The 71556-nt window shown below is 31.0% G+C and overlaps 7 protein-coding genes across 14 annotated transcripts in view; 2 read left to right on the forward strand and 5 right to left on the reverse strand.

The window, feature by feature from the left end:
- Window positions 1-840: 840 nt before the first annotated feature.
- Window positions 841-4349, reverse strand: LOC114174173 (organelle RRM domain-containing protein 2, mitochondrial-like). Of its 2 annotated transcripts, none has more exons than XM_028058959.1 (4): window positions 4167-4349; window positions 3029-3143; window positions 1369-1437; window positions 841-1289 (listed from the first exon to the last, which is right to left on the reverse strand). In XM_028058959.1, exons 2-4 carry the CDS (start codon window positions 3141-3143, stop codon window positions 1054-1056), a joined length of 420 nt encoding a protein of 139 aa, XP_027914760.1. In that variant the 5' UTR covers window positions 4167-4349; the 3' UTR covers window positions 841-1053. The 2 variants fall into 2 exon arrangements, with proteins under 2 accessions (XP_027914760.1, XP_027914768.1); XM_028058967.1 differs by having other exon boundaries at window positions 4161-4325.
- Window positions 4350-10008: 5659 nt separating this feature from the next.
- Window positions 10009-13455, reverse strand: LOC114182046. 2 transcript variants are annotated; one of them, XM_028068792.1, is made up of 4 exons: window positions 12846-13455; window positions 11612-11959; window positions 10902-10943; window positions 10009-10677 (listed from the first exon to the last, which is right to left on the reverse strand). In XM_028068792.1, exons 2-4 carry the CDS (start codon window positions 11933-11935, stop codon window positions 10255-10257), a joined length of 789 nt encoding a protein of 262 aa, XP_027924593.1. In that variant the 5' UTR covers window positions 11936-11959; window positions 12846-13455; the 3' UTR covers window positions 10009-10254. The 2 variants fall into 2 exon arrangements, with proteins under 2 accessions (XP_027924593.1, XP_027924602.1); XM_028068801.1 differs by lacking the exon at window positions 10902-10943 and having other exon boundaries at window positions 12846-13450.
- Window positions 13456-14898: 1443 nt separating this feature from the next.
- On the reverse strand, window positions 14899-18019 carry LOC114177142. Its single transcript, XM_028062429.1, has 2 exons — window positions 17313-18019; window positions 14899-15181 (listed from the first exon to the last, which is right to left on the reverse strand). The coding sequence occupies exons 1-2, from the start codon at window positions 17918-17920 to the stop codon at window positions 15163-15165; spliced, it is 627 nt and encodes a 208-aa protein (XP_027918230.1). The 5' UTR covers window positions 17921-18019; the 3' UTR covers window positions 14899-15162.
- Window positions 18020-22471: 4452 nt separating this feature from the next.
- On the reverse strand, window positions 22472-27071 carry LOC114193130 (soluble inorganic pyrophosphatase 4). Of its 5 annotated transcripts, none has more exons than XM_028082850.1 (11): window positions 26875-27071; window positions 26712-26736; window positions 26220-26263; window positions 25722-25866; window positions 24515-24543; window positions 23994-24059; window positions 23805-23912; window positions 23495-23560; window positions 23282-23402; window positions 23069-23150; window positions 22472-22828 (listed from the first exon to the last, which is right to left on the reverse strand). In XM_028082850.1, exons 3-11 carry the CDS (start codon window positions 26247-26249, stop codon window positions 22786-22788), a joined length of 690 nt encoding a protein of 229 aa, XP_027938651.1. In that variant the 5' UTR covers window positions 26250-26263; window positions 26712-26736; window positions 26875-27071; the 3' UTR covers window positions 22472-22785. The 5 variants fall into 5 exon arrangements, with proteins under 5 accessions (XP_027938651.1, XP_027938645.1, XP_027938657.1 ...); XM_028082844.1 differs by having other exon boundaries at window positions 26712-26777; window positions 26875-27016; XM_028082856.1 differs by having other exon boundaries at window positions 26717-26777; window positions 26875-27015.
- Window positions 27072-46771: 19700 nt separating this feature from the next.
- LOC114187928 (WAT1-related protein At2g37460-like) lies at window positions 46772-49810 on the forward strand. The gene is made up of 7 exons (XM_028076389.1): window positions 46772-47051; window positions 47135-47197; window positions 47286-47402; window positions 48104-48344; window positions 48457-48618; window positions 48997-49148; window positions 49235-49810. The coding sequence occupies exons 1-7, from the start codon at window positions 46855-46857 to the stop codon at window positions 49422-49424; spliced, it is 1122 nt and encodes a 373-aa protein (XP_027932190.1). The 5' UTR covers window positions 46772-46854; the 3' UTR covers window positions 49425-49810.
- Window positions 49811-51135: 1325 nt separating this feature from the next.
- LOC114176714 (type I inositol polyphosphate 5-phosphatase 8-like) lies at window positions 51136-56184 on the reverse strand. Of its 2 annotated transcripts, none has more exons than XM_028061845.1 (11): window positions 56000-56184; window positions 55043-55099; window positions 54869-54950; window positions 54702-54776; window positions 54488-54566; window positions 54287-54391; window positions 52710-53019; window positions 52313-52509; window positions 52111-52219; window positions 51889-52037; window positions 51136-51774 (listed from the first exon to the last, which is right to left on the reverse strand). In XM_028061845.1, exons 2-11 carry the CDS (start codon window positions 55070-55072, stop codon window positions 51501-51503), a joined length of 1410 nt encoding a protein of 469 aa, XP_027917646.1. In that variant the 5' UTR covers window positions 55073-55099; window positions 56000-56184; the 3' UTR covers window positions 51136-51500. The 2 variants fall into 2 exon arrangements, with proteins under 2 accessions (XP_027917646.1, XP_027917654.1); XM_028061853.1 differs by lacking the exon at window positions 56000-56184 and adding an exon at window positions 55546-55657.
- A 13759-nt stretch (window positions 56185-69943) lies between these two features.
- LOC114190866 (protein MAIN-LIKE 1-like) overlaps window positions 69944-71556 on the forward strand; it is a 1949-nt gene continuing 336 nt past the window's right edge. Inside the window, exons 1-4 of the mRNA XM_028079931.1 lie at window positions 69944-70231; window positions 70308-70815; window positions 70905-70964; window positions 71052-71556. The exon at window positions 71052-71556 is cut by the window's right edge and continues 82 nt beyond it. Coding sequence (XP_027935732.1) covers window positions 69944-70231; window positions 70308-70815; window positions 70905-70964; window positions 71052-71556 — 1361 coding nt within the window. The remainder of the gene's footprint in view (window positions 70232-70307; window positions 70816-70904; window positions 70965-71051) is intronic.

The following is a 71556-nucleotide window of genomic DNA, read 5'->3' on the forward strand; positions in this document are numbered from 1 at the left end:
ATAATAAGACACATTCAGATACATTGATAAATAATACATTTCAAAATAAAATAAAAAAATCACATGAAAAAAAAAAACTGTAAGAGGTTGTCTTCAAACTAGTGTTATAAATTTAACATACCCATCTTAACATGCTTTTATTTTATCTTTATCACAATTTTAATAGTTGTTACTTTGTCTGCATTTTAGAGGTCAAACCATGAATCGATTCTTTCATAATTTTTATTATTACAAAATGCATTTATGTTTTCATTCAAAGATTTAATTTTAACTTAACTGTGAATATTTCCCATAACACAAATTTAGGATGTGATCAGCAAAATATTTAAAATTATTTTTGTATAAAATAATAGATTTCAAAATTAGTTGTGTTGAAGATTTTGTGAACCTAATCAAAAGATAAAATTACAGAAATTATTACGATATATTTCAAAAATATATTCTTTTTCATATACATAAAAATAATCGCAATTCCAAAATATATTATACTTTTTTTAAATTATTCTAAAAGTTTGTACCAAAAGAATGACGGTAAAAAATTTCCTGAAGTGGTCAAAGTTGGTTCTTTAATTTATAAACCTGCAAAATGAGACTTTTTTTTTTTTTTAAAGCCAAATCTAACTCAAACGAATTAACTCATTTGCTATGCATTAAATAAAATTTATACAGAACACCATAGAAAATAGTTTAAATTTTCAGTGTTGCGCAGCACTGGTAAAGTAGATTAGAGGATTTATTCTCATATATATTTAAAATTACTATTACAATGTAAATGTCCAAAAGCTCTCCATAAAGGCTTTCTTTAAGGTTTAGTTAGAAGATAAGTATTAGCTTTTAAGATCCGGAAATGTAATTAACTTCCAAGAATTCAGTGCAATTCCTCTCAGATACAGTACCATAGAATACAAGTTGGATGATGCCCAAAATTTAATAGTCATTTTCAACTGTTTGATGCAAATAGTTCTCAAGAAATTGTAGTATAATTGGCTGATTTGAATCACTGTCTAAAAAATCATCCAAATATGGTGACCATAATTAAAGTTGGTTTAGTGCTCAACCACACCACCCAACAGTTTTGTTAACAGTGAAACCTGATTCAGAGGGTTGGGACCGTGATTGCTGAGGAGGTCTGGACTCTCTTGGTTTAGCAGGATCAACAAATATAACCCATCCATCCAAAAATTTAGCATTCATTCCTTCTCTAGCCTTTTCAGCTTCTTCTATGCTTGTATAGGTTACAAAGGCAAATCCCTTTGATCTTCCAGAGGCTCTATCAGTTATCACCTTAGCTGTATAATGAGAATTCAAAATAAACTCAAGATCAAGCAAAACATGCTTCATAGTAAGAGGAAAAAAACTCGTGATTACCTTCAACCAGCTGCCCGAATGAAGAAAATGCTTCCTTAAGTTTTTCATCTGTTGTCAATCTAGAGAGACCTGTCCGTATGCAATAGTAAATGCAGAATCATATAACTACAGCATGTTAGATGAATATATTGACAATTTTTAACCAGCAAAAAGATTTGAAAAATAATTTACTGTAATACTCGTCTTCATACATTATATAATACACGTAGAGATTTCATACATCGAATGGGGCCAAAAGGTATAATATAACTTAATTGAAGTTCATGCCACGTAGACCAGAAAACTGGTCCATTCAAACTTCATGGAAGTTTCCATGATCCATAAATAAAAGTGTAACCTTTACAAGAAAAATCTTGACTGCTGGAATCCAACAAGGTTTTCTGAGGAAATTATACTAAATAACAGCCATAATTTGTCTTCTGCTTAAACTAGCATTGCTTGGAACAGAGATTTAGGATGCAACGAAGATATAATTAAACCAAACTAGATCTGCAGATTGGATATGAACTATCGAGTTCCATAGGTTCTCTTTTCTTTTACTGCAGAAGAAAACAATTTTGACTAATTATTTTCAGTTTTATAATGTTCTAATCCACATTCATCACTAGACCACTGTTTTTTTAAATAAAAGAGAAACATGTTGGAAGAAAAGAATGAAGACAAAGAAGGATATACAATGCCTTTAGTCAGACAATAAGGCAAATAAAAGCAAACAACACACGCGAGATTTATAGGGCAAGATTTTCACCAAGAAGAAACCTAAAAAAAGATACATATATAGAAAAATAAAGACACACCATGAAATGGATATTGTGACAAAGCAACTACCGCAGAAATCTCCCTTAAAATAACAGACTGTACATAGAATCTTAACTTGTTTGTTGCCCTCCTTAATCAAAAGAAAGCTTCTAAGTTTGTGGACACACCGATGACCCACTTGTGACAGTGAATAAATACTCCAAATGCGACTAATTTTTGGCAAAGTTTAAAATATGTTCTGTGTGTTCCTGCCTCGGCATATTTGTATCCATATACACACCACCTCAGAGGTGATTCTGTACAAGAAACCCATTCAACATCTAGGTTCCCAAACCAGATAACCAAGAGAAAACAACACTGAAATGAATTATGCTCAGCATACTATGTATTTATCAAAGAGATCCAGCCACTAAAAAATGCACATAAAGATTAATCAAAGTGTATAACAAATAGTCAAGCTTGCTCAATCTCCAACGTGCATTTCCCTAGTTTTAGAGTAACTAGACGTTTTTCTAAGGAGGGCATTCTTCTCTTTTACTTAGGCATAACATTATGTTTAAACAAACAGAGTCGTTTTCAGAAATCATCCACGAATGGATAGCAATTCGACAAATACATAAAACTAGGGCAAGTGAAAATCACAAGTTCCGATTTTAATGTCATGTAAAAGCACGTTAAAATGGGTGCGATGAAATTGCAACGCTAGTTTGAAAACAAACCTAGTAGGGAAAACGAATGATTACCCACACAACAGTTTAACATTACTATATATATAGTAGCAATGGAGTAAGAAAAGACCGATTAGCATCCATAACTAAACAACTAATTTAATCAATTTAAAGGCAGATGAAAGAGGAGTATTTGGAAGATGAAAAGGAATAAAGAAGAGGTAGTAGCTCACCGCTGACGAAAAGTTTAGGGGAAGTGAGAGTTGAGGCTAAACGAATGGAAGCATGGTGCGAATGAAGAAGTGGGGTGTGACGAAGTAGGCGCTGAAGTCCAGACATAAAAGCCATCTGAAATACAAATTCAAGCAAAGAACTTTGAACTTGGAGCGAAGATGTAGGAGAATCCTTAAACCCTTGTTTTCTTGCACTCCCAACAGAATCCCTAAACCCCAAAACAATAATAATGTTATTATATCCTTATATCTTTAGATCTCATCAATGTTGTTGTTTTAGACTTTTTTTGGTTGCAAAGAAATTTACTTTATAATTGTAAGCACATGGGCCTTTAGTGGATTGCGTTGGGCCTATCTCAATTCACTCTTCTCTAATAAAAAAAAATACAACAAACACAAATAAAAAAAACATGAAAGGTGACAAGGTCAGCAACACATTTCAAATTCACAAGAAAATATAATTTTTTTAATTACTCCTTTAAATAATAAATTTATGTATTACATTCTTTGGTGATGTGGTTGTCCAAATTATGTATACTTCCCAAATTTTAAATCTCTCTCATTTTTTCATTTTTTCCTCACCGAAAAAATCCCAAACCACACAGAAATCTCCTTATTCTATTGATTTAAGGAATTTGAGATAGAGTGATCGAGTGGAATAGGGAATATTTAAAGGTAAAATTTATGTTGATTGTTTTTTAAGAAACTTAAATGTGAAATTGAAAAGATTTGAAAACAAAATTTATAAAAGATATGATAGAATAAAAAAAATATTTTAATAGAACAAAATGTAAGATTATTATTTTACTTTTTTTAATTAAAATTAATATATTATTAATAATACTGCAGTTAAAAGTTCTTCGCAAAATTGATATATTATTTTTAATACTACAATTTCTTCGTAAATCATATTATTTCACAGTTAAAAGTTTATCATCTCATTTTTGTTTCCTTTCCACGATTTATATTTGTTTTCATAAACAATAAATACTGCAGGATCCAAAGGCAATGTGTATTTATCATTGAATAATTATGAGTACAAGCATCTCAATCATAAATCAGTGACTTCATCAATTCAAACTAGTATTAACAACAATAATAGAACAAAACAGAGGTAAGAAACGGGATGAACCTTAACCTGCGGGTAATGTGTGTTTAGGATGTCCGTGGCTGCAGCGATGGGACTTTGACAGTAGACGTTGCCTTTGTGCGAATTTGATGAAGAAGAATGGAGGAAAACCCGCGACCCCTTTTTCCTCTTCCGCTCTCCTTTTCTCCTTTTTTTCTTCTTTTCTTCTCCGTTACTCCCTCTCTTTTCTGGTTTTTGTCGTTTCTGTTTCCCCGCCTTTTTTCTTCTGTTAGTGGGCCTGGGCCTGGGCCCTTTTTGTGTGTGCAGAGTGAATTGGGGAGTGAAACGTGATGTGAGGTGTGCGTGCAGTGAGTGTGATGAGAGTTAGATAAGGTGTGTGCGTGAGTTAAGGTGAGTGTGTCAGGTGGTGTGTGTGATAAGTGTGGGTTAGGGTGAATCAGTGGCGAGAGTTTTAGGGTGTAAAATAAGAAAGAGTGAGGGTGTACACATAAAAGCGAGTAAGTGTGGAATTAATTGCAACCAACAAAAATATGAGAACCAAGATTTTTGTATAAAAACGAAAATTAATGAAATATTCTAACCTAAAAAGTATTATTATATTTTTTAAAAAGTAGTTAATTTTTTATATAATTTTAATTAAAAATTATTATTTTTAAGTAAAACAACAGAATAATTGGATTTAGTAAAAAATTATAATAAAACTAAAAATGATTATAGGACAGTTGCTTTATATATATATATATATATATATATATTATAATATATTTGTAATTTTTAAGTTTATATTTTTAAGTTTATATGTGAAATTAAAATTTGTTCTTAGGTTAAAGTTCACATAAAAGTCATTTCTATAATTTAGAAATGCATCTTAATTTTTTTAAAAGTGTGTATGGGTGGACATATCATTTTTGACTCGTGAAGTGTTGAGAGGGTTATTGGTTGTTGACAATATAAAGATGGTAAAAGACTTAATAGTTGCCAACGTAGAAGAAGAAAAAAAAACATATTTTTCAATAGAGAGGTTAATACTTTCCAAATTGGAAAGGTATCCAAAAACTTAACTATATTGAGATGTCTACATCCAATTCTTATTTTATTTATGAGGGAATACTATTTATTAGCTTTATCTTATTTTTCTTTATTTTGAAATGTTATGTTTGAGACGATCATATGTCATACTCCATTCATTAATATAAATTTCATTTGAAAATGTAAAAAATTTAAACAGTTAATTAAATATTATTTTTGGTAAAAATTTATTCAAAGATTCTTAAATTTATTGGGTCAACTACGAGTTTAAGCTAACACAGAAAAAAAAAATATCACAACATACAAATTAAGATGAGATTTAAGTTCTTGTAAATATACATCAAAAATAAAACAGAGAAAAAAATTACCAATTAAAATAAAAATAAATAAATATACATTTATATTTTTATTTAGCCTTATAGTTAAAATTACCTTTAAAGAAACTACTTCTATAGCTTTTACTCTATGATGGTAAAGTAGTTAAATGGTTTTCAGAAAAAACAAAATTCTTTCATACTATTATTTTAGTAGAATAATAAGGTGATTTATTGGTTATAAAAAAAAATTCAGTCTCTTCTACTAACAACAACTTGAAAAAATAAAATTAGTTTGATAAAATTTAGAAAGAACAGTGAGAGAAAATGTAAATTCACCTCCCCATTAAAAAAAACTAACTAACAATTGACAATAAAAGAATATTACACACTTCTATTTATATTAAAGGCTTAATTAGACTTTTGGTCCTCTACTTTATATGCGAGGTTCATTTTGGTCATCTTTTTTTTCGGGGTTCAATTTAGTCCCTTAGTTTGTGTAGGAGGTTCAATTCAGTCCTTGTGTGTTAACAGCGTTAAAAAAATTAACGACAGAGTGATTTGATGTGTTACTGTGGCAATTTTACATGACGTGTCAAGTAGGGACATCAGCTTATGTGGACACTACAGAACGAGAAATTAAAGGCAGTGGTAATTGGAAGAAATTGAAGGTAAGAAATTAGGGTTCGTGGAAGAAAGAAATTAGGGTTCGTTGAAGAAAGAAATTTGGGTGGGAGGAGGAAAGAAATCTGGGTGCGAGGAAGAATTTGGAGATAACGATTGAACAAATTAGGGTTCGAGGAAGAAGCGAAAATCAATCAATCAATATATTAGGGTTCGCAATCTCCTTCGGTGCGACAAAGGTTCGTCGGTGTGTTCATAGTGGGACGAAATCGAAGGTAAGTTTTCTGGTTTTTTTATGGATTGAATGTCGTGTTTTACTTATATAGTATTGTCTTTGTCGGCGTTGGTATTATTTTTTATGTGTTATTCTGTTGTGTGTGTTTGTAATGGTGTGTGGGTTGTGGTCCCGTTGCTTTGTGGTGGTCCCGTTTGTTTGTGGTTAGTGGGTTGTGGTCCCGTTTTAACTTTTTTGGGGTATGGGATGTAATATGTATTGTATATGTGGGCATTGGTTGTGCGTCGAGTAACTTGGAATATGTATTTTTATAGGTTGGGATGTGTGACGATAGATTTGAGGTGGTGGTCCACCATGGGGGATACTTTGAAAGGAATGAAGTAGGTGGAGTTATAGTAATGGGTTAACGTCCACGTTGGCGTGTGACCCAGATAGGTGGAGCTATTTTGAAATAATGGGAATACTTAGGGAAATGGGTTATGTAAACATTAAAGATTTGTGGTATAATGTTAGTAGGTCAGAGGTATTGGAGAACAACTTGAAAATTTTGATTGATGACATGGGTGCAATGCAAATGGTTAGAATTGCTAGAAGGAATGGGCAGGTTCATATGTATGTTAATCACTCAATTTGTGAAGCTGAGGTTGTGGACAATTTTTTGGAATACTTCCCTGAAGAGGTGGTTGCAGAATGTTGAGGTCCAGGCTGAGGTGGATGGGCACAGTGGTTGTGGCGATGGAGATCACATTAATCCTGTGCAGGATAATAATGTTGTTCATGAAGCTGAAATGCAACAGGATAAAAACGTTTGTGATATGGAATATGAATTGGAAGATGACGCAGATAGTCACCATAACATTAGGGTGGAGCCACAAACTGAATTTGAGGAAACTGGAGCTGATGTAGGCTCTGCAAAGGTTCTGCATGAGGCATTTATATGCAAACTTCAGGAAGAAATTCCCAGGAAAGAATCTGAAAGCTTTAATGTGGGAAGCAGCTCACAGCACATATCCACAACAATGGGAGAAAGTCATGAAGAGGATGAAAGAAGTTAACAACGATGCTTTCAAACATCTGTTAGGAATACCCCCTAGGTAACTTTACTCACCTATGCTGAAACTGATTGTGAAGCATTAATGATTTCTGTGTGGCATTTCTACAGGTATTGGTCAAAGTCAAGGTTCATCCCCAGACCTTTATGTGACACACTCGTCAATAACATGAGCGAGGCATTCAACAACGTAATTGTACAAGCAAGGAGTAAGCCAATAGTGTCCATGATGGAGGAAATACGTCTTTATATGATGCAAAGATGGGCTGAGAATCGATCAAAGGCAAAATCATTCAAAAACTCAATATGTCCAAGAATCAAGACAAGATTGGACATTGAAACAAAAAAATTCCACGAATTGGATTCCCAGGTACATTTAATTTGTTGCACACTCATTTTGATTTAGTCACCATTGCTTCATTTCTGATTTAAACCTGTTTTGAATTGTCATACATAGCTGGTCAGCAAATCAGATTTTTGAGGTTAGGCACAAATCATTTACTGGGGAGAAATTTGTGGTGAACATAGACAGCAAGTACTGCACCTGCAGGAGGTGGAGTCTAACAGGGATACCTTGTTGTCATGCAGTGGCTGCAATTAAGTTTTTGAACTTAAGTGAAGAAGATTTTCTCCCTCATTGGTTCAGAATCTCAACCTATGAAGAGACCTACAATTCCATCATATACCCTTGTAACGGGCAGCAAATGTGGACTGAAACAGAATTTCCAGATGTATTGCCCCCTCCTAAACGAATTCTACCTGGAAGACCCAAAAAGAAAAGAAGACTTGAAGCTTGGGAGATGAACAAGAATGGGAAGCAGATTACAAAACATGGCATGACTAAAAAATGTAGCATATGCAAAGAAGTTGGTTATAATCGAAAAAGCTGTCCCCAACAACCTGAACCAGCACCACCAACTGCAACAGCAGCAGGAAGTCAACCAACACCACCAACTGAACCAACACCACCAACTCAGCCACCACCACCAACACCTATGACTCAACCAACTCAGTCATCACAGCAGCCACCACCAACACCTATGACTCAACCAACTCAGTCATCACAGCAGTCACCACAGTCATCACAGCAGCCACACCCATGCCACCTTCCAATTCCTCGTCCAACCATACCCAATAGAAGGCAGAAACTGCAGCATAGGAGAGGACGTGTGTGGAAGCCATGAGGATGACTTATGCTTTTTTTGATGCTGCACGATTTATTTTGGAGCTTTGATGTATTATGCAGCTTTTAGATTTCTAAGTCAAGAATGTTTTGTCCACTTTTAATTTACATGTTTTACATTGTAAGTTCAAAAATCCAAAACACTATTGGATGTCTTTTGTGCTGTAACAGCAAGTACAATGATGTGTTTCTATAATATTGGCTTATGATTGAAAAATTGTCGTTATTGAATGTTTGTAATGCTTGTAAGTAGGATACCAAACACAGATTTCTTTAACACCAATTTTTCATTAATTAACTAAGTCATACAACAATTGAGCTTTCCAATTACATATTTCAATACAATAAAACGAAAAACACAAACTGATACCCCCAATACACAAACTGATACACCCAATACAGATTTCAACACCACCGAATACAGATTTAATCACACACTTTTCATCAATCGTGACAACACAATGATGTTCACTACAACTAATAAACCCACTATCCCTAGTAAAACATTAACAAACATTCTGGATCCCTTAAGTTCTTTTCCAGAATAAATATCTTCCTTCTTTGCCTTATAATAGTGTTATCCCTTTCATCAGCAGCATCTTCCGAACACCATTTAAAGTAATTACAACCAATGAAAGCTTCACTTCCCCTCTGTTATTGACAACATCCACAACACAAAACAACCTTCATGTTAGTTGCAAACAATTATTGATCAACGAATCACAGAAAAAGGGTGATGGATCTAACCTTGTAATTAGGACAACCCCAAAATTGCTTCCCACCATTTTTAGTAGTTCGAGTTGTTCTTAACACAGCAACTTCTCCACAGTTGCAAATGGGCGCTCCACCGTGAGACAAAACACCACCACCATGATTAGATAACCTTGGATTTTGCGTACCCCACGAGTTACAGGAGCAAGATGAAGAAGAATGGCCCCTAGACATCACTCAAAATTAAGAAAGCTTGCCAAATGAAGATGAACTTCCAGCAGGACGAAGAAGACGACTAAATTAGGGCAAATGAACACTTCTATCTCCATAAATAACCTTCATTGCCACCTCATTACACCACATTGATGACAAGGTACTCAGGACTTGCCACGTCCCTGTTCCAAACAGACACAATGGCACTATTCTGACGCCGTTTAACTAAAACTAACGGGAGGGACCATTTTAAACTGTTTTAACAAATTGGGGGACTAAATTGAACCCCGAAAAAAAAAGAGGACCAAAATGAACTCAGAATAAAGTAGGGACCAAAAGTCTAATTAAGCCTATATTAAATTTTAAGAATTAGAATTTATAATAAAAAAATTAATTAAATTTATTTAACCATTTTTTAATACTCGCAAAACAATTTGTTTTAGACGACCCGTGATCCGTTACTATCCCAAATGAAAGGAAATATAATCAATCACACATGTTATCAATCAACAACAAAAAAACAAACAAAGTACTTCCAAAATCCCTAGTTAAAATTGATGTCATGAAAACAGAAATGACACATCTACCAGAATTTGTCTCATCACATCACATCACAGCATATAAAAAATGCAAACTTAACTGCCCGTGCTCTAAGAGCGTCAAACAACTTTCACCGTCCAATCCTTCTTTTTTTCACAATACAAGCCAACCGTAAAACAGTGCTTATTTATATACAAAGAGAAGGGGAAGAGTACAAAACATTCATAGCGTTTCACTCAAAGCGCTTCTGCAACTGAGTAGTGCACTTCAGTAACAGATTTTTTCAAGAAGCTAGTTCCACAGTTGGAATCCGCGCTAGGAACATCAAGAGCATCTAATTCAGCAGAAGCTACAAGCACTTTATCACAAGAATCCATCGATTTGTAGCACAAACCAGAAGTTCCACTCAGCTTACGAAACTGCTTATCTTTGCTGTTGCCACCTTTAGACGAATTTCCCTTTTGACCCTTCTTTCCATTCTTCTTTTCAGGCTTCTTCTTTCTAGATTTCTGCTGCTTCTTGTTGCTTTTGACAGTGTGTGATAACAATGTAGGTATCGGATCATACACATCGGGCGCCCATTTCACATTTAGTTTCACCTGTGATCCCCCTTGTTTCTCACGGCTACCTTTCATGGCAGATACGAGCTTCAGAGGAACCTGTGGTATAAAATACACAAAAACTGAATCTCCGTAAACCAGAAATGCCACATGCTAAGATAGATATCAGTCCACAATATCTGTTAAAAAACTATGCTTCAGATAATGTGACTCCATCAACTTGTCTTTAATGCATATACAGTAAGGTGAAAACTTTCTAATCTCTTCAAATCTCACTTCTCTCTGGATGGGAAGGGAAATGTGAAAGATAATGTTATACTAACCTTACAAGATACATTTACTCCATTATCAATAGAAACGCAAACCTAACAAAAAAACCACCACACAAGATGCTAAATATAACTAATTCAAGATACTCTCAAAACAATGTAATTAATGAACTGATTCCTAACTTAAAATGGACATTGTCATGGGCATGAACATAATAAGATTGAAGGGTTGAAATATATTCAGATAGGAAAGATAAAAATTGCAGAGTTGGTCTAAATAAGTAACCACAATAAAGCACCAATATTTCAGTTGCAATGAAAAATTGATGGCTATATAGTTAGAAAATGCAGAACAAAATCTTCCTTGTTGATTGTTCGAAACAAAAATGAGAAAGAGGGGAAAGGTAGGCATAAACATCATTTAATACTTAATAAATTTTCAAAATGTGTTTCATAACAAGAAACACTCCGTGCATTCCTTCATAAATTTTCAAATGTGTTTCATACTGCATAATTTATTGCCTCTTGACATAGCTAGAAACGCTTGAATAAAGAGCAGAACAGAGAGCACAACAACCTAATACCCTAGACCGAGTACAAGAAAGCAATTGTCAATAAAAAACAAAGAATTTATTTACAGAAAAAGCCAAACAATACTTTCTAAACCTTTCAGTGTTTTGTCAAATAAATCATATATATCTTACAAAACCACATTCAAGCATTAGTAACAGTGTACACAGCTATTAATGAATCTAGGAACTTACAGGCAGAGATATTGAGCGTGAGTAAGTTTGATGAGCAGAATGCTCAGAGAGTGATTCTGTGACCGATGTATTGGCATCCTCATCAGACGAGCTTGAAGGCTGTATTCTATTAGGAGTTGGGAAGGTTGCAGATTTCGTCAAGCACATCATGTTTACTTTTGTCTCTTGCTTGTTAATTGCTCCACACAAATTTTCGTCACTCTCACTACAGATATCATTCCCCTCGGGATCGTGTAGAGGTTTCTGAGCATCTTCAATACGAAGTGACTCACTAAAAGTCATTCCAAGAATGTTTACAAAATTGTCATGAGAGCACATGTCCATCAATGGTATCAGGTACTGAGGCAACTAAAAGAAACAACATACCAGATCAGATGAATAATAAAACACTAAACTACAAAATAAGAACGAAAAAAATTAAAACATTCCCCCAATACAGATATATTTCACTATTTGTATAGGAATAGTGTGGACCAGAACTAAATAAAAAGAAAAAAACATATCTAATGAACATTCAAATAAATAAAAAAGGAACGGCAAAGTTTTGAATCAATGAACACTGATGGACTTGCAGGTAAGAGCCAACAGCCCCAGACTTTTGATCTCTACCAAGAGGGCTAACTGGTTAGTGTCTATCATGCTTCAAAAAGGAGAATACTTTAACTTTGATCCACTGTCAGTACACAATTTTTTACACAGTTCATCAGTTACAAATCTTGTTACATATGACTACATGACTTTCAAATAACCATTAGAAAAGTCAACAATTTTCAATTATGTGCCAATCCATAATTAAATTACCTCACAATAAGATGTTCACGGTCACTGTTTCTCAATGTATATGAATATGTAAAAACGAACATAACTATCAATCAATAAATAATATATCACATATGAAATAACATCATGATATATTACTAACTACAACTTTAAAGTATAATCAATCCAACCTAATCGAACTATTTCCACAATCGCACTGTTCTAATCTAAATGACCACGCCACGATTCAGATCCAATCATACTAGCATGATTTTAAACACAAAACAACCAGAGAGGCATAGTCATAAACCAGAAACATGCCTTACATGGATAAAATAGGCAAAGCTCGTTGAATTCAAACACGGTAACAACCAACTCATACATTATAAACAAAAGTCTAAAAGCACATGACACCTAAGCTATTACATCCCCAAGGGAAATGTTCCCAAAACTTGAAAGTTGAAAATAAAAATACCTTTAAAAGCGAGGTTTGGAACTGCAACTACAACGCTATCTAAACAGAACCGTGAACAACAATCACAGAAAGAACAGCAAAAACCAGACCCTGGATCTCGATCCGTTGACGGAATAATCACACCTCGTTTGGAGCAGAACCAACAACAACAACGACGATAAAGAGGGAGAGGAAAGAGAAGGGGAGAAAACGAGAGTCGTAGCGTTAACTAAGATTACCACGCCGATCACTTTTTTCTAAGTTTTTCAGACGATGAAAGGAAGATCCACCATGGAAAATGATCAAGGAAGGAAGCAGATGGAGAAGACCGGGTAGCGAAGGCATTATTCTATGCTCTTCGAAACCCCCAAAGACTTACACACCCAACAAATCAAATCGGAGAGTATCTGAGACAGCAATTCCAGATCAAATAACCTAACACGAAAGCGCTTAGATCAGATTTAGATTTAACTTTAACCCATGGATAGAATCTAACAATATATCTATCTATGAGTTTTCGCCTTGACCAGAAACACCGTAAAAGGAGGGGAAAGAAGAGATCGAAGAAAAATGTTGTCGGATGAAGAACAAGGATTTTGGATTAGGTTGTTGGAATAGAGGTGAAAAATGAATTTATATGACGGGAATCTAGAAGGTCAAGCTTTGTGTTGTTTTCTCTTAATTAACCAGACCGAATCTCCAACGTACACGTTTCTTTCATCGCGGGGATCTTAGATATTTTTGACCTCGTTCATAGCTGTCATTACTGGTCCAGGCCCAATAACTTATATTGGCCCAACTAATTATTAAAGAAATCCCAAAAACAACGTCTTATCTAATCTTCACCATACCCACATCAACTTATGGGTTATACATTATATTATATTATCTTAAAGTTAGATATTTGTATCAGATGCGAATCTTTTTAAACTATTTCATTTGGGTTTTATTTTAGTACTTTGTTATTTTAAGGAGTACACTTTAAGTTATAAAATCGGTTTATCTTTATAAATCATTATTATCTTAAATTAAGAAAAGAATTGAACTTGATGTTGTTGGTAAGAATATTATCCTCGAATCTTTTGTTCAGGAAAATACTTAGACTTTTTTTTTATCTTTTTCTTTTCATATTTTTTTGACATCATTTATTCGTTTTTATCCTTTTTATATTTATTTTTAAATTTATTTACTTCATCCTTTTTGTGTCTATTCTATTTTTATCTCATCTACTTTTGTTTGTTTATCTTCATTTTTATTTTTCGTATTTTATTATTTTATTTTAATTTTATGCATTTTATGTTTGAGCCAGTTGTTTGAGATACTTAGACTTAAAATTAATCTGTCACTTATATGATCACATCTTAAATGATTTTGTGAGATTACGGGTGTGTTTGATTCTATATTAGATAATAGATTCTAGAAAATTAATTATTTTCCTTCAATATAAATTTTTTATTTTTTAATTGATTTTAAAAATCAAGCACACACTAATTATGCGTTAAAAAATCAATTTCACTCGATTTAACGCAGAATCAGACACAAACTACATAACCTTTTTTTATGATTCAACATATTCTCTTGCTGTGAGATATCATACCATGTAATGTACTCAAACCATTAAAATAAAATTACAAACAGAGAACATCAAAAGATACATTAAAATAAAATATTTAAAATGTCTATCCTTTCTATAATAAAATAGAAAATAATAAAGATTTTAAGGATACATAATAAAATGACTTTCCTTATCACAAAATTCAATTTGTTTGGAATTTAATTAATTAAGAAGTTTCAATTTTGCACAATTTAAAAACCTTTTAATAATAATGATGATTTAATATTATAATTATTAGTTTATTTCAATTTTCTTAAAAAATTAACGAATTTGAAATTTATAGCAAAAGTAGTTTGAAATGTGAAGTTTACATTCATTCTCTAGCAGCCTTTCATAAAAAATTTAAGCTTTTAAATAGACTTCCAGCTAATTGCAAATTTATAAAATGCTTTATACCAATTAAATAAAGCTAACTCATTCTTACCCATAAGCCAAGCATCTATCATCACAACAGCTAGCTTTAGTGCAAATGTGAAAAACATAAACTTGCTCTAAGATTAAAAAACTGAGCAAAGATAATGCATTATTGTAAGCATCTCTGTCTCACATCCTTTACAGTATGTAATTTAAAGCTCAAACAGATCCCTAGATGCAGTCTTCTGAAATTTAATCTGTGAAAAGCAGGAGAAATTGATATTTGCGAGGCAAAGGAAATGAAATGCTGGTTGGCTGTGACCTCTGCTGGCAACTCTTTGAACTTGATTTCTGATGAAGAATCAATTCTTATCTTGTACCTGTCAGACTATCGCAGAAAGGGAAAACGTGAGAGAAGTTAAACGTGGATGACAAAACGTTCAATTCAGAAGCAAGCGTGCACTCTATGCAATCAAACAGGAAATAAGAAAGTTCCTCAGTTGCCTTCAGAGAAAACTGCAAAATTGTAGCATAACACATACTGGAATATCAAAAGATATTCTGGGGATGCATAATCATTTTAAATAAGCAGATAGGGTATTTTTAAAACATGGAAGTTACCTACCTACTTATCTAAGAAAGTGCTGGGACAAACCAAACCGACAGCAACTGCTAATTGACTATCGTACAAGAAGGAAGTGAAAATGAAAATTGAAAACTTGTTAGAAATGTTATCTCAATTCACAAAGGGATTTATCTTCCATGGTGTTTCCTAGCTTCTTTTTATAACGACAGTGGCCATTTTATTGTTTGAAAAATACTTGTAAATCTATGATTTATCTGTTCATCAGTAAGCCGACACTTGCAGTATATCTGGACTAGCATCCTTAACAGGCATATATATATATATATATATATATATATATATATATATATATATATATATATATTCACGTTAAAAACACAGAAACTATATGTAGCAGCTTCAGGTTTGATGGGCGTCAATGTTTAGAGATGGAAAACAAGTATAAACTTAGGGTCTGTTTAGACAAACTTCTTTATAAACACTTCTAGAAGAGAAGTGTATAAATGAAAAATTGATTGAACTTCATCATAAGTTAAAATTAATGTATGCATAAATTAATTTGCAAAAAATCACACATAGTTTCTCCTCTAAACTATTATTTTAAACCTATTTTAGATTATACAGAAATTTGTTTAATTTTTTTCCTATTTTTCTCTTCTAAAAATGTTTTTGGAGAAGTTTGTGTAAATTCACACTTTGGTATACTAGCAAAAGCTTCCAAAAAGAAGGTACTGGTACAGTTAGCAAGGTCACACCAAGTTAACAATATGACACTAAAGCAAGTTATTTACTAATGAGAACATCACCTTTAAACATTAAAGAATTTCAACTATACACAAGTTATCAAAGAAGTTAATATTAATATTAAGGACTGTGCATAACTAAGTATATTTTTGAAGTCAAGGCTTATTTACACTGTTATTCTCTTAGTTTCACTAAAGTTCGACCCCCGCCCCTTGAGTTAACAAATTCAATTATATTTTTTGTCACTCATTGATTTGTAGAATGCCATGTCATATTCGCATCAAAATCATCATTTGAGACTGTCAGGCCATAAAACTTACTACAAAAATCAGTAAAAGAAAAATGCACAGCCATTTAAACGAAGAAACAATTGCATCAAGAACAACCGACTTGCATCAATTTTCAAAACTCTGGGGAGAGGTTACCATAATTGGAATAGGGCAAACCAAAACCAACTCTGATGAAACTAAAAGGACAAAAACTGTAATCCCAGCATTGGGAGATCCATCCCCTACGTTCACGGAAACAGTTTGCAATTTTGCACCCTGCAGACCTCATCTACAAGACTAAAACTCACCATTTGCAATTTGAAGTGGGTATTTGGATTCATGTTAAATCACGTAGAATCATGTTGTTATTCTAGCTAACACACTAACATGATTATTTTTTTGAAAACATGTACTTGTTTTGTTCCAAATCGATATTGAGTTGAAACACCTTTAGCTAGATTTTGCACCGGAAAAAAAAAGTATATCTACAGTAACATCCATCTAAATTAAATAAACCCACACGTAATCACACAATTTGAAAATAAATTTCAACCAAAATCAATATCATTAAAATCCAATTTTATAAACCTCACTGAGGTACACCGCCCGTTCAAACTCAATTTTAGTAACGCTCAACCAAACACACACACATTACGCATATAAAGTCAGGAAAAATATTAAGCTAACTAACACTTGAATGTAGATTGACACGGAAAAAACGATAAAATAGTAGCTTTTTACGAAAAAGCTTGTCTCAGAAGTACTTTACTTCCATGAATGCGTGGCTTGCCTTATACACCCCTCACTTCAAGCAATCAATCACCCCATTAAATAAATAAGCTACTTCAGTAATATCTGAACAATCAGAGCTACCCAAGAGTAAAATGAGATGCATAAAGAAAAGGTATATGGATACAAACCTAGGAGAAGCCGCGTTGATGTTCCTGTGAAGAATGCGAGCATCGGCGGAATCCTTGGTCTCAATCAAATCCCTCAAACCCTGGTTCTCCTGTTTCTCCTCTTCCTCCTCCTCTTCCTCTTTCTTGACAACAGGATCCGCAACAGCAGCAGAGGCACCACCAGGTCTAGGCTTAAACCACTGAAAGTAATTACCGTATATATACTCAGGATTGTAACCGAATTCCTCGTCGAAAGCCATGATGTGGCCGTGCCACTCCCACACGCGATACCCAGAAGCCTCTTCGTCTTGAAACCCGACGCAGATGTGGTGGTCCCGAACAGACACCGCCTGGCCCGAATTGGGTTTCAAGAGGGATTCGCCGTTGCCGCTGAGGATGATTTTGATCACTTCCTTCTCCAGCTTAGCCTCCTCCCTCGCCAGCTCTGACTTCCCTTCGAAGTTCTCTTCGTCCGCGTCGTCCTCGTCGAGGTCGTTGAATAGGAAGTCCTCGAGAGACTGCGTGACCAAAGGGTTGTTGATCGGAGCTCGCAGCTGGAGCCTGCCCATCATGGTTTGTAGGAGCAGGTTGTCCAGGTTCGAGTTGGAACCGTTCGGGAACGCACTCATGGTGTTTGATGTGAGTTCGCACCGAACGAAATCAGAATGAGGGTTTTAGAGTGAAAGAGAAATATGAAGAGTAGACTCCGTAGAGAAAGGGTTTATGGGTTATTTTACCGATATTTATACCCACACGCCACATCTTCGATATTTGTGCCATTGTTTATTATTAACTACTTGTTAATGGAGCGGGAAACTAACCGCACAGAACGGGTTTGGGTTGCCCGTTTAAAATGTTTTAGAAAAACAAGTAAAATATATTTACCTTGTTTATACAAAATATCTAATGGATAAAAAACATTTTTTGAATATTCAATATTGGGAAATTAATTATTTATTCATTAAAACATTTGAATTATATATTCTTTGATAATTCCTTTTACGCATCTCAAGATTTAATCTCTTTCTTATTGAAATTGACTTTGAAAAATTACATTGAATATCACTCACTTCCATAAAACATTTATTAGTAAAATTTAAAGAAATAATATATTTTCTTTCAATGTTACGATGCGAGATAGGAATGTACATTAAGTGAAAATTATTTAAAAAAAATCAAAATTCAAGCATGATATATTACTTAAGTATTAATTTTTTTTAACACGTAAAAATTGAAATTATCTCTTGAAAATTTTGATCAAATTTAGCTTCTAATTTTAAAAATACGTGAATTTAATATTTTTAACCAAGTTCATTTGACATTTCAAAAAGTTTTACATTGGTATTTGAGTTATTTATATTATTTGACACATCTTCGTTTTAATGTTAGATGAAAAATACATTTATAGACCGTCAAGTGATGTAAACAATTCAAATATTATCATGAAACATGTTTGAAATTAAAAAAAAAAATTAACAAAATTTGATTAAAAAAATTAAATATACACAATTTTGAAGTTGATGAACTAAATTGAATCAAAGTTTTGAAAAATGATCATTTTAAAATTTTAGTTAAAATAGGACCTAAAAACATATTTATCCTTGTTACTTACTATATTTTCTAAGATTTATTCGATATTTTTATTGGACTTTTAATATTCTTAAAAATTAATTTATAATAACATATATGGCTGTGAAAAAAAGTTTAAAAAATATAAGTGAGAGTAATTATTTCAAAGTTTCAGTTACAAATAATTACAATAACTAATCACAATTTAAAGTCTAATTAAAATAAATAAACTTTTATTAGGATAATGAAAAGTATATATTTAATTCTATAATGCAATGTATTTAACGCTATCAATGAAAAAAAAAAATCTCAAACTCACAAAAACACATCTCATTTCAACAAAATCCATGTCAAGATTACAGTTATTTTTCAGATTTTTTTAATATTTAATTTAAAATAAAACTTTCAGTCATAAATAATTATTTAAAAGTTATAACTGAGAATAATTACTCAAAAGTTTCAAATATTATTTAAAAAAAAAATCACAACATCGATGTATAAATAATTCCAAGATTTTTTGCAATTAATTTTTGTGTAAAAAACGACTACAATTAGAAAACATTTTCAATTGTATTGTTTAAATGAACAATTCATCGTAAATTAACCAAATAATTATATTTCTCGTTCTCTTTTGTTTACTTTAATTCCAATGTGACCCTCTATAACCTAGAAAACAGCTAACAAGTATCACACAAAAATGTAGGGGTGGGCAAAAAATTTAATTTTCTTGATCCAATCCACTTTTGCTCCAATCCACTCCATTTATAATCCATTTTATTAAAAATCTAATCCATTTAAAATTCATTTAATGGATATGGATTCCAATCTAATTTACATTTTATATATCTTATGGATTGGATATCCATTTATAAATCAAGATTTCTAAATATGGATAATCCAAAAAATCCAATCCAAATTTTCAATTTAAATTTTTAGTTGGGTTAGACTAAAGGTTGAGATGAACTATGCTAAATTCAGACTTGGATGGACCTTGCTCGACGACCTATACGGATCGAACAGGCTCGACAAACCATAAGAGGTTGGCTGGCCTAAAGATATGAACGAGATAGGCGAGCCCGACAAACCGAACGAGTCGATCAGGCCCAATGACCTGATGAGTCACACGGACCCGAAAACCCGAACGGACCAGGCAGAACCAGTGACGAAAACAGGTCAGGCAGCCCAAAGACCCGAACGAGTCAGGCAGGCCCAAAAACCTGAACAGGCCTGACAACCCGAACGGGCCCGAAGACCCGGATGGGTCGGACGACCTGGCGACCCGGACGGGCCCGACGACCCGGATGGGCCTGACGACCCGGACGGGCCTGACGACCCAAACATGCCCGACGACCCGTACGGGCCTGAAGACCCGTACGGGCCCGACGACCCGGATGGGTCTAACGACCTACACGGGCCTTACGACCCGGATGGGCCCGACGATCCGGACGGACATGACAACTTGGACGACCCTGACGGGCCTGGCGACCCGGATGAGCCTGTCGACCTACACAGGCCTTACGACCCGGATGGCACGATGACACGAACGAGCCCTACGACCTAGACGAGCTCGACGTCCCGGACGGGCCCTACGACCCGGATGGGCCCGATGACTCAGACATGCCTGATGACCTTGACGTACCTGACAACCCAGACGAGCCCCACGATTTGAACGTGCCCGACTACCCGATTGGGCCCGACTATTTGGACCTGTCCGTCCGGATCGTCTGGGTCGTTGGGCCCATTCGGGTCGTCCGACCCGTTCGCGTCGTCGAGCCTGTTTGTGTTTTCGGGCCCGTTCGGGTTGTCTGGTCCGTTCGGGTTATCGAGCCCGTTCGGGTCATCGGGCCCGTCTGGGTCGTTCGGGTTGTCGGGCCCGTCTGGATCGTCCGGGTTGTCGGGTCCGTCCGGATCGTCGATCTCATCCGAGTCATTCGGGCCTTAATGACACAAGTTTTAAGAAATTTAATTTAAATTTCTTTTATTAAAAATGGATTCTGGATTTTAAACTTGATCCAAATATTTGGATTGGATTTAAATCTTGATCCAAATATTTGGATCTGAATTCTAAAAAAATCCGAACTACTTTTGCTAAAAAAATGGATTTGGGTCAAAAATCTAATCCAATTATTTGGATATAAAATGGATGTGGATTGGATCATTAAATATCCAATCAATGCCCACCCCTACAAAAATGACTTACACCCATCATAACATATAAAAGAAGCATAATAAAAGATAGGAAATATCAAAATATAGCTAGTACATGATGGAAAATGGATCCAAACTACAAATATCAATTATAAATGGCTACAGCATGAGAAATGGTTTCTATAACCAAACCATGACTTATTTATATTCACACATTAAAATGATTATAAACAAATACATGCATCTTGCTTGTATACTAAATTTATTATTATAAGCAAACAGTTTAAGCTTAAATTGTAAATTTAATAAATAAGTGAAGATAACTTAACCCATTTTCATCTTCACACAAGTAAGTTGGAAGCTTGATAACCTAGGAAGCTCCGACACGGCGTCAGAGCCACGCTTCCCCGCGTCAGAGGCGCATCAGACACAGACACTTGCCGAAAGCGCACACGACACGGTGTCAGATGTTTTTTTTTTTGCCGGACACGACCTTCTCTTTGGATGCGAAAAAGACACGTTTGTGGTGTTGCAAAAAGGTGGAACTGGTGGAACGTGGCCGCTGTTGCAGAGTTGCCATCGTGGATGTCGTTGTAGAATTGCAACCGTTTAAGTTGCAGGCAAAATAAATTCACAGGGAAGAGAAGATAGGAAAGAAAAAGTTAGGTGAAAGAAAAAAAATGAAAAGAAAATATAATCATATTCTGATTAATTTAATAATTTAGTTATTTTATATAATAAATTTGTTTTAATTAGTATATAATATATGATTAATATAATATTTTATTTAAAGAAATTTTAATTTGTTTTATTAATATAATATATTATATTATAATTAATTTTAATATGATTATATAATTAATATCTTTTACTCGATACCTGTCCCGTATTTCAAATAAATATAAATAAATTACTTTATATCAAAAATAAAAATTAAAGACAACGAAACTCTTCATGTAAAATATTAGAGGAGATGACTTCTCATTGGAAGACAACGAAATTCTTCAAATTGCTAGTCTATCTCTTAATGAACTAGAAGTATTTTTTAATCAAGATAAACAAACATGATTTACATATATATTTTTTTGTTTTTCTTTTGCTAGACTTTGTTTCTTTTATAATTTATTAGATCATAAAGTATAATTGGTAGATTGATTTTTATATAAATATTAATTTTCAATTTTTTAGACTATGAATTTAATTGTTATATATATATATATATATATCCGTGTCTGTCATTCTTTTAATTTAGACGTCTTCCCGTGTCTGTGTCCGTGTCGTGTGGCTTCATAGGTTTTGAACTGATTCCAAGCCAATTCACAAACCATCACTTATCAGATGTGAGTATCAGCACTGGCTAATGCATACTGTTACTGAGCATATATATATATATATATATATATATATATATATATATATATTTTTTTTTTTTTTTCTTAACATCCTAACAAAACCAATAAAGATTAAAACACCTTGAACCTGTTCTAGTACTAGAAGAGGGAATACAAATTTATACACGGATAAAACATTCGAAATTGAACACGAAAAGATTATGCATATGCTGAGAGGCAGATACACGTGTGACTGAATTGCAGGGAAACATATTTGAAATGAAGCACATGTAAAAAACGCATGTGCTAAGAGGAAGGAACACCTGTCCAAAGTAAAATGTTTTCTTTTTATTCCAACATAATATTCATAATGCAGCCTTTTTCCAAGCAAATATCATCAATTGTTCCGCCATTCAAAATCCTTGACGTGAATCGTTCATCAACGGCTACCGCCTCAAGCTTTCTACTATGTAGTCCGCATACAAGCTCCTTCTCAACAAAGAGAAGTTTTATAAGAAACTAATACTGTGGTCGGATTGCATATGCCGATAAGATAAATATAATAACTAAAATGTTGGGGAATTTGAAAGACAGTATCTAAATTTAAAAAGCCATTTCAAAGAAAATAGAACATGGTGTACTGAATAACTTAATCCAAAACCTTTGGACCACTTGAGTTTCCAGACCGGTAATGGTTGAAGTAAAATAGTAAAGACGAGTGTTGCTTACATGGATCTCTTAATCGCTTCAAAAGCAGCTGAGGCAGGCAAAAAGTCGTTTACAGCAACTTCCTTGTTTTCATTCTTCTTGTCTATAATCCTTTATGAAGGAAAATGTATAGCATTCATTACATGCTGCACTATGATTTCATTATTTCTATAGACCATAACAAATAGAAAAATTGAGAATCAGGCGACAGAATTCGAAATTTCGGAAGGATACAGTCTTCAAAGAAGCGACGAATTTCAGCTAAACGATGTGGAGGAAGCTCCTTGATATCATTGTAATGACGATACTCAGGATCATCAGCACAGACAGCGATTATCTTATCATCTTTCTCCCCCTTTAAATCAGCACAATTAGTGGATACTAAATATTCAATAATAAAAGACGAGTTATTGGCGTGTGGTAAATTTAATGATTAATATACTAAACCTGATCAATCATGGGCATGAGACCAATTGCTTTGGCCCGAAGAAAGCAGCCAGGAAGAACAGGCTCCTGCCCAAGTACGTGGGAAGTTTAGCATCAAATTTGAACCACCAGTGCATAACATAGTAAAATAAGTTTAAGGTCGTGCTTAAAATGGATTTGAACATTAATAGAGATTACTTCATCAAGAAAATGAGACGTATAAAATCGAAGGGATGTATGTGTCAATGAAGTTCGATTGTTGCCAAGAAGAGATACACGATGCCGCTGATTTTCAAGGAAATGTTGATAATATGAATGGATATATAAATACCTGCATGATGATCAAGACATCCAGGGGATCACTGTCCTCACAAATAGTACGTGGGATAAAACCATAGTTGTGAGGATACACAACTGATGAGTAAAGCACGCGATCGATCTGTGCATAGATTAGTGTTTAGCAACTTGACTAAGTAACTGCAGAAGCAAAAATAACTGAGCAACTATTACAAGTTACAACCTTGATAAGTCCCGATTTTTTATCCAGTTCGTATTTCACCTTGCTTCCTTTCCCTATCTCAATCACCTGCGATATTCAGTCAAGTTACATTACAAAATTGAATCAAATATAAACTTAGAAAAAGATCTTAATTTTCTGTCCTTTGGAAATATAACAATATTACAACTTCACAACTTAACAAATAACATGTAAATTTATATTACCAGGGTAGTATCAGAAGTTGAAGGGGTCAAATTTTGTTTCATTATCTACAACTTAAACAACAAAGTCTACACCTACCATTTCGATAGCATTTGAGGAAAAAAGAAGCAAGAAAGAATAAATGAAAACAGAGCCGAGGACATTTTTTCTTGTTATTTGACCATATTAAACTCATCAGAAAACCTTGGTTATCCAACAAGTTCCTTGGTTCTGACCTTTAAAACCTTTTCTAAAGAAATTTACTCATCTAGGTATATGTGAACTACATGGGCCCTAGACTCTAAAATGTAATGTTTACTTCACTATTTTGTCATTCTTACACAATTGAAGATCGTTGGAGCGCCAGGTCCTGCATTGTGAAAGAAAACAGAGTTAGCTTGGAAACCAATTAAGGAAGAAAAAACGACGAAGAACAACTCAATGCAATAGAAGAACTAAGAAGACAGCCATAGGGACATTGTCGGGTAGGTATCTAAAATTATAATACCAAAGATAGATATGTTCAGGATTCTCTCAAGTGGGAACACACTCTAATGGATTTTTTACTTCCAAGGATGCATATTCCTTTCCAAATTGGTTCGGTTTATAGCTGGTCGAAGGATATATGCTTTAGTATGGAAACTGATCATAACAAGGTTCCTATTGGTGAGGTTATGCATAGCAGCGTCGGTACTTTAGTTTTTATGTCCAGCCATTGCTTGCAACATGATGACACTATGGAGCATTGGTTTTTCTCTGCCCTTTTGCCGCCAGGTTTTGGAATCGACTACCTAGTTTGACAGGAGTAGCAATTAACCCCTCATCTCTTGATTCTATTTTCGGTATTTTACATAAACAATGGAGTGAGAATGTTAAAGTGGTTTTGATGGCTGCATTCATCCATATCTCTTGACCTATGCATATGTTAATGTTGCTGCAAATCGTTGCTCCGACCGTATGCATTCTATTATCAAGGAGTTTGTCATTTTAAAAGCATTTGTTGTTGATTGTCATCCTACAAAAGCTCCAAAGATCCCTTAAATAAATTGGTTACCTCCACCTTGTTATTGATAAAGTGTAACTTAGATCGATCAGCTATTAACTCTCCTACATCAGTGTGGAGAGAAATTTTCAAGATCACAGGGCTAAGGATATGGGCTCTTTTTCAAATTTTATTATCCATCATCATTCTCTTGAAGCTGAATTACTAGGAGTGATGCATGCTATTGAGATTGTTCATAGGAAATATTGGTTTAACCTTTGGATTGAGAGTGATTCTACTACTGTAGTAAACGTTTTTTTATTATTACTGGTGAGATGGTAATCCTCCTTTGTTAGTGCTGATTTTTTTTTTTAATAAAAAACTTAATTTGCCTCCTTTTATATTCTCATAAATTTTTCGTCGTTTGGCTCCACTAGTCCCCCACTTGTATTGTTTTCTTATTCTTGAATATAATGATTGATGTTGATTGGGGTCTAAACTAATTGGATTGTAATAAACATAACAAATCACCATTTTCACCAATTTTTTAATGCTTAGTTGCTTACCAATCTCAAGGTCATGCCACGGGTGAGCAGCAACAGATCTCCTTGTCATGGATGAAATAATCCTTTCATTAAGAGGAGGATGTGAGGACTGATGAGAGATGGGATCACTCTTTGGAGTCTCCTTTGACGAAACCACGTTTGCAGTCTGAAAATAGTAATAATCACCAATACAAAAGTTTTTCCAAATATCAGTGACTAAATAGGAAATTATTTCTCAATTTATTTTCCTCACCAGGCGCAATCTCCGGCGGCTTGGCATAACATATTGTCTAAATCGCAACTATATACTACAGACACTTAAAAGATAAAAAAAGAAATGCTTACAATTGAACCTTTCTGAGATTACCAAAAAGCACGTTACTAAAAATTAATATTATATTGACATCACGAAAATATAATCACACCATATATGTATAAATTAATTAAACATTAACAGATGTCCCTTGCTTATTTTTCCAATCTAATAAAATAAGAACGAAAGCAAAAGATATTACTTACAGTTTGGGTATCCATGTCGGTTTCAACCATCACAGGTGGCAATTCTGAAACGGTAAAGAAAATAAATCTGTCATTCAGCTCCAAAGACTATCACCCACACTTCTTAATCATATATAAAATTTTAATAGATGAATCATGGAATCGAATAATTTGGTTTTGAAATCAAACCAGGACATGTTTTCCATTGTCCAAAGCGCACAAAAGGCAAACAGAAAACAGAAAGAAACCGTCAAAAAAAGAATACGAAAATGACCACCACAGATCTAATCAATTCGAATCCATAATCCACTCTTTACAGAACGGAGTTTTGAAAACCATCACACGCCACCTCATATGGTTGCGAATAGTTTGTTAAAAACGTCGCAAACACTGAAAGTTAGTGATCGGGGACACGATCGAAACCAGAACAAATCCGGCGTAGCCAGTTCCATAATCGCAAGCGAAACAGCACCGTGTGAGTGTGAAGTGAAAGCAGCGAAGAGAGAAACTCACCTCACCTGCGCAAGGGAAAGCTCGTCTGCAGAAGCAAGGTAAAGAAGTGAAGGATTGAGCACAGATCTCGAAAAGGAAAATAGAGCGTGTAAGATAAGTTAATGCTTATGCATGTCTGTGCGCAAAGAGCAGAAGAGAAAAGAGAAGAGATGACAGGGAAAACCTTTGGACGGTGCTTGATATTCTTCTGTGCAAAGGAAAGGAGCACACAAATGTAAGAAAAATAAGAAAACTGAAATTCAATTAAGGTAAGAAAATTCTAAGCCATTCTTGCTGAGCTTGCGGCAGAACAAATAAATAAATAAAAATGCTATGACATTATTTCACTCCCTTTTCCAAAATTTATGTAACTATTATTTTACCTTTTTCAAGGCAAGACATGTTTGGTTGACAAGGTTAAGAAAAATTATAAACTATTTATAATTAAATTTACATATTATTATTTAGAAAATAAAACTACTGATAGACTCAACTAATCCTTGTTGTCTTCATTCGGTTTAGTAGAATGGACTACTCCACTGGAATACGACCGAATTCTAGATTGCACTAATAAACTATTTTGAGTCTATTTAAAAATTGAAAAGAATAAATTTAAAATTAAATAAAATAATAATATTTTTTTAATTATTTAAATAATGATCACCAGCAAAAACTCATCAGTGTGCATGTATATATATCTACATTTTTTAATCTAAATAATCCAGTTTAGGAAAAATATAATTATAATAATGATTCAAATTTAGAAAGATATACGTTAGATATTTTAAGCGGAAAAGTTAAGCGATTACAGTTAAAGTATTTTATCACAAAAAATAATATTTTTATTCGTTAAAATTAAGACTATTTAATTAAAAATCACAATAGATGATAGTTAAAAGATTTATCTTCTTCTATTAAAAGATACAGTTACAATAAATGATATTAGGGAGGATTAAAAAAAAAATCCTGTATTCAATAGTATAAATAATTTTAAGAGGAATTTATTCAAATTCATTATAGTCACCTATTAAATAATGATATCAAAATTGACTAATTTTAACTTACACTATTATTTTTTTTTATTTATTTACCCACATCATTTTAGGAATTATATAATGGCCTATTAGGTGATGTCTATTTACTGTGTTTGGGCTTAATGTATCCTTTTGGAAATATAAATAAATATATTTTATTCTGTCGTAAAGAAAGTCGAAAGTATTTATCAAAACAAAATCATACGTTGAATGATGACGTTGGGGGAATAAAGGCCTCTCTACCTTTTACGTGTCATTCTGTGATTGGGTAACTTAGAGAAAAGGACAGGGACCCCTTGTTAAGAGTGACGGCGTTTTGACGGTCACGCTGCAGCTAAGATATTCTGTTACATTGACGTTTAGTTTGATGCCAAAAGAAACAAAGATATTCCTTTTTATTGGTCTGGGGCAGAGAAGATAGTCACCATCATGTGGGATGCATTTAATTTCTTCTCCTAAACACAGGCATTCCAATTTGTATGGATATATCAAAATATGTTATTTTTTTATTATAATAATAAAGGTTAAATAGTTTTTTTTATTAGTTACTCATCAAAAATTTTAATCAATTTAGTTATTTATTTTTAGAAATATACAGATTTAATTCTTTTAATCAAATTTTGTTAAGTTTATTTAACGTTTCAAACACGTTTTATGATAGTATTTGAATTAGTATTAAAACAAAAATAGGTCAAATGATGTAAACAATTCAAATATTATCATGAAATGCGCTTGAAACATCATATACACTTAACAAAAACTAGTTAAAAAAACTAAATTCACACATCTCTAAAGATGAAAGACTAAATTGGTTAAAAAATTTGAAAATGGACTAATTTCAAATTTTACTTAAACTTGAAGGACCAAAAACATATTTAAACTATTTTTTTTTAAATTAAGTCAATATATTTTCTAGTCCAATTAATAGTAACGATATTAGAAAAAGGACATTTACATAAATAACATAATGTTTTATAATTAAATAAGGTTGACTTATTAATAAAGCATAATGAACTAATTAACTAACATCATATATGTTAGTCTCATATTGTAATAATCTTCTCGGAATTTTATGAAAATAAGTTGTATTGATATTTTTTTAAGAAATTAAAAACTATTATTATAATGAAAATTATTTAAGAATTTGGATGAAATCAAAAAATTATTTATAATGAAAAAAACAAACTATTTAACCAATACGGTAAGTTATAAAAAATCATTTTTATTTAAAAAATAACTTTTCTCTTAATAAGTTTGGAAAAACAAAAATATTTTAAAATAAGAAATAATAAATAATTTTTTTATAAAACCAATAGTGAAGAATAAAATTAAAATTAAATATAAAATTTAAAAACATAAATATTAATTAAATATTATGAAAAAAAACACTTATAAATTAAATTATAGTTGTATTAATTAATTATATAATATTTTGTACTAGAATTAAAATAATGTTTAAATATAATAATAAAATATTTTTGTAAGTTTTAAAAGGTTAAAATGTAAATGAAATATTAAATATTATTACAGTAAAGTCCATTAAGACTCTTACACACAAACAACTCTTAGAATGAAATATTAAAAAAATATAATAAGTAAACTTAAAGAAAAAAAGTAAATTAAGATTTTGTATTATCAATATAAAGATAATGAGGGTGGAAGCTACCAAATTAACATTTTGTTTAAAATAATATTTAAAAAAAATAAAATTAAAAATTAAATCTAAAAATATCTCAATAAATAAATATTTATAGGATGTATTGTGTTAGAAGACTATGCACCAAAATCAGGTTAATATTCAATAACCAATCAAACTCTTTCATAAACAATCCCCAGTCCTTTTAAATAATAGTATGCGAAAGTGTACCTAAATTGATAATCGAGAATAATGTAAATTAAATGTATTTATCTTTTGACGAAGAAAAGGAAACAATAATATATGTATCTGTTTACATATGAAAACCATAACCTCTCCGTATAACCTTTATCTATTACTTATTATCTCTACAGATAATCTTCCATAACATATGTATCCTTAATCATATATAAATTTAAATTAATTATATCACTTTAATAAATTAACAAATAAAATATAATGAACTAATAATCGTTAACATGGTCTACTTGTGTTAAAAACAATCTCAAACTCAATTGACTATTTGTATTTTGATAAAACATTGAGACAGATGCAGAGATATATAAATAAAAAGTTAATCATAGAGAAAAAGAAAAAAAAAATTAGAGATGGATCATTATCCGTTACTATCTCCAAGTACCACTCAATTAATGGACACTATGGACTTGGACCACCAATTACCAACGTCCACAAGCTGCCACCATCAACCCCCTTTCATGTTACTGATAGTGAAGTTTGTGATGTGGGGGTTATGGGAGAGGAAAAGAGATGGATTTCATAAAGAGAAGATATGGGATGGAGAAGAAGGGGTTGGTTATGGCAGAAAAATATATAAGTGTAATATAAAAACTCTTTTTGCAATACTTCAATTTTCACGTCGATGCATCATAACAAAAACTTAACTAAGTTCAGTTGTGAAATTTGTCATGGTGATCCTTAACCATCTCACAAGTTATGATGTGTAAGATGGTTGTATATTAAAATCTTTTGTTGGAGTCTGTCATAACCCCTGTTTTTTTTTTTTGGACCATTTGCTATGGTCACAATGATAAGAAATATAAGAATGTTTCAATTCCTGTTTGGTTAGGAACAATGTCAAGTTTTTAGGTAATGTATCTTTAGCCAACACGTTTAGTTTGATTGGGAATTTGGTTGGATTAAAGCTTTGTTAGTGGAGTGTCACCCTAAAAAGCTCCAACATATTCAAGTTGAGTCCTTATTGTGTTAGATAAAATGCAATTCAAATTGTGATGGCCATGATGTGACCAAAGAGCTAGATGTGGACTTTAGTGCAAATATCTTTGGGTGTGTGTTACATCATAGAGTCTAGAATCCCATCTTCAGAGAATTCATGGAATGGGCTTTGCTTCCTGCACCCCTTAAATTTCAATTTCTCACATATACTTTCACATTTATAATATGGGAGCCAGTGTGAAGCGTAGTCCTATATTGAATGTACCAAATAAAGATGAAGACTTATAAATTCATCGTTTTAAAATTTTGGGATTAAGAGTGATGTCAATCATTTATGTATAAATTGAGTTCATGTCTTATTAATGTTACATTTTTCTCATGATCTTCTATCGTAAGACCCATAAAACATTCTTTATTGAGGAAAGTGGATGGATAGGGTTTAAGCGCAGTTGATGAGGTTTTGTTAATTAGGTACTCAAGAACACTGGATTTTAACTAATTCTAATTATCTAACAACCATACCAATGAATTAATAACGGTTTCCAAAAATAGTTATCATTTTTAAAATATCATTCCTGATACGAAATAGTTAAAAATTACTTCTAAATTATATTTTTGAAACATGGGAGAGATGGTATATTATTAGAAGGTTGGAGATTTATACGAACTAAGATATCAAATCATAGTAATAAAACAATTTGTATTTCTAAATTTTTATTTACAGTATCAAACAGACATTATTCGTCTATACTTACTCAAAATGTATATAAAATAAATAAATAAATAAATAAAATACTTTCACTTCAAATCACGTTAAATACCACCGCATTATCGAACCTAACATGTCTTTTCCATCATAATCGCACCATTAAAAAAATACACGGTCTATAAATAAAAACATGTAATAGACATTCTAAAAATGGAAACTAATAATATAAACGATCAACGATTAAGTAATTATTTAAAATATTTTAACACATACATATAATTTTTTAATAACTTACTCCATTTCCTGTCCAATGAAATCACTATAATATTATTTTGGAGTATAATATTTTTGATTCTCTAGTCTCTGAGGATGGGGTGTATCTTTTGTATAATAGAAATAGAAAGGTTTGTGCATGCTCCACTTTCCGTTATAGAAATGTTGGGAAGACGTCTTTTCTTTATTTTGATTGTGATGATTCGGATATGCGATGGGGCAATATAGTTGTTTTCTCTTTCACTAACATAGAAATAGAGTTGATGGTGGACACAACACAACACAACACATCCTTAAAGCACATCCAATCCGATTGAAGACAAAGACATGCATGAAAACATTGAGTCGTTATGGTATTAGAAAGAAGAAGGATTATGCATGGAGAAAAGTTGGATTGGATTGGATAAACCGCGTGAACCTGCCATCACATCGATCGCAATCGCACGAACAATACTTTTTATGATTTGGATGCGAAGCCAGGGACATACACACTCATCTCTCTCTCTTTACATATTCAGTCAATGATAATGCAAATCATCACCCCATCAAATATCACACCTGATGTTCAAATCAATATTTTAACAGTTCATCCCAAAGAAAATAAACATAATACCAAGGAAAAAACAACCTTTTCACGTAAGACCTTGTAATCATGGGGTTGGATACATGCAATAAACATTCCTAGGTATAAGTCAGTAGTATCATACTGGTGTGTGTGTAATAAATGTTCTTGAATGAGTGTCTTTAAGATCCTACTCCTTTTCATGCATACTCTACTCAGTCTTATTAAATGACATATTTATGTTCTTTCACTGTACCTTTGCTTGTGTCAACAAACCTTTGGATTGGGTTGAGTGGATAGACTATATTCAACTATATCTGATTACTTGTTCTAGTGTATCTCTTACACTCGGATTCCATAATTTTCATTTTCTCCATTATATACATTCTTAACATTTATTTCTTCTACTCACGACTCCCTTTTAAGCTACTTTCTTTTATACCTTTGAATTGAATTTCGACATAGTTTCATTTTAAAAATCTCATCAATTAAAAACATCTCATGACAAAATTTAAACTATTATAATTGTAAATATGATATATATATATATATATATATATATATATATATATAAACATAACCACCGTCTCTCAACATTATCATATCATTAATATTTTTTATCAGCATTATCACATCATTCATATATTATTCTTCTATTGATTAAAACAACCATAATTTATAATTTCCCCAAATTCTATGAAAAGAAAAAAAGTATATAGAATTTATCATGGAAAAAATACAACTTACACAAATTAAAATTATGATTATATATTGATTTACTCATTGTCACTTCCCCAGTTATATAATGTATTTGTAAGAGTATTACTAGTCAATCGATTTTTATAGAAAGAACGTATATAATTTACATTTATAGAAATTTTGAGTTTATGTTAAATGAAAAATTAATTAGTTATATAACAAATAAGTAATTAGTTGAAAATTATAGAAAGAATATAGGGAATTTATATTTCTAGATGAAATTTATATGAATTAAAAAATGGTTTAGTTATAAATTTATTTATAGTTTAAAAAAGTAATTCTTCGTTTACTTATATATTATATTTTTAATGTAATAATCAGGTATTACGTACCCTAAGAAAGACAATGTGAAAAATAAGAATTAATAATATATAAACAATTAAATTTACACACATAACCAAATGAGAATCTGGTTCATCAACAATTCATACATATTATTATAATATAATGGGTGCAAGGTGGTTGTTTTAGTTTGAAACTATTATTTTCTTAAAAGATAACTTTCATACTGAAAGACACAGAGTATGTGTCCGTGCAGGAACTAAGTAAAAAAGCAATTGCACATTGCCGAAAGATGCGAAAGATGCAAAACGAAAAAGAAAAATCACAATAGTGTTATTTTCTTGAATCCGGACCTTTCATTTAAATTCAACCTATTATTCTATTTTGAAATTTTCGCATTAAATATCATTATAAGAAAAATTCTAAATAATGTTTAAAAAATAATTTTTTAATTAGATATCAATTTAAAGACTAATTATTTTGATTGTCAAAATTTATTAATTAACTATGTTAGTGATTAATTTAAATAATAATTTATAATATAACTTATTTTAATTACCAATTTAGAGACTAATTATAATTTTTTTAAAATATTTTAGTTAATAACTTTTAATTTATAAATTGATATATAAATTAATCATCATAATAATTAATTATTTTTTATAATTAAAATTGATTATTATTTAAAAATTTTCTATATATAATTTAAAAAATGTATTATTTTCTGACATTAATAAAACTTAATTTACTAATATATTTTATTAATAAATTTTAGAATTTTAATTATGGATAAAATATTAGCAAGTAATGTATTGATCGGTAAACTAAAACTTTTATTTATTAACAATTTTTTTTATGAGAAATGGTTACGTAAAAAAGTTGCTGATAATTTATAATTTTAATTATCCATTAAAATTCGTCAAAAAACTTTATCGGAAAAATAGATATTAAAATTTCTGGTTTGTATTTTGACCATAATAAAATTCATTGTATTGATTTTTCGATAATTAATTTCTTCTTTAAATTTCATAGATAAATCTATCGATAATATATTCTTTTAGAATTTGTTGATAAGCTCGTTGGTAATTAAATATTGAAAATGATGGGTAATTTCATTAGTAAATTCGTTGAGAAAATGGGTACATTTTTTTCTCAAAATTTAACAAAATACCTATTATAAATTAATTAGAGATGAAAACAAAATCACGATATTCATGGGCTAAAATTAGAGCTGTCAAAACGGATAAACCGACTCGACCCACCACGGGTTGATGATTTAGTGAGACAATCCAATCCAACTCACTTTTTAGCAAGCAAAAAAATTCGAACCCGGCCCAGCCCACCACGGGTTGGCGGGTCAAACGGGTTCACTTAATTAAAAAAATATTATTTTTTATTTATTTTCAGTCAAAACTAAATTGTAATTCTAATTAAAATCTAAATAAATTTTAATACAATCCAAATACAAACCAAAATAAAAAAAATACAAATTATGTATTTGTTGGATAAAAAAACAACTTAACATGACTCAAATGTAAAATCCAACTTAATAAAGAAAAATAAAAACACTTGTGTAACCCTTTTATCTGCGGGTTGGTGAGTCAATCCCGGCTCACCATGGGTTCAACCCGGATGAGCCGGATTCTAAATGAGCTGGGTCAAAAATCAACTCGTATTGAAATTTGTAAAAAAATTTCAACCAAACCCAGTCCGAACCCGTAGTGAGCTGGGTTGACTCGCGGATTCTAACTCATTTTGACAGCTTTAACTAAAATTCGTTGATATTATAAATAAATATTTACTAATGCATAATAACTTATTAATTTTAGCTGACAATAATTATCGAAAAGATTTTCTATTGATAAAATTTATTAACAAATATTTTATCAACTAATATTTTACCGTTAATAATTTTAATTTACGATGAATTAATCTATTACTAACAAATTTTGCCCATTATTAGTGAATCCATTATTTTCTTAGCGATAAAATCACAAACAAATAAAAGACATTATTAATCAGATCAGATGCAAGAAATCACATAATATATTCTAATTCAACCCTTTATCCTAACTCCTTTTTAGTACTATAATTTTATGGTAAACTTTAATTCCTACTACCTTGAACTCTTTCAACAAATCAACGACATAATAATATTCTCACAATTAATAAAATTTGAAATAAAAAAATGGGAAAAAGGAAAATCATAGTATGCACTATGAATAAGGAGAATCATGGCTATAAAGATAGGATCATTTTGAAGGAGTGAAAACGAGATGATGCTCGAAGCTTTATAAGGAAAAACAACATTTGTTGGAACATGTTTTCTTGAAGAGAAAATTTCCCTTTTTCGTTGGAACAACTTTACTTAGTATGTTACATGATATAAATTTATATTTTTTTATCGTGTATAGAAAATTTCAACAAAATAACAAAAAAATGTTAATATTTTATTGTTTACATATATTGTTAATGAACTTATATAAACCAATGTTAATATAAGGTATATTTTCCCACTATCAGTATCTATTTTATTTTCATATTTCCTTATGAACACTATAACTATTTATTATTCACATTAAACATTGCACAATTTTCGAGTTACAATTTTTAATAATCTTATTTGTGGAAGTAAAACAACTCACTATTCTTTGTTATTTCAACTTACACGTTAATTTAATAACCACTTATTTGTAAATAAATGAGTATAAAAAAGGATATTCTGAAAACACAAAAATTCCCCAAAAAAAAACTTAACTATTTTTACAAAGAAATACCACATCAAAATTTCAGAATATTAATAATACTAAATTTAATGTCGTGAGCTTAGAAACATCTTCCTTTGTTTCTTATTGTAGTGGATGATGGAATTGAGTTATTTTGCTTACTTCAACGCATGCAAATTTAAAATTTTAAAACAATTCACACCTTTTAGATAATTATGCATCCTGAAGCATAAAATAAATGAATAAATAAAAAGTTCGTTAAATTTGGCGAAAATATAAGAAGAAAAAAGAGTTCAATTTTGAAAAGTTGTTACTATAAAGATTTCCATGCTTTTAATTAAAAAGAAACCATTTGGAAACGAATTTAGATTCTTTAATAATTTTTTTTATACTACTATTTTTTTATTATACTTTCTTAATATATTGATTATCACTAATTTTAACGTTTAAAAATATATTAAAAAATATTTAAAATATTGGTGTAATGTATTTTTAATACCCAACCGATAACAACACCAAACAAATAAGTAAAAAATCTAAACTTGAAACGAAACCAAGTAATGTGAAATTCGTGACCTTTAATCGTATGACAATGTATTTTTTCATGAAAAATGAAAATTACAGTGCTAATAGATTGATTTGCAAAAATAAAAAAAATGCAGTAATTTTAATTAAAGAGAAAAATTTTATTCTATACTTTTGAATAATACACCTACGTGTTCACCACTTGCTGGGTCCCGAGAAGGGATGTGGTCACGTGGCAATGTTTGGTAAAAGCATAGGTCAAAATGCAAAGTAAAACCACATTGCGAGGGCTCTACCTCGCTATTGGAGAACAACCATGCTCTTTACCTACGAAATTACCATATATAAACCCTTATAAAATTTAGAAATTAAGCAATGTGAGACTAATTGACTTTTACAATACCATAACGCATAACATGATCTAGCTTGTGGAATTAGTTCATTGTTGTTCTCTTATGTTTCCATGAGTAGTGAAGTGAGAAAAAGTTATTTGAAACATGGTTTTAAAGAAGGTTTTTCGAAGGAAGATGTAGATTGGCAACAAAATACCGAAGTGGACCCAAAAGGTTTCATGGAAATAAATGATTCGCGGAGATTAATTGTGTGAAGGGACAAATCAAAAATTGGGTACTTGGAATCTTAGATATTATTTGACTATTTGTTTGCCACAATGAAGGTGAATGACTACATCTCATGTGTGTTGTGTCTGGTCCCATCATCCTTAGGTTTTAAAGCTACAAACATATCAACATGGAAATGAGTAAGCACCGATCAACACAACAACAAAAGTAGAAACATTTCAGGTATACGCCACTTACTGTCTTTGGATGTTCAACACATACATTTTACTCATATACAACTCGGAAGTTTATTCATACACTGTTAAGGGATTCCAACTTAACTACTTGTCTTCATATACGTGGATGGAAAACACAAGTATAAATCTAAATTAATAAAAATGAAAAGTTAGTCTTTCCGGTATAGGGACCTAGCAACCGTCTCAAACACTAAATTTGTCTATTTTTCTCTCGTAGTAGCTTCTACCGTTCGTTCTGCTTTTCTCTTCTTCTGCTCGGTTGTCCAAACGATCGAGATACTTATCTATAAGGTTCCAATGTTTAAATCAGTTAAAGTCCGTTTAGATGAGTGCAATTAATGTTGTAATAAATGCGAAATAAAAGTCCTTACCAACTTACCTTGGACTCTTATTTATAGTTTTTGACATGGGCTATGATTAAGGTTTTCTTAATCATGACTCAATTGCTTTGTAAACTTGATTACTGATTTGTATTACTTTAATTGACTGATTTAGTTTTGGTGCAGCCGCCTAACCGGAAGGCCGTGCATTCCGTCAAAGGTCTCCATAATTATGTTATGACGACCAAATTCCACTAGAATGAACAACGGTGGTCGTTCGGGTCGTGAGCTCTCTTTAATCACTCCGGAGAAATTGTCATATCAACAACCCAAGAGATTGTCTGCCTGTAGCGGGCAGCCTTCGACCACTTATCTTTGGACCGCCTGATCGATGGTCTGACTAGAGATGTAAATAAGTCATACGGTACAGTTAGAATATCATATAAAGAAGAAAAAGACTTATAAATTTATTATTTTAAGATTTTTAGTTAAAAATGACATTAATAATTTGAAAGTAGTGGACTTAAGCCTTATTAATATTGTATATTTTCCATAAATTTTTCTTAAAATACTATCACGTGAAAGTGTTCCAAATACTCAAACTAAGAAGACATCTGATCTATAAATATCAGAATATTACCATAACTATTCTAATATATTTTCATGGTTATTAATATTAATGGTAAAATTTAAAAGACGTAATCGAATTTTCAAACAGAGGAGTTGAGGAATCCGCACCTAACATAACAATCGATACTAAAGTCAAGGAATTGGAGACAAAATTGTGTGTTCTATTACATGTGATATCAGAACCATTAGTTCTAACCTCTCACCAAAGATGTAATACAAAATGTTAATTCTGGTGAGCACATTATAAATTGTTTCACTTTCTTCTTTGGCTAGAACCTAGTACTAAGTTGGTAATCATACAATAGCAAAACAATTATTCTATCACTAATATACCTACAAACAAGAGTATAAAATTTAAATAAAAATATAAAATATACAATCAATTTCGGTGGATTAAGTCCCCATATATATTCGATAAAAATATTATTACTCAACATAATATTTTTATGTTAAAAAGTATAAATCTTTTTCATGATACACCCAATAGATTTATTAAGTTGTAGTACATTTATTAAGTTATGGTGACAATACATGAATATACTCTTTATTTTTAAAAAGAATTTATATTTTATATATTTTTTCATATTATTCGATGTGAAACTTTGATGAATGTGAGCATAAAAAAATAAAAAAATAGTAACTTATAAGTTTTTTTTTCTTGAATTATGGAAACAAGTTAAGAAATTCCTAAAATAAATTTGTATATATCCAAATTATCTAACTTACAAAACACATTAAAAAAAAACATTAGTTATCCTATTTTATAGTTTATAGGGATTAAGATTTAGGGTATGTTCTTTTCGGGTATGGGTTTGGAGGAGAGTGTGAAGATGAATTTGTGTGGATTTGAATAGATGAATTTATGTGTTTTTTGAGTGAATTTAGAGGATAAAGTGAGTGAATTTGGAGATAAGTTTGATGAAAGTTAGTGAAAGATTTAATTGATATGATAGATAAAATAAATTGTAAAAATAGATAGATTTAGAAAATTACCAAAATACCCTTAATGAAAAAAGAGAATTATTTTGTAATTTGATGTTATAAAAATAATTATAAATAATAAATACGAATTAAAAATAATATTAAAATTATATGAAATTTTAAAATAAAAAAATTTAAATTTTTATGAATGTAAACAAAACTTATACAATTAAATTTTAAAAAGATTATATATATATATAACTCAGTTTTTCCATCACCACAAATTTAAATTTCTTTTTTATCATGAATCTTTTTTATCATGAATCATGAACTTGAATCAATTTTATTATTATAAAAAGAGGGATATAAAGGTAAAATGTTGAATAATGTACGCAAATCTATAATGGAATTTTGGTATCATCCCGCAAATCCATTGCTGTCATCATTCGCAAATCATCTTTATCGAACACAAAATCAATTTTATACCCATCTCTCCAAATCAGTTGATTTATTGAATCTTTTCAAACGAACACACCGTTAGTGATTAAAATATGTTGAATAACAGAATTAGAGTTATTTTAACTTAAAATTTAGTTACGATGGAAAAATTTAGATCTAAAATCTCATTTTTAAATTTTGTTTTTAATAAGTATTTTTTCTATGAAGAAACAATTTTTTGAATTGGACATTAATGATTCGTTTGTTTTGAGATAAAATATTAGTTTTTTAGTTTTAATTGTCAAATTGTCAATTGATTTTTAATTCATTCCATATTTTTGAAAATTTGGATAAAAAAAGAAAAAGAAAATAATTCCTGATTTTATGTACAAAAACTTACGAGCAAGAGCCAAATAAAAAATAAAATTTCAAAAAATAATTATACATGATGACGAAACATTTTTGTTAAAATATCAAACCCTGAATGTGAATATTTCTGTTAAAATATCTAAAACTTAATTTGGTAGATATAGGAGAACATCATCACCACATCAGAATGTACAAGATAAAAAAGAGTAAGAGAACACGATAAAATGTTGTCATGACTGTCCAAAGTATTCAAATCTTCAATGGATGCTAAAAATTTTAAACAAGATGCATAAACATGACCAAAACAAAAATGCCACAATTAAAAAGACAAACGAAACAAAGACAAGATGAGACGAGGGTACCAATACCAGATAATGGAACTGAATCACTATTAGCCGTTACAAATGACATGAATGACTTAAGTGATAACGAAACAAAAAAGGTAAATGATGTGACATATGATTAGTGATACCTGAATCAATGATCCATTTGTCAAAAGATATATTTGATGATGATGTTCCTTGAGCAAGATTGTGTTAGCTTGCGGCTGGGAAACAATAGAAGAAAAATGATATGACATATGATTAGTGACACCTGAATCAACTATCCATTTGTCAGAAGATATATTTGATGATGCTATGTCTTGAGATTGCAAGACTATGTTGGCTTGTGCCTGGGAAATAATAAACTTTTGAAGTCTAATTTCCTTTGTTAATAATTCATTAACAACATCATCAACAAGACAGAATGCTATGATGAAAAATTGAACCACACAAACTTTCAAAATCATTACGCAAGGCCATAAGAAATTTAACCAAATGTTGATCATTATACCCTATAAGTAATATACGGTACAAAAACCCTCAATTCTATAAGCTCAGTCAAGACAAGTTGGTCCCGTATGGTTGTCATGGTAAAATAAAAGTCATGAATGCTCATGTAATTTTACTTCAGTCCATGCATATATGTCTCAAGTTTATATTGTTTGGAAAAATTAGACTATGTATACAATCGAGATAAGTGATCTCATATCTCCTTTGCTGTATCAATCAATTTTGCTTTTAACACCTGAAACATAACCCCACTGGACCACATAAGCATAATTTACGAGTCGTTATATTAAATCAAATACAAAACAGAAATGTGAACATTTAGTGTTTAGGAAAGAGGAACTATTAAAGAATCTCATCTCAATTATGGATTGTTTGAGACACTATCACCGAATCTTCTTTCTTTCTTAGAGTCACATTTGGATTTCCAACAATCTCTCTCTCAAGTGTGAATATCTTCTTACTGGTACTTCCCTCTCGAGCGAAAACATTTTAAGCCACGAGTTTTCATCCTTATATGATGTTTAACTTTCTTATTTGTACTCGATGTGAGACTTAGACTCACACTTGCATTTCAACAAATTAACATTAACAGAAAGTTTCATTTAGAGTTCATTTAACACTGAACACAACTTTATGTTCATAATTTAGATTATCAAAATTCTTTACCATATGGGTCATATATTGTTTCTGCACTTTGCGTAAATAGGATAAAGTGATAAACTTACGTGCAGAGTTTAGAGAAGCATTAATGAGCTAAAGTTTGATTTTGAGTTCAAAATTTGGAATCTTAAACCAACACTAAAACCAAAAGGAAGAAATTGTATCAGTTTTGGATGTGAAATTCATAAGAATCAGATCGTGCTTTCGGTCGACACCATTTTTTCATCACATTTAATATTAAAAGAAAGATCAAACATACTTTTTTTTTTCTTTTTTTTTGTCCTTTCTTCTTTATTTCAATTGAAAACACGTAAGTTTTGAATCTAACCAATGCCGTTTTTCATTACCCTTCAATTTATGCTAATGCCTTTTCAATCTTTTGTGTTTTGGTCCTTAAAATCAGTAGAAAAGACACCATAAAGTCAAAATTCCAATTAAAAAGGACCAAAGGTATACGTGCGTTCTAAATCGGTAGTTCTAGGTATAAGATTTTATTTATTTATTTATTTGGAACCCCCTTCTCTATCTAATTATTAAATTAAAAATTGTCGGCATTTTAACATCGGACATTACAAATTTATAAAAAAAAAAAACATGTCTTATTCATTTGGTTGGTGAAAAATTAGAGAAAAAAAAACAGAGATAATTGAAAATCTGTTATATTATTTTTCATTCATTTTTTATCGTCTCTTCTCTATTTTTTCTTGTATTAATATTTTAACATCTATTTAACTTTCACATGTTTTCACGCATTTTTTTTATTCTGTTTACCGTATTTTTTTTCCCTATATCAAACGTTATCTTAGTTTAATTGATTTTAAATTAAAATTGGGAGTGAGTACTCAAAAGAATGAAGGTGAATGACATATTTGTAAAGTTAAAGAATAAAGTGATGGTTTAAAAAGATTAAAGAGAAAATAAAATTGGGGCATAGAAAAGAGGAGTTTATTCCGTTATTATTTGAGGGACCCGCGTTGAGTAAGATTCCAATTTTCATTGACCAGCGCATGAACTGAACAACAGTGAATGCTTTGGGAATCCCAATATCCCAATCTTATCATCCTCTTCCCACATCTCCAATACTATTTTTATCAATTCTCATGTTTTCAATGTTGCTCCATATTCTGTTCTTAACATATTCTGTTATGAATTAATATTTGGATATTTTGAATAAAAATACATGTGTGAAAATGTTAAAAATTATAATGTAGTCTACATAATCCAATTTCTTTGATAAAGACATAGGATTTGTGGAGAAAGCCACTAAGTTATATTAGGGTATATACACGCGAAAAGATAAGTGTGTGTATGCAATTTTTTTAAATATGTGTGATATTAATAGGTGATAATAATGTAATATTTTTAATAAGTTAATATATAAAATAAAATTATATTTATTAAAAATAAAATGAAATATATAATAAAAGATGGGGGAATAATTGTTGATAAATAGAAAAAAAGAAGAAGCAAAAGATATCAATAATTAAACTATCAATTTTTTTTTTCTCAGGTCAATATTAATTAGTAGATACAAGATGCAAGTACATTGAAGATGATTGGTCATGTTACACTTCAAATTGGACTTTATGAAATGTTTATGGCAACAACTTATTAAATCAATCATCCAATTTAGGTTATCATCCTTCACACTTCACATAAAATTAAAGATATGGATCTTTGACATGGTGTACTTGGGACAAAATCTTACACTTCATTTGTAAATATAATATAATTCTAATATAGGCTATAGCAACAATGAGGTTTGTGATTCTTGTCATTTGGCAAAATCATATAGATCGTGAATCGGAGTTAAATGATTATTTTTTGTGTGTATATCTTTAATTTTATTCTTTAAGTAACTATTGAAAACTAAAATAATTGTATTATTAATTTTACTTTGTAAATAATACTTTTCAAATTTAATAATTTTTAAACTTAATTACTTTTTTAACTTAAAATAATATTTTATAATAAAAATATTAATTTTAGGATAAATAAAAACTATCTACAACTAGTGAAGAAATATGTGTTTCGCCACATGTGTGTCTACTTTTATTTTATGATTATAAAAAATAAAAAATTAATTATCAATATTATTACTAAAATAAAAGATGTTATTAAATTTATATAAAATATATTCTTAAAAAATAAATACGAAAGTAGATACAAAATTTAAAATTTAAAGGATAAAATATATTTTATTAAAAGAGTAAAATTGATAGTGAGCAGTTATAAGAAAATATCTCTTTTATATACACTTAAGTTATAGATAGACAAAATTATAAAATTATAAAAATTATTTATATTTATTTTATTGTTTAATAATTATAAATAATAATAATTTAGTATTTTTGTTATTTATATTAATTTTATAATTGTAAATAATGTTAATTTTTTGTTAGTTTTTTTTTATTGTTATAAGAAAAAAAAAAAACCTACTTACACATGCATTTCCACTAGTATTTATAATGCTAAATCAAATAAGGTGTAACTTTCATAATATTTTTGTCTTGAAATTCAATATTCAATGATTGATATTATAATGCGAGATAGACATACAACCTAGTTTGCAAGAACAAATGTGAGACAAGCTAAGTCGTTTAGTTTATTGATCCGCTCCACACAACCTATTGTGCACATGGCATCTCTAATGAATTAATCTACATTTGACTCGCATAGCCTGCGTTGATTTAAATTTCTAAATTTACCACCACAAGAATAACATATCGTGATTGTTTCTTTTGATCAACTTGCTCATTTCTATTTTTTTTAATTCATTCAAAAGTAATTTGTTTATTTGTGTTCAATCTATTTGAGAGTAGCTCTCTCATTTGTGTTTGAGTTCAATATCATTTTTATTTTTAACCTGCTTCTTCTACAAAATTAAAAATTATAAAATTATGAATATTATTTATTTAAAAAAATTGATTTATAAAATTTATTACTTTTATTAAAAGAATTAAATAAATATAAAGTTATTAAAATTCTGCATTCTAATATTTCATGTTATTGTGGCATCCCTTATGAACCCATACTCATTAGGTATTTCTCACAAACTTCCATACTACACTTTAATTCTACAGGGAAGGACAATCTATAACGGCTCCAACAATTAAGTTAAAATGAGTCTTCGAGTGTTTGTACAAATCTGCTATACATACTTCAATGCCTTTTTTACAGCCATCTCCTTCGGAATGTGAATTGATAGAATCATTATTTTCATCTTACGTTAGATCTTTTTCTTCTGTCATGTTAATAGGAACTTTGAACTGTGATTGACAGTTATTATGGGTGTGTCAAGAGCCGTCACAAGATTTAATTACTCATTAAATCTTTTCTTTAGTTTCTTCATATGTTATTTAATCTCTACACAATTACTTTAAAATCCATTCTGAGATTCTGTTCCACGTTGTTGAAAAACCTTAACACAGTTGATCATGAATGATGTGGGGTCAACATGTGTTGTGCTTTGTTTCATTCGCTAGTACTGTATGTTTTATGAGATTCATGATGCATCGGGGATTGATTCATCCAATATATTCCAATACTTAGTTCTTAAACATTGTACGTCTCTCTACATATCTTTGTGCATCAACAATTAATATCACTCATCATGATAACGTAATCATCCTAAAAAGCTTAATTATTCAGAAATCATGGATTAATAGTAGTACTCCTTGATAGCACGATCGTGTTGACCACAATGATCTTCACAAAAAGAAGAAGAAAGAGGGACAAGTAGAATGGGAGGGGATGCTCACATTCTATACAAACAAAAAAATCTAAATAATAAACAATTTTAATAACGAAAAATAATTAAAGATAGTTTCTATTATAAATAATTAATTTATTATAAATTAAAACTTTTTAATATTTAAAATAGTCTCTATTATAAATAAAAAAATATAATTGAATTATGAATTAATTACTAAATTAATCTTTAATCTTAATTATCAAAATTTTGAATATCAAAAGAAATTGTCATAATTAATTAGAGATTACTTTAAATATTAATTCTTTTAGTCGTTAATAACTAACGTTAGAGATTGATTCACATATCAGTTATAATTTTTTACTCATACTCATAATATACCTATTTTAGTAGATATCAATTATTTTTAGTTTATAAATTCGTCAATACAATGAATAATTATTTTGTTTTAAAATTGGTTGTTGTTTAAATATTTTCTTGCTTCGATGAAAACTTAATGATCTTGTTTGTAAACGTAAGGGGCAATTAAACATAACAATAATGCAAACACAAGAACATAAACAAACACACATAACCATCATGTTAGGGCGACATCATCCACGATTAACAATATTAAGTTTTTTTAATTGTAGTAACTAAATAAAACTAAAAGTGTTTCATTGTGTTCTGCACTACACACAGATAAAGAATGAAGTTGAAGCATTCTGTAATAGTGAAAGAGATACTGTAATTTTTTTTACACAATGAGTGAAGGTAAAGAGGTCCACTTGTGCATAAAATAAACAGTGAGTGGCTGCACATATTAAAAGCAGAAAGAAACAAGGTGCTTGAAAAGGCATAAAGGTACACAAGCCACAAAGTGGAGCTGAGTGCTTTCCATTGTTTGAAATCTTGACCTAAGACCAAAGTCACCAAAAATTTAACGTATTACAGAAGAAAGCAAAACTAATAACGGAGGATATGGTTATTATGCCTGTGCTAATCATGCTTCATACGTCGCTCTCGACTATTGACTCATTGGTTTTGTATTCAATAATGCATCTGAATAATTCACGATCCTTTTTATCCACAACTTTACATTGTTTCATCCTCTTCCATTAACTCCCCAAGAGGAACCAAAGTACACCTCCTGAATTTGCAGAAAATCGGAAATAAACAAACCAAACGATATTGATCAGGATTTTACGTCCAATTGGTGCTGTCACATAATCAAGATCAGCTCCATCATGGATCCAAATCATTCTCTAAAAGTAAACAAGCACCTCATTGGAAATCATCTTCTGGGGCACTACTTTTCTTCCTCATCTTCTGACAAAGTACACACAAAATTTGTCTACGCAAAAATCTACTCCATAATCATAGTTTATTAGTGAAAATCATGTAAAATAAACGAATCACGAAAGAAGAAAATAAAGAAGAAACAAGTGAACGATATTATTATAAAAGGTACCCCATGATGAGTAACATTCCAACTATGCAAAAAGATAGTAATAATTGAAAGCAGACACCGACATTTTAAAGAATTTGAGGATCAAGTACGTTCATTACTGTGACTCTCCCACTTGGTTACGTGAAATAACAGAGCTCTATTTGAGTGTGTTAATATAATGTATACTATACTATACTATACTATAAATTTTCTATGCACCACCAATTCATGTACACCCCACCCCCCACTATATAAACACAAGCCATCTTTGGTGCACCAGTGTGCTATCTTATTCTTGTCCCTCAAGAAATAGGCTAGTCCCAAGCTGAAACAACATGGCTTGTTATCAACAAAAACTGTTTAACAGACTGAAGCCACTCATAGGTGTAGTTTTCTTGCAGTTTGGATATTCTGGTATGGATGTTCTGTCCAAGGCTGCACTCAACAAGGGAATGAGTAACTATGTATTTGTTGTGTACCGTCATGTTTTTGCCTTTGTTGTCATGGCCCCTTTTGCAGTGTTCTTGGAGAAGTACGTTTTTCTCTTCCGTTTCTGTGTGTACGATTATTTGTGTGAACATGCTTATTGAAGTAATGCTGCAATACTTTTTACAGGAAAGTGAGGCCGAAGATGACGTTTTCAATCTTCATGAAGATAGTGATTCTCAGCTTGCTAGAGTAATTCCATGCATGCATGCTCTTTTACATTTTCTGCTAACCATGCAATGTTCATGCACTTAACTGTGTCATTACTTTCTCATGGCAGGCCTGTTATTGACCAAAATTTGTATTTTTTGGGAATGAAGTACACCACAGCAACCTTTGCTGTTTCCATGTACAATGTTCTCCCTGCCATTACCTTCGTCATGGCTTGGATTCTTAGGTAATATTCTCATGCCTTACAATAATTCAGGTTTATGTCTAAAAAGACATCATAAGTTTTGTTGGGTATGATGCGATAACATTTATATGATCTCAGTCCAACCTAACTCAAAATTTCGAACTATTAAATTTTTGAATTTTTTTTATATGATATTTAATATGAGTCATAGATTCATATTTGAATTATCCCTAACGTGTTTTTTTATTAGATATATAAGTAACATTAGTACAAGAAGGTCGTATAATTATTTTGTATAATAATAAGAAAGCTGGAGAGAAGAAAGATGAATATCATGACAGAAAGAAATGAAGAGAAAACAAACTATAAAAAGTGTAACAAGACTTTTGTCATTAAAAAATACTAATCAAAGATATATATATATAGCATTCCACTAGACAAATGGAGAGAGTGTAAAATACGTGTAAACCACTTATATAAACAAAACGAATAAAAGATTCTCACTATTTTTGTAGTTGCTTGATTATCTTTTTCTTTTTAACGCATTAGCTTGTTTAGTTTGCTAATAAAACATCTAAAGTATCACAATTAACATTAAAATATACAAATCATGTTATGTGTGTAACTGGATGCATTCGGATTCACTTCAATACTTTTCTGTAAAACTCAAAAATATGTTACATGAAGCAAACTCTATATGCCATTTTCATGAAATCTATCTGAAACTTGAGTGGCAATCCCAGGCTTGAGAAGGTAAAATTAAAAAGCACACGGAGTCAAGCAAAGGTGGTGGGAACTTTAGCAACTGTTGCAGGTGCCATGATCATGACACTGATAAAGGGTCCAATACTTGATCTTTTTGGAACACACGCCAGCAATACAAACAACCTGCAAAATGGTGGGGTAAATCTTCAAAATGCAATAAAAGGATCAGTGATGATCACAATTGGCTGCTTTAGTTGCGCTTGTTTCATGATTCTCCAAGTGAGTCATCATCATCATCATCATCTATCGCTGTTGATAAGAGAATAAATCCCAATCACATTTTTCTTCTGATTTCATGGGGTCACTAATACAGTTTCATCTCTTGCTCTAGGCTATTACCATTGAAGCCTACCCTGCTGAGCTCTCTCTTACAGCATGGATATGTTTACTGGGATCTGTTGAAGGTGGTATAGTGGCATTGGTTATGGAAAGGAATAATTTTTCAGCTTGGTCTCTGCAATGGGATACAAAATTGCTGGCTGCTGTCTACAGTGTAGGTTATTTACTTTTACAGTTGATCAAACATAACAAAAATAAACATTTACAGTTGATCAGAACCACAAGTGTTCATGGTCCAAACAAATTTCTGCATGGCATGCATTTATAGGTTTTCAATTTAGGAGAAAAAACAAAATTACAGACACTTTATGTCATGTGGTTATTAATCAAGAATTTCTTGCTCCCACAGAGGGTTCACTGGATCAGCATTGCCATCCATAAACTATATATTTACTGCAGACACTATGACAGATTAGCTTTAAGATAGAATTTATAAATGGCACCACACTACCTTCATGCATAAAGTATCAAATTTAATAATTAACTTTTGACTATTTTATCATGTCTAAACTTACAAAATATTCTCATGCAGGGCATAGTTTGCTCAGGAATGGCTTATTACATCCAAGGAGTGGTGATGAAAGATAGAGGTCCTGTCTTTGTGACAACTTTTAACCCTCTATGCATGGTCATTGTGGCTATCATGGGCTCCTTCTTTCTGGCAGAACAAATGTACCTTGGAAGGTAATAGGAAATAAAATCACATACCCAGAAAACTCACTAAAAACTCATAAGAAAATCAAACTAAATAAATCTGAAAACTTTTACAGGGCAATTGGTGCTATCGTGATTATTGTAGGACTGTATCTGGTGGTGTGGGGTAAAAGCAAAGACTACGAGTCATCAAGTGCGATTACTGAAGAGAATGTGTTGTCAGCCAAGCAAACAGTAGAAAAGAGCAACAGCAAAGAAGAACATTTCAGTAACTTAGGTACCATAGCACGAGATGAACAAGTATGAGGAAACATAACAAATTCAATCTAAATTTCGGCAATCAGGGATATTTCACCATCCAAATGCCTATTTGACAGCAAAAACTATACACGTTCTTAGTTATTTCATCCTTCAAATGTTATGCAGTAGTAGAGGTTTTTAATATGTACCACACTCTGGTATGTCAAAAGGCAAGTTTTAATATAAGGCAAGAAAATCCCAACAAAAGAAGACTGTACAATTTCGAATACTAGTTATATTGATGCAGAGCTCCATATCAAGGATCAATTTCTAATTCAGAAGCTGGAGGTTTATTTATTCCAACCAGCTCACTCACCAATTCACTTGAAATGACACCATTCAATTAACAAGTGAATCTAATATAGTGAAATTTGATTTTCAATTCTGCATAAGTAATAGTGAATGGCTCAACAGGCATGTATGATACTATAAAACAGAGTTTGGTGAAAATCATTTTTCTACATAAGGAGGTTCAAAAAACCAAGTCAGATAGAAGATAGACCTCTCAAATTCGACTTAATCAATTTAATTAGAATCTTTAACATTATATTAAACTTTGCTTATATCTATGAAAGGAAACTTTGCCTAACACAACTAATTTATAGCTATTCAAATATGTTAGTTAATGAATTAAAACAAGTAAATAGCTCTCTAAATCTATTACAGTAAATCATATAGTGAAGTTATTGAAAATCAATAAAGAAGAAATAAAACAGAGGTTTAGTTAATCTCATTGACAAGTCCATCGTGTCAGGACTAAAAAATGCACTATGAACAAGACCATTGTGTTAAAATAAATTACCCTAACATAATTAGCTATACATATGTTTCATGGTTCCTTTTTATTCTCAACAAGGATGATTTGTCCACAATTGAGGAAATATTTACACACCAGCGTTGTAGTTGATAATCAATGAGGAAAAGTGTCTACAACCCAAACTATTTACTCGTATCAACACTAATAGAGGAAACTTGTGCTTGAAGATTTGAAGTGCTTGTTGAAGCAGCAACTGGGTCAAATAACTGTTCAATAAAATGACTACAACTAAAAGCATGAACAGTTTTACCAAGAAGTATTGGCTCAGGACATTCCTCTCAAGATATGTTATGAAACCTTCACTGCCTGTAACCTATTGGAAAAATAGATGCACCAGAGAGTTTTCCATAAAAGCAAGGTCTCGTCCTTCAAAAATCCAGGATTCTTTTGTAGCCAAAATGCCTGATTCTGGAAAGACCAACACGACAAAAAGTTTCAAAAAGGTGAAAAGAATTAGACTGTTGGTTCAAAGAAGAGGAGAGGAGGGATTCTTACGTGTGCTTTAGATAGAATAAACTATGACTAGCAAGTATAGCAACACCATTAGTAAAGTGAAAAATTCATTTGGTGATTTAAGTTTATAGAAGTAACAAAAAGTATTTTCATTATTTTTAAACTCCCAAAATAATTACATTTGCTTTTCAATATTTTGTTATCATATCTTTACTCTTTATTAGTTTTTTCATTTGAATATTTTCTTTTCATGAAGTGTAGACTTTATTTTCTTGGATATAACCGGTTCCTGTAAATAGTCATTACGAACAAAATTAATATTTGATTCAAATAATTAAAGAATATTCACGAGAGAAAACAACAACAATAATAAAATAAAAACACCTTTAAAAAATGTAAAATAACCTTTCCAGTGCTTAGTGACAAACATCATCAATGCTTATTCTATACGAATAATACAAGTTGAACATTGTATTAACAAATATCGATACAATAATAATAAGTATTGCTATGATTACAATTTAAAATTTACAACTATTATCAATCAACATTTTCTTCTTCAAAATTTTCTGAGTTATTCATAGTATACTGACAGCTATCCTAGTCGCTTGAGAAGTCGAGGTGTTTGGCCATAGTTCCAACACAAACCTCTTAACTAGTCCCCACAAAAAACATTAGGGGTTGTTAGGGTACACAAAAATGAATACCCAAAAGACATGAATATATACCTAAGTGCACCATCTTGAGCCGCGTTTGCACTTGAAGGTGGTATCGATCCGAAAACTACCTCTGCCTAGTGTCTTCTTACGGATTTAAAACCTGGGAACTGTGTCGATGCAACTTTGAGCTCTCGTTAGCAGGAAGAGTTGTTCTTCTGCTTGGACTTTAGCAGCACAAGAAGTTGATGACAACGCAGTACTTGTCAAGGGTTTTAATGTACAGGACCTGGGAACTCGATTCTTGCTCGTCAAGTCCACTTCAACAGAGAATAGTGAATAAACTGGCCTGTGATCTGAGAACTTGGACTCTCCCCGAACATACCACATCTGATTCAGCCTTTCTCCTTTCCAAAGAATTCGATCGCACCTGATTTCACATCCCGCACAACCAATTTTGTCTCCGTTAAAAGAACTAGCAATACAATAGTAATCATATAATTAATGTTACATTTCAAAGGACTGTAGAATTCTCAAATCTTACCAAGCAGGAGTTCGTCGTTTTTCCCTGGATTTGGAGGATTGTGCGACATAGTGATCAGAATTGGTCAAGTATTTGTAAGTAGGAGCAAAGTATATGTCCCCTTCATTCCAACCTTTGAATACTCGACCAGCCCTCTGCTCTATCCTTAGCTGCCAACAAAATATACAGTGTTAGCAAAGAGATTTTAAGTAATAAACTAAAACACCAGAAATCATAGCAAACCTGATCCTTCTCTAGTAATGCCTGCCAATTATTCTTCTTTAGTAGTTCATGTGTATCCTCATAGCCAGCAGCTAGTCGATAATTCAAGTCGCCGAGCCAAATAATATTACTATACACATTCCAAGAAAATTCAAATGATGATCAGAACAGATTAAAAGAAACTAAAACAAAAAAGTAAAAATTGGATAAGTAAAGGACTCACTCGTGTTCCAGAATACTCTCAGGAGACAGAGAATGAGGAGGAGATTTAAAGGAGTGAGAAAATTTGGTTTTCTTCAAGATTTCCGAGACGTCCAAGTTTCTTCGCAATTCGTCACCAAATTTCTCCCCAGAAGCCAAGTGGGTGCAAACGAAGCAGAACGTGGTGTTGTACAATGTCATGCTAATCGATGTTGAACCCTGTTAACAAGCAGAACAAGTAAATAAAAATTGCACACTCTACTTGTCCACAACTTTTATGTCACATCCCAATCAGAACAAAAAACAAACGTCTAGTGTCCACCACTATCTTACTATAGTAGAGCCATTTTTGAGTGATGAAAAAAATTACGAGAATTGCATGTCATGAGAACGTAATTAGAAACTCGAATTTCAGTCACCTTATTTCCAAGATAACCCATGATGCCTCTGCCAACACAGGACACTTTCAAATTGGAAACATGGTTGCAAAGATCCGCTCGAACCCACACGCACAAGAAAATACCAACCATTTGCTTGCTTGCTGCTAAGCAATAGCGTCGTGGAGTCTTAGGAAACTTTTCCTTATGGTCGTCGTCACGGTTGTTCTCATCGTCGTCGTAGTTGTTGATGTTCAAGGCTTCATGGATAAGGCCCACCCACTTCGCTGCTGGGCCACTGTCCTCCGGCCCAAGCACGTTGCCCGCATTTAGCGGTACGATTTCTTGGAACCTAACAACATTCACGCCAATAAATCAAATGAAGACAACTCCACAAAAATGCTAGTCAAAATTAGTACTACGCTCACTTTCCTTCTTATCTATCTGTCTTTCCAAGTTATTTTTGCACCAACTAACAAATACACAATAATCCTTTTTAATGAATTTTCTATTTTATTCATTTATATTTTCATTTAACATAATAAGGTATTTAAATATTAGAAAATACATGACATTATAATTAATAAAAAATAATTACTGTATTGAACTTTATAAATAATAAATAAAGATATTAGTTCTACGACAAATTCGACACTGTTGAAGTCTGAAGGTTAAGTATTACTAATACTACTGAGGGAGTAAAACTGATAGCATGAGGTACTGTAGAATATTAAAATATAAAATGTGTAAAGTCTGGTAGGGTTCCAGAATAAGCTAAGGTCAACTTTTGATGCTGTAAACCGTTCCGAGATTTCTCATTCAACAATGTTTTCGATAGAAAAGAACAATTTTGTGAAGTTGCAAAATTATTGTATATCCAATTTCAATGTATAATTCTGAATTTTAATGCAAATAAAGAAAATAAAATGTTGTTTTAAGATTCTTTTAAGAAAGTTAATGTTACTTTAGGAATAAAAATTAATTATACGTTCTCTCAATAAAATTCATATATATATATATATATATATATATATATATATATATATATATATATATATATATATATACACACACACACACACACTATAACATTATAGTCCATTCTTTTGATTTTATACTCTGACGGTTTGGTCTTCTTCTATTTGTCACAAACATTTGATGATTTAAGAATTTTAAAGTCTCATTAATAGTGTTTTAAAATATGCAATTATTTAGCAGCAAACATCAAGCAACAAGTTATTAAATAAAGATATTGTAGTTCAAATACGATACAAAGTAATAGCTATATTTTTAATAAACAATTTGCAACATGTGGCTGTTAACATTAAATATATGTTAGTATAAAGAATTAAGTGATAATGACTTATAAATAATATACTATATTTATAATTAAGATAAACTTTTAGTTTAAATAAAGAGATTTTGATGAATAATACTCAATGAAATAATTTAAAATAAAAAATGATTCGAATTTATGTTAGGAAATGAATTAAAAATGACAATAAATATGTATTTATATATGGTTGGTAGAGAGGAAATAAGTTGGTCAGAAAAAAAAATGTTGAAAAAGAAAATAAGAATTATTTGATTAGAAAGAAAAGAAAGAGATATTAGCATACCCAATAACATAGATGTGAGGCTCGGAAGGAGACGTGAGCCAATTCCTCAAACTCAAACCTTCCTTGGGTGATTTCCCTCCCACATTCCACGTTCCCACGAACATCCTATAAATTCCACAATCATTTTTTCACAATTCAATAATTTATTTACTAAAATAACTACACACATTATTTGAACGAAGGGTTTGATGCAAGTATTACCTAAGATTCATAGCCCCAGTGCCACTCCCAGGACTTGATTGCTTCCCAAGCACCAAACCTTTCATCCCACTCTTCCCCTCTTTCAAAACAAATCCACCAATTATAAGTAACAACTACTATTAAACCTAATTAATCAAATTCACGTTAGGCTTAAACTCATCATCATGATTCAAAATCAACACACGACTTATACGTGTGACTGTTCGTAAATTACCTGAGAAATCATCATCCAGTACGGTGACGTAACGATCTTCGTCAGAGCAACTCTTTCTTCTTTCCATTCCAGTTGCTGCGTCCACGCATAGAAGAAAACAAACTCAAAGTCAAGTTTCAACACCAAAAGCGAAAACCGATTACAACAATTGAAGAATCGCGTTTCACCTGTTGCATCGTAGTCTGACTGAAACTTCTCAGCACTGTTCTTCGTATTGAGCCACTTCCTCACGGCTAATTTGGGCCAAGACTGCATCCCCAAAATTAGAATTAAAATAAATAACCGTTTCCGCGATCAACGAGAGAAGATGAAAATGAAAAGGAAAAAGAAAGAAAATGAACCTTGGATAACTTCTTCGACTCTTTCCTCATTGCTCCTCCACCTTCGATGACTTAAAACTGAGACAAATTAGAAAGCAATTAAATGACCAAACGATAAAGGAAACATAGGTGGCGGCAACGTTTAAGATCTAGATCATCCAAATCCTAGAGGGAATGTTTTATAATTCCATTTGGGGGATTTTTTACTAATTACGGGATGTCATACATGGAAAACAAAAATAAACAAAATTATGTGGATCCAGATATTTATTTACTTATCCAAGAAAATTATGTCAGTGTTTAAAAATCTTAAACAAGCGGTTTTCAACTGCAATATAAAAGAACTAGTTGCAGGGGAAACAGAGACAGCTTTTGAGCCAAACACAAGAATAAAAAACCATATAACCTACATGAAAAATAGACAAAAGGTTGGGTTCTTTGAGTTACGCAAAGTTTTGCACTTTACAGAAAATAGTGAAGAGATGAACTATTAAAGAACCGTAAAAAGGTTTGGGTTTTGGTACTTTTTCCTTCCTCTCTATGCTTGGTCATAATTAGAAGCAAGTTTGTGATCTCGATGAACGTCCATTGAAAAAGTGTAGCTTTTCTGACTTCCTCTTGTCGTAAAGAAAAACTCTTGGAAGCATAATTTGATCATTAATTGACTTGATGAAATACAAACCGAAAGAAAAAGTGAAATCTGAAAGTCTTTTGAGAACGGTGACGAAGAATAAGATGCAGAGAATAAAGAACTAAGTTACAAGCATGGTATTAGTTACCAATTACCATGTGGAACAAAATGCAAACAAAAGGTTGAGTTCGAAAGGTTACTGAAAAGTGAGTCAACGACATTGATAAAAGAGACTGTGCTTCAAAATTTTGAAAAGAAAAAAGAGATGAAAAAAGAGCAAAGAATGTAGTGATAGTAGTTACTAGTGATGAAGCTACCCTATAAACCAGGGTTGGAAGATGACTTACAAGAATGGACCAAGGTTTGAGTTTAACAGTGGTGATTTGAGCCTTTATTTTTGGTTTATGATGTAATGAGAGAGGGTAAGAAGAGAAAGAATAACTCAGAGTGAGAAGGTCCTATTAACTTAATTGGTTCGGTGGATTGAGAAAGAATGCAGAGAAAGCTTGGGTTGGTATTCCCCAGAAAACCAAAGATTTATGCGGCTATCAAAATTTATACATGTACGGAGATTTAAGATTCCAGAGGAAAAAACGAGTGGGTAATTCTTTTTTATGATTTTTGAAATAGTAATTATTAAAATATTATATGTATTATATATATTCAGGCTGCTTTTAAAATGGTATGATTAAAAAAAAACCTAAAAAAATTACAAGTATTATTGTGATTGATTTTCATTGGTCTATTTAGAAATGTGGCTTTTTTGTATTTATGGGTCCGTTAGAAGTGAAATCTGTAAATATGGGTTCGTTGATTTTATTTTTGTAAAAAAGGGTCAAGTCGTTATGGTGGAGGACGATATTACAGGCGAAGTCGTCCTCCACCCTACCGGTTTCTCTTTTTTTTTAAAAAAAAGCAAAGTCGTCATAGAAAATAACGGTTTTAGTTTTAAGAAGAAAGTGAAGTCGTCCTTACACATGATGACTTCACTTTTCAGATTTTTTTTATATTTTTTATTATTCTTTTGAAAAACAAAATTCAGTTTTAATTATTTTTTTTGTTTTTTCAAAATTTTCAGTTTTAATTATTTTTCTTCTTTTTCAAAATTTTCGGTTTTAATTAATTTTTCTTTTTTTTTCAAAATTTTCAGTTTTCATTATTTAATTTTTAGTTTTCATTAATTACGAAAAAGAAAATCAAAAAAAAATTTTGAAAAGTGAAGTCGTCATGTGCAAGGACGACTTCACTTTTTTCTTAAAATTAAAACCGTCGTCTTTCATGACGACTTTGCTTTTTTTAAAAAAAATAATAAGAAACCGGTTCGGTGGAGGACGACTTCACCTATAATGTCGTCCTCCACCATGACGACTTAACCCTGTTTGACAAAAAAAAAATCAACGAATTCATATTTACAAATTTCATTTCTAACATATCCCTAGATACAAAAAAAGCCTAGAAATGTGGAAAGAGTAGTTTTTTGAAAGAAGAATCTTTTCGAAATCTGAACTGAATAGAAGAGAGATTTCAGAGATCAGAAGATGAATATATAAAAATGTTAAAACTCTTAATTAATGATTGATTTTGCAGTCGTGGGTGTTGTGGCCTTTACGCATTTGCAAGAGCAAAGAAATGTGGCTGTAGTGGTTAAAGTAACTGAACCACTCTAATCATAACCGTACACCTATCAGCTCTGTACGGTACTGCATCCAACGGCCAGGGGAGACTTTGTACTTGGTAAGGTCCTTGTCTGTCTCTTATTATCCTCGTAATCACAATTAATTACACACAATAATACAATTCTCCTGGTAATGACATAATGATTATATATATCATAACTTTTTTATATATTACCTAAATTTAAGGATGAATGAATGTAATATAATTATATATAAACAATAATTAATATTAAAAAAATGGTTTCATTAAAACTTGTGGAAATACTATCCACTTTTTATGATATTTAAAAATAGTAAACGTAACTAAAAAATATATAATTATTATTATAATGAGAAATAATTACTAAAATGTAAAATGTAAAATAATAATAAAAAATTTATACATTATTTTTAACTTTTCATCACTCATTATGATACTCTTTTAAGTTACAAAAACTGAGTAGTTAGCTGACAAATAAGAATATGAAATATAAAAAATAAAAAATAAAATAAAATACATTAAAAAACATTTACGAAAACTAATTCTTATTTTAAATTTTTATAGATATTTTTTCATAAATATATTACTTTGAACAAGAAAGAGAAAAGAATTAATTTAAGAAAATATTAAAGAGAATAAAAAATAGTATTTATTAGAAGATGAAAAGATCAATTATTTTGACATAGAGAAAATATATTTAATATATATATATATATATATATATATATATATATATATATTATCACTTGATTATCAAACTTGAATCATAAAGAATTGAATTGGAATATATTTTAATGAATATCTGTATTTTCAAAACTGAATTAAATATCTACAACTTTATACATGAAATGAAAAATTACATTAAATTTTTCTACTGATTTAGGTTGGAATAAAAACATTAGTTTTGTCATTGTTTCTTTTTTATTCTTCCATTAACACGTGGTGGATGTTTATTACAATTGAATTCTAAAATTTATTGTTTCACATGGTACATTGTAAAAAAATTCCAATAAGCGAAACATAGGATGATTTGTTTGGTAGAGAACTAACTCAGTTAGCTTTGTTAAAGGAGAATTAATTTTAAAAGATGTTAAATTTCACAGCATAATTTTCAACTTTTTTAAGTGCTCAATTCCTAATTTAAAAACTTATGTTATGTGATATAAATATATTTTAATAAGACTTTCTACAAAAGAGATTTTTTAAAATTGAAGAGACACGTGGTGTGGGGTTTTGGCTTACAATGGTACCAACCAACTACCCTAACATGTGCCCTACGTTGTATCCTTCTTGGTATACCAAAGGATTAATGTCCTGTTTGGTTAGGGTGTTTTATTACTAGAGTCCTGTACCTGTTGTTCAATTGTGTATGTGTCACCACTCCCTTCTTTTGTTTTCAATTTTGAATGCCAAACAGATCCATAGAGAAGGAAAAGACAAAAATGTAATAAAGTGAGAAATGGCAAATTAAAAATAATAATGAAGTGTTTTTAATACACAGGAACATATATGGTTGTTATAGTGATGAGTCAGAGGTAGTTAAGTGTGTTTATTAAGATTTGGATTGAGCACGTGTTAGGTTGATTTTGCTTGTTGGGAAGGTGAAAGATTAGCTGAGGCTATATCACCTCAGATTGAAGGCTAAGTGCCCAAATCATGCGCCCCATTTATTGAACAAGTAAAGATGAGTTTGAGAATGAAAGAAATATTTGATAGGGTTGAATGAAGTGTCATCTTCAAGCTTTAGTACGTGGTACGTGTGTCAAGCTCTTAGCAGATACCAAGATTCTGAATCATGCCTGCCTGTAACCTACTATATCAATGTGCCAAGTAATTAGCGTGGTTAATTCTTCAAATTTTGAGTTTGTTTTATACTCCGTTGTCAAAGGTATTATTCGTTTTGAATTACGAAGTTTCATTACAATTTTATCTTTAAAAGACTTTTCAGAGGGTAAAAAAAAGAATGAGTTTTTAAATTGTACTTGATTTCGACTCTTAAGAAATATGAAACTATTAAATGTACCGGAACAATTTTGTATACCCTTTTAACCTAATTGAACCTTAAAAAATAGATTTGTATGATAAAAATTGTACATACTTATATATTATAAATTTATCTTATCTCATATTTAAATAATTTAATTAATATTGTGGAAACCAACATCACGACGAATTAAAAAAATTAAATATTTGAAAAAAAAAATTATGAAATTTTCACTATAATTTATTCTGAAAAACTATAAAAAATCATAAATACACCAAATAACAAATCTCATTTGATTTGATACCATGTTAACCTAATTTAGTTTTACAAAAATAATTTATATGATAAAATTTAAACTCATTTATATATATATATATATATATATATATATATATATATATATATATATATATATATATATTGTAAATCTATTTTATCTGGTCTTTTAAGTAATTATGTCGATTTTCCTATCTTTGTTTGATTTCTAAGAAGTCTAAACGTGACGATAGAATTTAACAACCATTGAATCTAAATATGTTTATCTATTAAAAAGCAAACCTTTCTTATGGTGACTTTCAGGTGTATTTTAATTTGAATGAGCAAATGAAAATCTTTTAGTTCAAAAACTTAGTACGACAAATTTGTTCACATTCGTGGATAAACTAGACTCTTTCAACGTAAGCTCACAGTTAATACAGTATTCGTGGATAAATTTCGCGAAGAATGAAATAAAAAAATGACGGTGAGCTTCGTGAGCAAAGTAGATGTGATCACGATGAATGCGTAATTCATCAATTCACAATTATGTATTAACTCACGGATTAACAAGCAACGTGGTACAAAAAAAAAAAATTTAACTTAATTAATCAAACAAGCTATAGTTTCATGGCGAGGACACGTAAACTAATTAGTCGTATTTTTATTGGGAACTTTGTTGACATACGCACGAAGAATTTAAACTTTTTGACCAAAAAGATCGATAGAAAATTGTTAGATTGCAATATCTTGGCCGGTTCAATGTAGATAGGGTTTGTTATATTTCTTATGCTATGAAGATAGTAACAGAATAGGCAAAAATAGTATATTAAGGTACATTTTAGGATTTGAAATCTAACCTGATGTTAATCCTCATTAATTAATTAGTTGTCTAAGAATTAGGATACATGCCACACAAATGAGTTGTCTCTTATAGAGCAAGAAGCTGAGTTTCATGTGTTGTGCGTAAGGGACTTGCTTTTACAGCTATCACTAACTTTTGGATTAAGTGTTGACGTTTTAATTTCTTTTCTTTTTTTGGATATTACTTGCAAATTTTCATTGGATTAATTGAGTTCTTATTTGTTAATGTTGTAGAAAACCCTATTAAGTAGATAGAGAGTTTTCATATTTGTTATTTCATAGATGGTTGAGTCATCACTTAATGTCCATAGAAAGGTCTTTGATGACTATAAGGTTGTTATTCTCTATATTAATTAGTTTTGTGACACGTTGTAAAGAAACCCTAATTACTACACAGATACTTCTGCCTTTCCTTTTCTTAATATACTTCAAGATCATTCTGGTACCAAAGTTTTTATGACATCCAATGTTGTGGACATAAGTTTCGAACATTGTAAGACAGAAATATATCCTACGAGATTTAGAATGTTATTTCTAATTATTTGGTCCAAAATATTTGGATATTCAGCCTGTAGTACTTGAATTTCAACATATTTAAAAAGCATCTTTAAGATATTAAGAGTAAATTATATTTTTAAAGATTGTCGAACAATTTAAATATAATATGATAATCGATTATCTTTATAAAAATTTAATTTTAAATAAAATATATATATTTTGCATAACTAAATGTTATGGATTCAAAAATACTTAAAAATACACTATAGGGAGTATTCATTCAATTCTTTTTCATCATTCTATTACTATCATACACAATTAATATCTTTTAAACTTTTATGGATGTTAGAATTAGAAAACATTATACAGATATATCTTCTCTCGATTTGTCTTAGAAACTTAGAATTCTTTTACTACGAGATAATAATCCAGTTCTTGAGAGTCTCATCTTCCACACATGAGACACACCATCCAGATATAATAAAACATTATTATTTTCGACTACGATTAATTAGGGAAAAGTGAAATTAATGTTAATAATAAGTGTAAAAGAGAGAATATATAATAATAGACTAATATAGCTTATTCGTGGATTTTTTTTTTCAAAAAAATGCTTAAATGATAAGAAAATGAAAAGGAAAATTAAATTTTAATATTTTTAATAAGTTTATATTATTGTGTATACGTAAAAGTCATTTTTTTAAGAGGAATTCAAATTACTTGATTTTTTTTAGAACAAATGGGTTGGAACCATGAGCCAACCTGACTCACCACGGATTCGGATCAGGTTGGGTTGAAATTTTCTTACAAATTTCAGTTCAAATTAACTTTTGACCCGACCTACTAAGAACCCAGCTCACTCAGGTTGAACATGTTGTAAGCAAGGTGGGGCCACCAACCCGCAAATAAAGAGTCACACAAGTATTTTTTTATTATGTTGGACTTTGCATTTGGATCATGTTGTTTTGTTTTTTTTTAACACATTGGTAATTTGAATTTTTGTGATTTTGGTTTGTATTTCGAGTTTAACATCCTTTTTGATTGTCTTATTTGGATTGTATTGAGTTTTATTTAGATTTTAATCAGAATTATAATTTACTTTTTTTTTACTGAAGAAAAAAATTATATATTTTTTAATTAAGTGAGTCAACCCATTTAACCTATAACCCGTGATGGACCAGATTCGATTCAAATTTTTTTGACTTGTTAATAAATAAGCCGAATTGGATTGACTCACTAAATAATCAACCCGTAGTGAATTAAGACAAACATACCGAATTACCGGTTTTTACGAGTCTAATTTTTTTTTCCACCAAAAACTTATCCAAAGATTTACGTAATGGATTAAATATATTTTTGGTCCTAGTGAAATTTGGAATTAGTCCATCTTTAAAACTTTCAACCAATTTAGTCATTTATTTTTAAAATACGTGAATTTAGTCCTTTTAACAAAATTTGGTCAAGGGTTAAGTTTATCTGTCGTTTCAAGCGTATTTCATGATGGTATTTGAATTGTTTATACCATTTGACACATTTTCGCTTTAATGTCAACTCAAATATTATCATAAAATGCATTTAAAATTTTAAATAAACTTAACAAAAATTGACAAAATTTGGTAACAAGGATTAAATCCACGCATTTCTAAAGATGATAAACTAAATTAGTATAAATTTTCGAAGAGCAACTATTTTCAAAATTCATTAAACATGAGGGACTGCAGTTTTTTTGTTATAAAAGTACTTATTTTATTCTCAATAATTAATTATGGTCCAAAGTTTATTAATTCTATCAAAACTATTTATAAAATAAATGTTTTAAAAATAGATACAATTAGGACTTTTTTATATAATATTTTCTTTTATTTTTATCTTCCTCTCAAAGTCACAGTTTAATTTGTATCTCATATCACCCTCCACAAAGTGTCTTAAACAGATTTGTTATTTTCACCTTTAAAATTAAACCATTTTTTGAAAATAAAATGAAAGTCAATACTATTGTAATTTTGGCTGTATGTGATGCACAGTGACGGAACTATTGAATGACACAGGGGAGCTATGGCTCCCCCAATTTTTTTTTGGAATTTATTATATATAATATATATATATATATATATATATTTTTAAATTATATTTATATATTATTTATATTAAGTTTATATTATGGAAATTATAATAAAAGTAAAATAAAAAATTTAATGGAGATATTGATTTATAAAAGAGATTATCATGAAAGTGTGTGAGGAGAAATAAATACAAAGAGATAGATTGGAAAACAAAAGTTAGGAAACACATAGATTGAGATTGAAGTATACATTCTGATCTCTCACAATGTTAGTATCTTATTATGATCTATGTATGTTAGATTTATGATTCTTTTAGTATGTTTCTTTAAATTAAGTTTATCCCAAATTAGTATAAACCTAATTATGATTTTAGGGATTCTTTTATGAAATTGGTATGAACCCTAATTATACTTTTTCTCAAATTATTATAATGCTTAATTATGAAATTTAGGGATTTTGTGTTTTCCGCTTACTATGGTATTTTTTTTTTTAAGTTTTGAATTTATACTTATTTAATTAAAGTGGTATGAGTATTGTTATGTTTTGCATTGTGGTAATTGTGATTTGTGAATATAAATTTTATCTTTTTCTAAATAGGTGATATGTGATAAATTTATATTAGAAAGATTATGATAAAGAATAAAAAGTTTGATTATTTTTTTAAAGAAGAAGGTTTGTGATAAAGATGAAAAAAAATGCATATACGTTTAACTTTTCATGAGAACCAAGAATTCAACACAAAGAAAAACAAAAATCTCTAAAATTCCTAGAGTTATATATAATGAATTTAAAAATGTATTAGAACGTGATGCAGGAAAAGCATCGTCAAATTTGACAATACCCACTAAATTAAATTGATGAGGTACGAAGAACTTATCTAAAATGATATTCATGGTTTGGTATCATGATATAATAACGAATAATAGTCATATTTTTTTGAATTCTAGTATTATGTGTGCTTTGTTTTAAGAAGAGGAAATGAAGAGAAAAAATGAAATTTTTTTTTTTCTAACTAAAAAATTATATATAACAAATCTAATTTGACACCCCTAAATATTTTGTCCAAGTTCTGCCACCGTTGATGCACTCGTCATTATTACTTAACGTCCACTACAATATATATGTTCAATGGAAAAGTCAACGACTTCAATTCATTACAAATACAACACCTATACCTTAATTAGCATATAGAAACAAGGAAAAGTGACAATCACAAAGCTGTGCAACACTTTTAATTGCAGACTTGTAGCAGTATTCAGGAAAATCGAAATCTAGGTTTGTCATTTACTGATTTTTATAACATGCTTTAACATGATTCTATATATATATGAATTGAAGTTTGAGATCACAGTGATCCATTTCGACTCGTTCATCACAGTAGCAAATGGATTTTCATAATGAAGGAAATAACAATGAACACATGGAATTAATTTGCTAATGGGGACTGCACAACATTTATCCTCTTTATTTTCATGCGACCACTAGTACTATAGTCGCAACCATGTGAAGCAAATGTAAAGAAAAATTCGTCAGCAATGACGATAGTGTATAATTGTTTGCTACCAACTCTTTTTCTTTTCTCTTAATCAAACAAGTCTTTTTGATTAATGCAGATAATCTCACTCAATCAACACCTAAGTACAATAATTGCATAATTTGCTTTTAATACACTAATATTATAGTTGATAAAAATCCTAATTATACTGTTTTACAACCTAAATTCTACTCTTAAACAGTTAACAGTTAAAACGGACAATAAAAAAACGTGATTTACATGGACACGGTTAACTGTGCTTTCGGTGATTCATATGTTGATAAATCTTCATCACTGTTCATTCGATGATATTCATGAAACATTATGTTCATAAATCACAGGACTTGTCATTTAGGAACAAAAACCTGGAGTGCAGTGCCACTTGCAGGATGATTTATTGTTTGAATGTTGGGCATGTTTCACAACAGTGACAAGACCGTTGAAAGGAAATCGACCAACCCATTAATTTGGAACGTTAGTAAGCATGCAAAGTTTTGATAGTAACACATATTCTTAATGGAGTTGTAGAAGTTGACTATAGGGGAATTTTGACTTTCCTCGAATCATCAAGTGGTCTACATGACGTGAATATGAGGGGCTGAAATAGCTTATATATGTTTATTTTTCTCACAAGATTTGGATATCACTGCTCCTGATATAAACCACAATTAATGTTTTTCTTAATGTTATTAACAATAATGAAAGGTTTGGATGAGAACTCAAGGATTCAAATATTCACGCACAGAAAGAGATGTGTGAATTTCTAGCTACATGCATTCCGCAAAAGATTCCGGGCTTATTGAACCATTAACAATATTCAAATTAAATAATAGACAATAATTGTTCAACGTTGTTTAATAACTTTCACAACTCGTGTATATGTTCCTTAACTCATTAAATAAATGATATTTTGTTCATTGTTAGGGTAACTTTCCTTTTTTTTTCAAAGGAGAATTCAAGCTATCATATATAACTTGTTGGATACTTTATATGATTAAAGGTTGAATATTTTATATGATTAAAGATAAAAATTAGTTCATACTATATAAGTAGACAAACTAATTTTATCTTGTTAAACTTATTTTTGTGAGATTTAATTAGATTTAAATTTTAGTACCTATCAAAGTTATTGAAAATCGATTTTGAGTTAAGATTTAAATTTATTATATCACTTATTATCATACTCTCTTCCATTATCGTATTCAATTATCAATAATGATTGTAATTGTTAGTCGAATTGAACTTACAGCTTCTCATATATTAATTTCCAACCTTATCTCTCGGTTAACCTTATAATTCAATGTTATGAAAAATATTAATGCGTCCAACCAGAAATTAGTGACTGGAACAGTGGTAGACTATTAAGTTTGCAACAGAATCCATAAATCCAGGGTGTGCCAAAGTTGTATTAAATTCCAACTTGAAATAATTTTTATTTTAGAGATTGATGATTTCGTAACTGACTTCAGTACTTGTGTCTGATTCTAGTTATCTAATGAAGAGGTTGCCGGCTTTGGCTACAACTAATCATAAACTATGGGAAGAGTTGAAAAATATGAATTCATTAATAGCAGGGTCAATTTTCATCAGAAAATAATAATCATATTCTATCACATTCTTTCACTTCATTAACTTCTATTCAACAAATCATCAATGGTCTAGATTTTCCAGCACTTTGGCTGTATAAACACAAATAAGTGAAAAATAACATCACATACATTTTGCTTTTCAATTCAAATCCATGGTTGAAATGAATAACGTGATTTATATTCAAAGTGTCGGTAAAGAAAGGTTAATTTATTATACGATCAATGCTGTCTTAAGGAATATTGGATTACATACAATGCACCATTCATTTTTTGTTCTAGTCCATTTAAAGAAATATTTATGTTGTGTAACTATTATTAGCTAAGTAGGTCAACGTATGATGGGTTAATTCAAATGATGATTTTTATTATGATAGTTTTGTTTCTTGTTGTTGGTTTATTTTTCTATTACTCATTTATTAACTTGGTCAAAATGAAAGCATGAATCTTCTCTAATTATATCTTGAGTAAATTTGCATCGAATTTTTTTTTTCTGAAAAGATTATCTATTATGTCGGCAAAAATAATCGATTATATCGATTATTAAACTCAAAATTCTCTTTAAAAGAAAACGCTCCTATTCATTGCATGTGTTTTATAGTTTGTGAAAAAGAAAGTACGATTATTTTCTGAAAGATATATTCATCGTCATACATTAGATTTTGTATGAGAAAAAAGTACTCAAGATCTGTAATATATATATAAAATCAGGTGGCATCATCTCTTTTCGTTTTTCTCGTAAATAGATTATCTTTGTACAATTCATTGTTTTTGCCACCTTTGTAAATTTGGTATCAATTAATTGTTATATTGAATTTCTTCTATTACCAATAGGAATGGTAAAGCGGGTCAGTCCAGTCCATTTTGGTCCACCTCACGTTTTGACCCGTAAAGTGCAGGCTGGATTGACCCGTCCTATAGTTTAATATCAGGTTCACTTTTTTGGTTCCTCCCGTCTCACAGGCTGATCTGCATTTGTGATGAGCCAAACATTTTTTCTTTGTTGAATAAAATAAAAAACTTTTTTATTTTTTCATAATAATTGATATTCATTTTTTATCAAAATAATTCCAATGAGTTTACCTAATCAAAGACAAGAAAAATAATAACGAAAATTACAACTAAAGTATAATAGGAACATGTCACTTTACTAGACATGTACCTAAAAATGCATAAAAAGATATTCCATATTCAAGAACTAAAATCATTATCTTATATATAATGATTATACATAAACATAAAAATAAAAAGAACTTAAAAAAATAATATGATGAATGATGTGAAAACCAAAAAAATGACTAACATATAATTTTGTAAGCGGATTAGCGGATCAGTTCGTCCCGTCTCGCCTTTAGTTCGTGCGGACTGCGGGCCTATGCGAACGGGCCATTACAGGTCAGTGGGTTCAACATCCCAATTTGTCCCGCATTTTTTTTGTGCAGGCCTGTGAGCCGGTTCGCCTCGCCCACCCCGAATTGCCATCCCTAATTTTCAATAATTTTAAATAAAAATTTTCTTTTAATTTTTAAAGAACATTTTTTTATCAATTCATTGCCGGATGATTTTAGTAATTATTTGTTTTATGTATGGATATATTCATTTACAAAATTCAATAGTCTCGAATACAAATCTTCATTTTTTTAAGTAGAAATTATAAACTAATATAATATAATATAATATAATATAATATAATATAATATAATATAATATAATATAATATAATATAATATGTGATATATTATAATTTTATCTTATATATATATTATATAATTCAAGTATATATATATATATATATATATATATATATATATATATATATATATATATATATTTATATATATAGAAATATTTTATATTATAATTATATGAAATGTACACAATCAATTATATATTTATGACTAATTTTTATGAAGTTTTAAATTTTTAATAAATTTAGAGTTCTTAATAAATAAATTTTTGTGGTCAGTATTATTAAATTTAATATTTTAATTGAGTTCTCACGGTTAACTAATTAGGGGTGATGTAAAAATTAAGTGATTGGGTGATTATTATCTTATCATATGACTTGACCTTATTCAATTATCGTCACACCTCATTTTATTATTTTAAAATTTTATAATTGTATAATTTTATAATTTTGTAATTTTAATATTTTAATTTAAAATTATATAATTATAAAATTATGATTTCATGAAATATAAAATTATAATATATTTTCAATTTTTATTTAAATCATAAAATCATTATAAAATAATAAAAATATAAAAGTATAAAATATTAAATCAAAATAAATTATAAAATAAAAAATAAAAAAATAATATGGGATGACAACTAAACAAGATAACATAGGTAACATGACAAAGCATTACCCATGTCAGCATCTTAACATGCACTTCACTCCATTAACAAATAAAGCTAATATTAACAGAGAAAAATGAAGAGTGGAAAACTCAATTAAAAAAAATTATTAAATATTTAATAAATCACCTAAATTTATCATAAACTCAATTAAAAAATTTAAATTTATCATATACTTACAACATAATAAAACCTATTTTCTATTACACCATCCAAACTAATTGACACAAATATTAGAAACTCTTTTAAATCGGTGCTTCCATAAAGAGTTGTTGAAGTTTTGGTTTACTTAAATGAGGTCAAAAAACAGTGGGCATCAAGTGGGCTTCTCCCTGCACCTCCAATAATCTCTCCTGTATCCCCAAAACCTACTTTATTTCCAACATTGCCCCTGGTTAAAAAAAAAGTTACTGTGTGTGTCTTTTCTCAATTTTACCGCGCACCCCAAATACCCCTGCACCCCTCACACCCCTCACCACACTGCACCCCCAAAACCCCTCTACCCGCACCCCAATAAAAAGCAGATTCCCTCTCTCTCCACGCTGCACGCACTCTGCACCACCCTTGGAATCTTTGACCTAGCCTCCCCACAAAGCATCCTTCTCCCCCACTGCACCCCACAAAGCATCCTTCTCCCCCACTGCACCGACTCATTCTCCCTCTTCTCCCACAAACCATTCTCGCCACGCCATCCTTTTCTCCTTTTCTCCTCCACACACCATTCTTCTCCCCACCGTCGGCAACCACCTTTGATCCTTTCCCGCGGCTTCTCAATTTTTGCAGGTAAGTCATACTCATTTTTGTTTTTTAATATTAGACAATGTATATTTTTATTTGAATGCATGTGTATATTTTTATTTGAATTGATTTTATATGTAGGTTTTTACATGTAGCTTTTTGTTAAATCTGGAACGGTGGGTTGTGTTGATGAGTGGTGTGCGTTGGAGAGGAAGGGTTGTGGTGTTTTTATTTTTTTTAAGGAAACGGATTGTGGAATCCGTTTCCCCATTTTTCAATTTTTTTTTTCAAAACGGATTCTGGAATCCGTGTTTATTTTATTTTATTTTTTTTGGAAACAGATTGTGGAATTCGTTTCCCGTTTTATTTTTTTTTTAGGAAAGGGATTGTGGAATCCGTTTCCCTTTTTTTTTTTTTGAAACGGATTGTGTAATCCGTTTCACTTTTTTTTTTTAGAAAACGGATTTTGGAATCCGTTTCTTTATTTTTATTTTTTTTTGAAACGGATTGTGTAATCCGTTTCACGTTTAAATTTTTTTTTTCAAAACAGAATGTGGGATCCGTTTCCCTTTTATTTTTTTATTTTTCAAAATCCGTTTCTGTTTTTTTTTGGATGCGTTTAATGTTTTTTATTTAAATTCGTTTGATGAAATTGAACGTGCACTTGTGTTTGTATGAGGAAAAAGAAAAGGAAAGATGAGTGGGAGTATTTATTCTTTTTTATTTATTAATTTGTATTTTATTTTATTATAGATATGGTTAGGACCAGAGGAAATATATCTAGACGTGGTTCAAATGATGCACCCGAGAGTTCCAGACAGGGTGCTGCACGAAAGAGACCGACAGCATCGACTCGTAGAAGGGGTCAGCATGAGGCTAATGTTGTTGAGGATGACATTGTTGAGAATGAGGTTCCTGACGTTCCTCGGGAGGACGAGCAGGTCATTGATAACGATGGTGGAGGATTTCCTGGTGGGCCGTATGATACATCTTTATTGACGCAGTACCAGGATCATGTTGCACGCATGATATGGGATGGTCAGGTCAGTAAGAAGTTTTTATATAGGTTTTATTTTGTTGTTGTTAAGTATTTTTATTGTTGTTTGTTTCTTCTGGTAGGATCGAGATGTGAAAGTGGTCTCCCATATTAAAAAAGTTAAGAAATTAGGACGTCCTCACCCTGCTATTGCACATTTTGTGTTAGCTTCTGGATTATCGCCTTTGTGCGATATTTTATATGAATATATCGATCTTGGGTTAGTATTGGGTTTCGTGGAGAGATGGCATCCCGAGACTAATACTTTTCATTTACCCATTGGGGAGATGACCATCACTTTGGATGACGTATGGTCACTTCTCCATCTTTCCATCAGTGGAAACTTTTGCTCCACTGAAAATCTGGAATATGAAGATTCTGTTCAGATTTTGACGACACTTCTTGGTGTTGACCGGGCCATGGCATGTGTGGAGCTGAATCAAAGTCGGGGTGCACAGGTCCGACTGAGCTGGTTGAGAGACTTGTATCACAGCTGTTGTGAAAACGAGCTATGGGAGTTTGCTGCACGTGCATATCTTTTGCACCTTGTAGGGTGCACGATATTTGCTAACAAAAGCGCCACCTATGTTCGTACACATTATCTCGAGCTATTTAGAGATCTCTCCACATGTCGTACATATGGTTGGGGAGTTGCTGCTCTTGTCCACTTATATGAGCAGCTAGGAGATGCCAGCTTTGCAAATACAAAGCAATTAGCTGGATATCTACCTCTTCTGCAGGTACCCATTTATATAACATTTTATTCTTTATTTGACTTGTTTTTAGTTTTATATGACAATGGTTAAATGAAATATTATTTGATACAGGCTTGGATATACGAGCACTTCCCTACATTGGGAAGGAAGCAAGTACGGGATACATATGTGGAGACGAACCCCGTGCTCTACGTTATGTCACTGGACGCGCCATTTCCGCTATAGCTGATGTTAGAGTCCAGTTGGATGGCTTGACATATGATGGGATGATTTGGAACCCATATGTAGCACACAGAGCTGCTCGACAACTGGTAACACATGGCATGTTTTCTGGCTTCCTGAGGGTTGGGACCGTCGTACAACGTCATTTGCCGGAGCGTGTGTTGCGACAATTTGGCTTCATCCAGCCTATTCCACGACCGCCTAGTTCGGTTCCCATGATGGACTTTGAGGCTATTGATGATCGGTGGAAAAAGCACGAGCAGTTTGTTGTACATCAAGTGGTCCAAGCACCAGCTCCTTTTTCATGTTCGGATGGATATTTGCAGTGGTTTAGGAGAGTCTCCCATCCATACATTTTACGTGGAGCTGAGGCCGACCGACCTAGCCTTGTGCT

The sequence above is a fragment of the Vigna unguiculata genome, chromosome 1, assembly GCF_004118075.2.
Source record: "Vigna unguiculata cultivar IT97K-499-35 chromosome 1, ASM411807v1, whole genome shotgun sequence".
In the NCBI taxonomy this organism is placed as follows: domain Eukaryota; kingdom Viridiplantae; phylum Streptophyta; class Magnoliopsida; order Fabales; family Fabaceae; genus Vigna; species Vigna unguiculata.

What these genes read in the sequence shown, in the direction of transcription:
- LOC114187928 (XM_028076389.1), top strand. Translation starts at nt 46,855, where the DNA reads ATGGCTTGTTATCAACAAAAACTGTTTAACAGACTGAAGCCACTCATA. An exon ending in TTTGCAGTGTTCTTGGAGAA is followed by an intron (nt 47,052 to 47,134) that starts GTACGTTTTTCT and finishes TACTTTTTACAG; the next exon opens with GAAAGTGAGGCCGAAGATGA. An exon ending in GAACAAATGTACCTTGGAAG is followed by an intron (nt 49,149 to 49,234) that starts GTAATAGGAAAT and finishes AAACTTTTACAG; the next exon opens with GGCAATTGGTGCTATCGTGA.
- LOC114177142 (XM_028062429.1), bottom strand. Translation starts at nt 17,920, where the DNA reads ATGAGTGCGTTCCCGAACGGTTCCAACTCGAACCTGGACAACCTGCTC.
- LOC114174173 (XM_028058959.1), bottom strand. Translation starts at nt 3,143, where the DNA reads ATGGCTTTTATGTCTGGACTTCAGCGCCTACTTCGTCACACCCCACTT. An exon ending in CCCTAAACTTTTCGTCAGCG is followed by an intron (nt 1,438 to 3,028) that starts GTGAGCTACTAC and finishes GCATACGGACAG; the next exon opens with GTCTCTCTAGATTGACAACA. An exon ending in ATTCGGGCAGCTGGTTGAAG is followed by an intron (nt 1,290 to 1,368) that starts GTAATCACGAGT and finishes CTCATTATACAG; the next exon opens with CTAAGGTGATAACTGATAGA.
- LOC114182046 (XM_028068792.1), bottom strand. Translation starts at nt 11,935, where the DNA reads ATGGACATGTGCTCTCATGACAATTTTGTAAACATTCTTGGAATGACT. An exon ending in CACGCTCAATATCTCTGCCT is followed by an intron (nt 10,944 to 11,611) that starts GTAAGTTCCTAG and finishes TTTTTTTGTTAG; the next exon opens with GTTTGCGTTTCTATTGATAA. An exon ending in GAGTAAATGTATCTTGTAAG is followed by an intron (nt 10,678 to 10,901) that starts GTTAGTATAACA and finishes TTTATACCACAG; the next exon opens with GTTCCTCTGAAGCTCGTATC.
- LOC114176714 (XM_028061845.1), bottom strand. Translation starts at nt 55,072, where the DNA reads ATGAGGAAAGAGTCGAAGAAGTTATCCAAG. An exon ending in ACTGGGGCTATGAATCTTAG is followed by an intron (nt 54,392 to 54,487) that starts GTAATACTTGCA and finishes TGGAATTTATAG; the next exon opens with GATGTTCGTGGGAACGTGGA. An exon ending in TGGGTTATCTTGGAAATAAG is followed by an intron (nt 52,510 to 52,709) that starts GTGACTGAAATT and finishes GCTTGTTAACAG; the next exon opens with GGTTCAACATCGATTAGCAT.
- LOC114193130 (XM_028082850.1), bottom strand. Translation starts at nt 26,249, where the DNA reads ATGGTTGAAACCGACATGGATACCCAAACT. An exon ending in GTGGCATGACCTTGAGATTG is followed by an intron (nt 24,544 to 25,721) that starts GTAAGCAACTAA and finishes TTCACAATGCAG; the next exon opens with GACCTGGCGCTCCAACGATC. An exon ending in ATGTCTTGATCATCATGCAG is followed by an intron (nt 23,561 to 23,804) that starts GTATTTATATAT and finishes GTACTTGGGCAG; the next exon opens with GAGCCTGTTCTTCCTGGCTG.